This window comes from Podarcis cretensis (assembly GCF_951804945.1).
Source record: "Podarcis cretensis genome assembly, chromosome: 4".
NCBI lineage: Eukaryota > Metazoa > Chordata > Lepidosauria > Squamata > Lacertidae > Podarcis > Podarcis cretensis.
The window spans coordinates 86,465,086-86,536,816 of NC_137173.1; the positions used below are offsets into that span (position 1 = coordinate 86,465,086).

At 42.4% G+C, this 71,731-nt stretch overlaps 2 protein-coding genes and 1 long non-coding RNA gene across 4 annotated transcripts; 1 reads left to right on the forward strand and 2 right to left on the reverse strand.

Annotated features, from left to right (window-relative positions):
- Nucleotides 1–490: 490 nt before the first annotated feature.
- Nucleotides 491–36,274, reverse strand: IPO5 (importin 5). The gene is made up of 26 exons (XM_079973146.1): nt 36,164–36,274; nt 32,053–32,133; nt 30,118–30,310; nt 29,440–29,542; nt 28,961–29,057; nt 27,011–27,115; nt 26,228–26,350; nt 26,015–26,135; nt 25,079–25,166; nt 18,579–18,685; nt 17,460–17,584; nt 17,290–17,379; nt 17,036–17,209; nt 16,702–16,920; nt 14,570–14,653; nt 13,383–13,515; nt 13,181–13,302; nt 12,571–12,667; nt 11,068–11,240; nt 9,861–9,972; nt 9,224–9,279; nt 5,686–5,808; nt 4,862–5,081; nt 4,457–4,685; nt 2,959–3,100; nt 491–1,220 (listed from the first exon to the last, which is right to left on the reverse strand). Exons 1-26 carry the CDS (start codon nt 36,257–36,259, stop codon nt 1,134–1,136), a joined length of 3,300 nt encoding a protein of 1,099 aa, XP_079829272.1. The 5' UTR covers nt 36,260–36,274; the 3' UTR covers nt 491–1,133.
- On the forward strand, nt 32,495–34,751 carry LOC307214424. Its single transcript, XR_013838070.1, has 2 exons — nt 32,495–34,000; nt 34,488–34,751. It is a non-coding gene; the product is annotated as an uncharacterized lncRNA (long non-coding RNA).
- Nucleotides 36,275–41,755: 5,481 nt separating the features above from the next.
- LOC307214269 (single-stranded DNA cytosine deaminase-like) lies at nt 41,756–48,426 on the reverse strand. 2 transcript variants are annotated; one of them, XM_079973072.1, is made up of 4 exons: nt 46,781–47,302; nt 44,882–45,461; nt 43,031–43,073; nt 41,756–42,578 (listed from the first exon to the last, which is right to left on the reverse strand). In XM_079973072.1, exons 2-4 carry the CDS (start codon nt 45,422–45,424, stop codon nt 42,388–42,390), a joined length of 777 nt encoding a protein of 258 aa, XP_079829198.1. In that variant the 5' UTR covers nt 45,425–45,461; nt 46,781–47,302; the 3' UTR covers nt 41,756–42,387. The 2 variants fall into 2 exon arrangements, with proteins under 2 accessions (XP_079829198.1, XP_079829197.1); XM_079973071.1 differs by lacking the exon at nt 46,781–47,302 and adding an exon at nt 48,272–48,426 and having other exon boundaries at nt 41,762–42,578.
- Nucleotides 48,427–71,731: the final 23,305 nt, after the last annotated feature.

Below are 71,731 nucleotides of genomic sequence, written 5' to 3' on the forward strand. Positions count from 1 at the left end.
GTAAGTCCTAGTGGTTTTAGTCAAGCATAGCTCTTTCCTGTTCCTTGGGACACCATAGAACAAAATCAAATACTTAAATACTGAAGATCTCATATTAAAAAGGCCCACAATGGAGCACTACGCAGAACAGTACTTAAGTCACATCCCCTCTATCAAAATATGTTACCAATTCCATTTTAAAATGAATCTTTGTATGTGTGCCGATTTACAAAGACTGGGCAATTCTATTCAGCGACCATTCTGTTGCTAAAATGCACATCTCAGAAAATATGGAATCAGGTCAAAACAAGCAAACAAAAAGACATATGGAGAACATGAAAGTACCCTAAGAAGTGGATTCTTAAATCTCTACACACGGAAATACGAAGACTGAAAAAACATGATTACAGACCAAGCATTCTGAGCGCGACATGTTGTACTTGGAAAAGTAAACAATTATTTCCACTGAAGGCAAACAAGAGACCACACAGCACTGGACTTTTACACAAGCTTTGATTGTATTTCAATGTCATTTATTGAAGGAGTGGATGAGATACTGTCAGACATGCCAAAGACACTTCACATTCAAGGGCTGAGAGCTCAATGGCTTTCTTCATTGAGTCGCTACACAAGCCTGTTTCAGAGAACTGAATGCGATATCGATGAAGTCTTCATGCTCGATGTTGCCGTCAGTTTATAGTCTCTTAATCTACTTGGTTTGGTGGGCAGAAGGGTGTTTTCTACCCTACAAAAATACTCACACTCCAATACATGTTAACACTAGAGGGTAAAAATGCCTGTAATCTGTTATAATGGGTGTCTACTGAATACCTGGTCTTAAAAGCTGTCTTAATTAAGTTTATGCTTAATGGAAATTCAACTTGTTTCCCTTTCACCATCATGTGGTTGGTTCATACCATTAGAAAAATACTCTTCAGTGCTACTGCAGGTTTTACAGGGAGCTCCTTCAGTGCTGATGGGTAGAAATTCATTGCAACACCATTTGAAACCGTTTCTTCCTGCTGCCACTGCTTGTAGGTTGCAGAATGGCCTACATGCACTACAGTTTTCTCTCTTAAAAACAAAACAAAGAAACCTAAACCGAAGGGTAAATGTTTATTTGGAGTTTTCTTGTGGATGATAATTAAGGCCCTTTACGCAGAGTTCAGGAGCTCCTGTATGGCTGCCTGCTGTTCTGCATTGAGCTGAGATATGCATTCTGTCCACAAACCTCCAGAAGTCTACAGAATGAAGGAAAAATAGTGGGTAAGTTAAACATGCATATTAATAGGTACCCAATAGAAGCTTTAGAAGACACCCTTGCACACAAAATCTTTCCCACTCTTAAAAACCTTCTACTTCATTTTGCTAAGTGCGCTCAGGTGTGTGGAGGTAAGACAACATTAAAAAGTTTAAAATGAGTGGACTGGAACACAACAGGTAAAAAGTACTCAATACAGCTAAAATAATAAGCATTGCTAACATTCTTTTAGAGATTCACGTTCTTCTGGAACAGGAACAGAATCAGAGGCTCTCTAGAAGATGTTACTGGATTTCAGATTCCATTAATCCCAGCCAGCATGCCCAGTAATTAAGGAGCATGTGAGTTGGAATTCAACAACATCTGGAGGGCCACAGATTCCCCATCTCTGTTCTAGAGAAAGTATATGGTGATTCTTAGGCATAAGACTGGGAAGACAAGGAATAAATTAACCAGAGTAAGAAGGACAAAACCACAGCAAAAATGTGGCAAGCTACTTTCCAGAACCTCTCTTTCCTTTGGTTTTTGCTGAATCGCAAGATCTGAAATTTTATTCATCTTATCTTCTTCCAGGAGAGTAGATTATGCTTTATAACCCTACTAAGACGTGTGTATTCCCTTCTACTATTTGCTGCCTGTAAATTGTGTTTATATGCCACACAAATCTGAGCAAGCTCTGGGCCACTGGACGGTGGCCATCATTCAAAATGAAATGTCTTCCAGTCAGAGATACTGCCACTTTTGAGGGAAATGTTACAATTCTGACAAGTGACAAAATAACGTTACACATCAGCCTGGTTTGCATGCCATGGTAAGCCGGCATATGGCTTACCATGACAGCTTGCGATCTGCTTTGCTCCTCTCTGAACTTTGTAGGTTAGTGCAGAACAGCAGCTAAGTCAAGGTAATGCTTAGCATATCATCCCAGTTTACAAGTGTGGTTATTATTAATTATCCACATTTCACTCTTATGGTCCCATGGCAAGGTCACAACATTAAAACACAATATTCAAAACTGTTTAAAACAACTTAGTCACAAAAATAAGGTGGGTTTTAAAATTTCACCCCTCAAGTGTCGAATGCCAATGTAAAGAAGTGTGTTAATAATAATAATAATAATAATAATAATAATAATAATAATATACCCTGCCCATCTGACTGGGTTTCCCCAGCCACTCTGGGCAGCTCCCAACAGAATATTAAAACACGATAAAATATCAAACATCAAAAACTTCCCTAAACAGGGCTGCCTTCAGATGTCTTCTAAAAGTCAGATAGTTGTTTATTTCTTTGACATCTGATGGGAGGGCGTTCCACAGGGTGGGTGCCACTAACAAAAAGGCCCTCTACCTGGTTCCCTGTAACCTCACTTCTCACAGCGAGGGAACCGCCAGAAGGCCCTCGGAGCTGGACCTCAATGTCTGGGCTGGACGATGGGGGTGCAGACGCTCCTTCAGGTATACTGGTCCAAGGCAGTTAAGGGCTTTAAAGGTCAGCACCAACACTTTGAATTGTGCTTGGAAACATAAGAGATCTTTGTTAAGATCTCTCCTCTTAAAGCATGACCTATAACCACAGGAGAAACCCTGACACACTTGCTGTACTGGAGAGGAGCAAAGCACCTGTGATCTCCTTGAGAGCTCACACATTTGTGCTAACCAGGGTTTGGACTGGCGAGATGTGAAAATGCAGACATGAAAATATTAATTTGCATTTACCTGCACTTGCCGAACTACGTTAGCCAGTCGTTTGGTGCATGGATCTCCACGCTTCATAGCTTCGTTCATTTCACCATCCGCAATTATACTGAATATTTTGGGCAGATTAGAATTGTTGGGGCCCAAAACAATGGGATGATTACTGTTGGGAAGGCAACAGAAAATTAAAATTAGCTAGCATTAACACTGTAAAGGTTTCTAGGCACATAACACAACAGCTTTAATGGAGAGTATTATATTAAAATTCCAGGTTGCCATCATTGATGTCCTAATATTTTCTGTTCTTCCCTCCTCCTTTTTCTGCTTGTCTTGTTTTCTAGCACACCCTGGAATCTCCCTAGTTTTCCCTTCCTTTTTTCCTAGCAACCAGAAAGCATCTTTTCTGTGGTGGGCTCATCTGAGATCAGGTACTCCCTAGGAGTTATTTTCTAAACATATTCAGGATTTTGATCGCTGGATGAAGGAAATCAACTAATCTAAACTGGGTTAACTACTCTAAATTTCATCTACCTTATTAGGACTACCAAACAGTATAATAAATGTGCAATAAACATGAGGCAGGTTTGTTCCCTTTGATATCCAGCAACACGTTAAACTATCACTCTCTACAGATGTTCCATAAGGATCTACCATGTTGTACTAATATTGATTACACTACATATGCACACAACATAAACTCAAGATAACAGATATATGTAATATGTTGTGTGTGGAATTATTAACCTGGTAACAGGGTCAAATATGTTAATTGGCAGCTATTTGTTGCTTATTTTTTTAACAGTAACTTTATGTGAAGCCCCTTGGGAAACTCTTTTCTGCTGTACATTTTTAAACTTTAAAAAGGTGTCAACATAAAGATACAATTATTGTATTATGGGCCAAACAAAGACACAAGTGGAACTCTCATCTCTTTATTTTGCAACTGTGGCACTGAGGAAGTTAATCCTTTTCCTTATGGGTACACCATGGCAGTTATTTGCCAAATAGAAAGAGAGGTGGGCAGTATAATTATTAATCTCCATTGCCTCAATTTGTTTGATTAAAAGTATGTGTGTTCACTTTTTTTAAAAAAAGTTTGAGATAATACATGAGGGTTAAAACTGCAGACACTATATCAAGGCTTGTTTCATTTTCACATCTGAGTACAGTTGTACCTTGGTTCTCAAACGGCTTAGGTGCCAAACAAATCATCTCCCGAATGCCACAAACCCGGAAGTAAGTGTTCTGGAAGCCGAACGCCCGGCACGGCTTCCGCTTGAGTGCACGAAGCTCCTGCAGCTAATTGGAAGCTGTGTCTTGGTTTTCAAACCGTTTTGGGAGTTGAATGGACTCCCAGAACCGATTAAGTTTGAGAACCAAGGTACCGCTGTATATGGAAACTGAAAATCTAAAAATGTAATGCCTAAAAATAAAAATCATGGCCAAATGTTACACTTCACGCACACACATGTAGAAATCAGTCTTAACCTTTATGGCTCAAGCAGCATTTTCTTCTTACCTCTCTATTAGGTCACACAAATAATTGAAAGTATGAACAGCTTCTTCTTTGTCTTCATGCAGTGGCAGCCATGATAACCAATGAGGCAGCACTTCTTCAACATTTATACAGTCAGGCTTAAACTTCATGATCTTCCCAACTGCTGAAATGCAGTTTTCTGTTGCGTTGATATTTTCTTTGGTTTTGGCATCCGCTGATTGAATAACTCTCACCAGCAATGGAAGGGCCTCTGGTAATGCCAATATTTTTTGGAGGGGGGAAAAAACACACTGCATTATAATACTTGAATTTTTTGAAAAATTATACTTTCAAGTAGAGCTGTCAAACTGGCAGCCTACAGGCCTGAACAGAAGCTTACATATGCAAAAGTTAAAATATGTGCCAGATAAATAGCATGTAAGATACCTGTGCAGAAAGGCCGATAATTGTCCCCGCCAAACTGTGCCATGACGCCAATACCATATGCAGCTGCTTGTCTAACCTCTGGGCTGTTGTCACATATTGACTGTAGCATTGGTCTCAAGAAGTATTCTGCATATTTGAATGAGGATGGGCTGCAGTGTTCTATGACATCATCAAAAATGCATAAACCCCACTGCCTGTCTGGCCATGGCCTATGTGGGCACTGTAAAGGGGGGAAAAAACACATAATCAGCGTTCCTTCCACCTATTTGAAGGTTGTCCCTTGTCCTCCCACCTCATTACATCTAGAGCAGCTAGAATACCACTTCTTTAGAAACCCAGATTGCCCTAGATTCCTAATCTACTAGTATTATTTAGTATTTGCCCAGCCCTAAAGCATTGAAGAGGTTTCATATACATATTTTGAAGGCTTGCGGGGTCCATCACCCCACAGCAGTTTGACAATTAATTGCTTCTTGAGAAAAACTAAAGTACCATCTCACTGTAAATATGCCAACACTATTTACAAAACAAAAGCCCATCTTCACTGCTCTAAGTTACTCTTTACCCTTAATATTTTGCTATCCTCTTGTTGCAGTGTTTATGTCTCTGTGCAAATGCATATACCAGCATTACATTTAGTGTCAAGGGAAAAGCTGCAAAGAATTATAGCCAATAAGCTATTTAAATAATTTCTTATAAATGTTGTACCTAAGCATCATTGTACAAGGAGACTTCCCTGACCCATCCTCCCATAGCTGACAATATTAATTTGAGGGTCCTCTGTGCCATTCTAAATAAGCCTTGAGGAGCTCCAGGATACTTACAATTAAGTTGACAATTTGTGGTAGTAGCTGTTCAAACCATGGTAACACCTTTGACTTGTAGCTGCTGAATATTGAGTGCAAAATATCTGACACTTTAGTCAGAATGTAGACATCGCTGTCGTGCTGATAAAGGGGGGAAAAGCAATGGAATCAGTATCTACCATTTTGGATAATGTTGAATGATGGATCTTAACATTTTTACAGTTTCAGGGTGGTATGCAATGCTGTCTGCCCACTTGCACAATGGGACTTCTGCAGATCCATGCAGCTCCACAGGGTCTCCCTTCCCCCAAATATCTGCTTGAAGGTTCATCTACTTGATGGAGCAGATTAGGGGGCTGTAGGGGGAGGTGAGGAAGAAGCCCTGGTGCATGGCCACATGCCTGCTCATGCTATGCTGGCTCTCACCATCAGACTAGAACTAACTTGGCATTTTCCTAGCAATGACATCTTATGGAAATGGCAGGGAGAAGAGAATATTCTAGGCTAAAAGGTATTATATCACTCATTTTATCTAGGTTTTTCTTCTTCTCTCCCACCCTCAACAGACCCTTAGCACTATTTGCTATAGCCCTTTTCCCCACTCACACAGCTACTTCCTATAGCCAGCCATCTACATTTTCCTACACTGAAGCCCAAGCCCAAGATGTTTGATTTCCTTGCTTCCACAAGGGGTGGCTGAGCTTCTACAAATGCTTAAACTGCAATATAGTAAGCTGCCCTCCAAAGAAGAATGGTAATTGGTATAATCTTGCCAAATGGGAAGGAAGATCTTGCTACACATCAGGTGCAATTGTGAAAAAGTGTCATCTGTATTCACCCTTCCTCCCCTCACATTAAAATAATTGCCATTTCCTAGGTGATCTCACCAATTCTTTTCAATCCCAGTGCATGGCTGGGAGGCGAAGAACACATCTATTGTTACCAACAATATGCATACCCATGAACCAGCCAGGACCTGAAATTCAGTGACTGCTTATATAGTAATACTAATGCTTTAGAACTGACTGCTTTGATTCCGATACCTACAGCTAATAAGACCAGTTAGGCTTTCCATGAGCAAATAAAAGTATCTGCATCAGTTTGTCCAAACATGAGAAGAATTTAAACTACATCTGAATCTTGCAGAATGCTTGCCCAAAATGTGACTAAGTATCCTTTTTTGAAATTAGCTGTATGCCTATCCAATGAACCTTCCAGACCTCAGTGAAGGCTTGACCAATGTAAAGGAAGGCTGATGCTACTTGTCCAGGTTTTTTAAGGTTTGTGACTCAAACCCTAGCCCTTCCAGTATAGACAGTCCCTCGTCCATCAGAAGAAAATGGGGGAAAGGGGAACAGCCCTTAGAAAGAAAAGGCCAGGACAGCTCCAACCAGCAGCTTTACATTGGAAACCAATGAAATGAAGAAAAAGAAAACAGCCAAATGGATATTCGCTTGGGAATTTCTTTCAGAGACCACTCTGCAAGATGGGTTATACTCCTATCAAAGTTGTTTATTATTTTGCATTTACACACTAGTGTGCTAACATTTTGAAATACTAAAAAACTGATCAAGACTGCATATAACACCTGCTTTGGAAGAACTCACCTAGAAACACTGGGTTAACTCTGCCCCCCCCCCATTACATAACCCCAATCCCAGTTCAGCTAAGAAATCTGTAGAACCACCGACTGAGGCAGAACAGCACAAGCTGCCCCCTCACCCAAAAGCAGTGCCATTACTGTACCCTTTCACGACAACTCCCTGGGCCACGGAAAACAAAGACCCAACAAGTGCTTTTTGGAAGGGAATAAATGTACCTTGACAAAATCAAGGCAAGCATTATGAAGGAGAGCCCTGCAGATATTGTGCACAGACTTAAACTTGGAAATAAATATCATGGTTCTTGGCATGCCTTAATCCACCATAATAAAGATATCAACGTTTCTGTCATATTAATCCACAACCAGAAAGTACCGTATTTTTTGCTCTATAAGACCCACTTTTTCCCTCCTGAAAAGTAAGGGGAAATGTGTGTGCATCTTATGGAGCGAATGCAGGCTACACAGCTATCACAGAAGCCAGAACAGCAAGAGGGATTGCTGCTTTCTCTGCACAGCGATCCCTCTTGCTGTTCTGGCTTCTGAGATTCAGAATATTTTTTTGTTTGTTTTCCTCCTCCAAAAACTAGGTGCGTCTTGTGGTCTGGTGCGTCTTATAGAGCGAAAAATACGGCAATTCAATATCTGATCTGAAACTTGTCATGGACTTCCAGCACAACCTTATGCATGCTTACTCAGAAGTAAACCCTACATCTTACTAAGAAGTCCCCTAAAATAGTTGCTGTTGGCAGGGCTGCAGGGGCAGTATTTCCCTGATGAGGCTATGTCATACAAACTTTGTTTCTAAGACTGCTTACAGCAATGTATAATAAAATCTAAATGTAATATTTTAATGGATACCAGATAGTTGCCACAAAGATGGGGATGCTGCAACCGCTGGCAGATATCAAGCAAATTTGTGGTTGCCAGATCCAGAGTCTCATTCTTGACATGCATCCCAAGGCGAGGGATAATACCCCTCTCCCTCAGTATTACATTTCAAGATGGAGAGGCAATACACCCTGATAGCCTAACCCAGTTACAGGGACATTCAAAGCTAGAGAGGAGTCTTGGGCCATATATTAGTGCAGAGGCTTTCCAAAGTGCATCACAAACACAGCAACTCCCCAGGAAGGCTGGGCTTTATTAATCTGCTTCTGTGTCTCCGAGGCAAAAACAAGCTATGCTTCTTCTAACCTTGAAGTCACTGGAATTGTGCAGCACTTTGGAGGTGTTTTGAGTGCTTCCAGGGTGCTGTGCCAACAGTGGGGATGATCCCCATCCCTATTCTCCAGCTCTTAAAACTGGGAAGTCTGGTGCCTATCACCCTTGCCAGATGATAGTACAATACTTGCCATGACAAGTGGGATTGTGGAACCCTGGGCACCAGTTCTCGAGGACTGGGCCCCAAGGAACAGTATCAGGAAGAGATGGCCATATTCATGTGTGTGGGAGAAGAGATGGCCATATTCATGTGTGTCGTTGTGTACGGTCAATTTCCTGTCATAGGATCAGTAAGCACTGGCTCCATCAAGTCAGGGCCAGTCCTACATTGCTCCCAACATGATCTGGATGTTTCTGTAGGTTCAAGGTCGTTGCTAGGCCTAGAGTCCTACTGAAAGAAACAGCCTGTGATCTACTGCCATAGAAGATGTTTGGAAGCATGCCAGAAGGATGTGATGTTCCCCAAAACAGTCTCCCTTCAATAGTTACTACACAATCTCCTTTCTTCCAGCATGTTGTGGAGTGGCACCTGAGAGAATCTAGAAAGTTTGTCTCCTTTGAACTGCCTACCCAAGACTATTAGGTATTTACTTGATAGAAGCTTCCCAAAGAACATGAAAATTATCTGCAAATCGGGCATGAGGAAAAGCGATAGCACCATTTCATACCGTTACGTAATATGAAATAGCTTTTAAGAATATTCTATTTGTGAAGACAACCAACAGAACTTACTTCATCTTGCAGGGACTCTTCAACTTGCTCATCGTAATCTTCATCTTGCCTTTTCACTAATTAAAAAGCAAATTGTTAATGTATTAGCATGGCTGCTTTCAGAAATGTTCAGGCTTGCTGCAAGAAGAAAGCTGTAGAAAAGGAGCAGAGGGCAATTATTTGGTAGATCAACCCAAGGGACAGGAAACTTGCTCTAAAAAGGATAGAAGGACCCTTGGATGATGATGTGCAGGAATAAATGGCAACCTATGCCGAGACACGTTAAGGTAGTTTCATGTTTCTAGAATGAATTTTAATTGTTCTTATTCAGCTTGGAAATTCTGAATATTCAGCAGCATATTAAATATATGTTTATATATTAAGTATATAAACATACTAAAATAAGAAAAAGGCTGTATCAAGCTTTACTAAAAAATATCGCTGTAGCTACTGAGATAGATATAGAATTGTCATCTTGTTTAAGGAATTTAGTGCTTTCTTGGGCTGGCACTTGACAACAGTGTTTATCAATAGTATAGGCTGTGGTTCACCATACTTATTACTTATTTACCTCTTTTTTGTGAACAAGTTAGTTAAATTTAGAAGCTGTGCCTTGAGAAATATTTGGATGACATTAAGCACCCTTAATTAAGCTTACCTTGCCTTAATTCTTGATTTTTAAAGTGCTCTTCTAGTTTTCCTTTCAATATTCCCCCAAGTTCTTCAAAGTGTTCATTGTTAAGGCAGCCATCTCCCATTACTTCAATACACTAATGAAATAAAAGTTTATCAGCTTGAAAAATGATGTTCAAACAATTTCAAGTAACACTTTCCAAAACACTCTCTCTATATATAATAATATAAATAACTAATCATATTGTTTACATCCCACCTTTCCTTCAAAGAACTCAAGCTGGTGTACTTGCTTCTCCCTACTTCATTTTATTGGCTACATTACAAAGCTTGTGTAAAATATTAATAGTATGAGCTTTAAATAAATTTAATTTCCTTTTTATTGCTTTTAGATTATGAACAAACATTGCCACAGGCACAATCTTAGAAAAGTCATTCCTTCTTGTGAAAGAATTGTCTATGATTATGGTCTTTTTAAAGTACTTGCATAAAAATAAATTTTTAATCAATCAATCAATCCCCAACAGGGACTTTTCATGCACTAATCTAATCACTTAAATTGCAAACTAAATAAATATCTACCTAATTCTGATTACCAGTTTTCAATACAAGGCTAGATAGGTTTACCGGTATATTCTTGTACAGTAAGAAAACATACAGTTGGAACAAGGAGGTTTTGTTCACTAACCATTTAAACTTTAACAACCTTTCGCTGTTGCATAGTTTTGTAAGAAAACTAGCAAGTTTGTTTGACAATTTGATGTCTTTCAAAACAAATTCACAAACAATATAATCTCAATCACAAGGCACCTAAAGTTGATTGTTAAATATACTCTGCTTCACAATGCTAATACTGCTCTGCCGTTGCACAAAAATTCTTAGACAATAACTGTATTCTTGCTTTGAAAGATTGGGAATATATAAGGATCTCCAGGTTCATCTTTCCCTCTTCCCTTCGTCTCCGTTAGAGCCAAATAGAACTTTTTACTTTTAGTTAGTGCTTAGTGCTTTGCTACAAAAGGTGAATATTTCTAATTGCTTCTTGTAAGGAGGGGGAGTGTGAGCCTAAGGCTTATGGCTACTTGCACCTGCTTGTGCAAATTCAGGTAAAACATAAGCACTAGGACATTAAAATTATTAATTTAAATTCTCTTTTATTTCTCCTTACTGAAAATATAACATTTTCTATTCAGAGAGACAGGAAAGGTAGCTCATGCAAAGTACAATATTACCTTGGCAAAAGAATGCATTATTTCTGACAGTACATCTGAGTCAGGTTCTGTCCCTATGGCCTTGATAAGAGCATCACACATAAAATGCCACATCTGGGTGAGGTATTCTGGGCCACGAACTCTTGCACATTCCAGGAGCAAAGGCATGGATTCTGCAGCTGCCACACGAACACGTTGAATTCATTAAGGTAAATGACTGCCAAACATTTTTTTGCCAGTGTCAGACAACCACCAATCATATAATTTCCTTCTCGAGGCTATGATCGAATCCCACTTTTCCCAGTTCAGAATCCTAGGATTCGATTTTAAATTACAATTAAGCATAGAACATTATATATCTGTTACAATTTAATTCCACTCAACAAAGTAAACAAAGTAGAGCACATTTTTAAAAATCTGGGAAAACAATATTGATTCCTGGATTACAGTTTGGACAACATGGAAGGATAAATGGTATAGTGCTTGGCAATTTTACATTTGAAAAGGTGTTTAAATATTGCCTATCCTTTCAAAATGAAGGTAAATTAGTAAAATACCTCCACATAATGTTCAAAACTGGTGGTGTGATCCTTCAGCGTTGCCTTAGCTGAATATAGGCCTTTGCATCATTGCAGCTAAATTAGAATCCTATACACAAGGGGTTGGATAACCTCCCCCCCCCCATGAGGACCACAACCCTTTTGGTGAAATTTGTTTGGGCTGCTTGTCAACACTGGGCGAGACTCAGAACCACACACACACACACGCCCTCCCTCTTACAAACAACCCCCTCTTCCCGGCCTAAACAATTAGGATTAAAAATCAGTTTCTACCAGCACAAGATGTTTTTGAGCCCAACTAGTATATGTGGAGAGGAATTTTTGTGTGTGTGTATGTTGCAGTGCATGGAGAGATTTAACTCTTCCTTTCTCAGCTGTGAAGCTCCCCCCCTTAAAATCATCCCCATGTGGCAAACAGGCTTACAAAAGTTCCCATTGGTGGCATTAATGGAAGTAGTTATTTTGGAGGATGTGGGCTGGATGGGGAGATCCTATAGGTCACATTCAGCTTGTAAGCTGTAGATTCCCCATCCCTAAATATGGAAAGCAAGGCAGAATAATGCACATTTGCCACGGAAAAGTCTTAAAGAAGAGGGGTACCATTCTAACAGCCCTTTAAGATTCTTAATATGCTTATTCTGTAGGAGTTCTATCCTGCTTCAATGACAATATCTTGCAGCTCTTCCAAATAGCTTACAGCAGTGGTTCCCAACTGGTGGTCCATGGATGCTGGGATGGTGGTGGTCCGTAGCACCATTCATGTTACAAAACCTACCAGAGATATCCAAAAAAATTGAAAATGGGGGGTCCGTGGCCTGGCTTTTGAAAAGCAGGGGGTTCCAGTACTTAGCAAACTGGGAACCGCTGGCTTACAGGATGACATCAAAGTACTTGTGAACATTTTGCAGGTTATAGTATTAAAACTTCACAAGGCATTTACAGACACATTCTTCTAAAAGGATATCATCATGGAAATAGAATTTTAACAAAGGAACCATCAGTTTTACAACTTGCTCTGTGTACTCCACAAATCCTTCTTTCAGCTCTTTGGCATAGCAAACCTAAAACAAAAAAAATGTAAGCAATTTAGAAAAGGAATACTGTTGCGCAATTATTAAATGACTTTCAGGTATAATGAGAAACAATTAAGCAAACAGGAAAACTACACCTACAAAGATAAAGGAAAATGGGACACTCTTGTGTCGCTTGTGATAAGTTGGTGCACTTTGTCTGATTAATTCACTCCTACACGTCTGTGACTTTACAGAACAATTAAATCTTTTAACAACAGTAACATTCCACAAGTGTTATCTAGTCTGTCCATACCCTTCCTTCACTAAAGTTGGTCCTACTTTCTCTTCTCTATTCCCAAGGGCAAACGCTCCCTATCTTTAATAGTGTGAAAGAGCCTACGGAGTCACCAGGCTATTCCACCCTTCTTGCTGCACCCTCCTAAGTTTTAATTGCCCATGAGCCAAATTCAGCTCCTGAGCTGCAGTCTACCCCAGCTTCAGGGCCTCCATACTGCTGAATACTGATTTCAGTTCAAACCGTGTGGTCAAAACAGTACCCACCAACATCTGGCATGCAGTTGCTTTTTCTTCAAGGCCTGCAGTCTTGATACCAAAACTCTGCTGGTCACCCAGATTTACAAATTCCCAGCCATCATCGTCACTCATGTTCTCCATATCTTGTGCTATCGAGAGAGAAAACGATTAGGAGAGCCGGGCCCTTCCTTACAGCTAATTTAAGAATGGATGAAGTCTCAGAACTTACTGTCAAGGAGAGCCACTTCGGGCTTAATCGATGCAGTTTTCATTAAAGGACCCATCACAACAGGGAGGTACTGCTGGAATTCCTTTCCAAGGATCTTGCACATTCTAGCCCATGCAGAAATCATATACGATATCTGAAAATTAATAGCCTTGGTTTACTTTTCTTTTCTGCAAGAATACTTTCTTAAAAGTTGCATCACTGCCTGTGCTGAGCAAAAATCAAACCCATCTTAAAAATTAAGTGGTACAGATGCTTCACATTGATGTTAGGAACTATTTTCTACAGGCAACAGCTGAGCAGTAATCAGCATTTCAAAATTGTAGTTTTGAAGATTTCTAGGGGGAGCATTCTAAGTCCCCATACTGCAGATAGGGGTGAGGCTGAAAAAGAATAGCTTGCCCAAGGCCATCTAGTAAGCTCATGGGCAGAGGTACGATGAGAAGGGAACATTTCATCTCGGTAGCCAAAAGCCACTCTCCCATTAGATAACAAAAACTGCAATCAGCTGGAGCCACAACACTCAGCAGGAAATTAAAAAGTCAAAACTTTTGACTCCAGTCAAAAGTGGTTTCTGAATACTGCATTGATAAAGATGTAGGAAAAGTACCACACAACTGCACCACACCAGTGTTATAAACAAAGCACATTCCTTATCTGGCTTCCCCAGTGAATCCTATTTTCTGTATACGAACTGTCCCTATAGGCAAGGAATGCGACTATAGGAAAAAGTGACTCCAGAGAGCAGCGGGACAAATGCAGAGTGCAGAAGCTACTGAAGATTGGAACTCACCAATCACCCAGTACAATGATGAATGGGGTTGGAGAAAGGTCTCAGATTTTTTCCCCATCTCATCTCTGCTCTGTCTATCACACAATGAGCATTTAGCTAGTTTGGTATAAAGCTAGCATTAGTTCCGCAGCTTTTCCCTTCTCCAAATACAACCAACTGGAAAAAGGCAGATTTGGGCCACTTACGTACAGTGAAATCTCGAACCAAGCTAAAACTAAAGCAAGTCACATTGCCACAGAAACCTTTTAATCTACAGATCCTACTAAAAATGCATGTGGCAACAGAAAATTTGGCCAAAGTATGGATCAGCTTTCTAAACAGCCACCGCCCTGACAACAGGCATGAGATACTCTAGTAATAAGGTGCTTTCAAAGGTCAAAGTAATGCTTGGACATACCTGAGGGTCGTCATCTTCCAGGTCGTTGAAGTCAGTCTGTGTTTTCAGCAAGAGCTGCATCACATCTGATGCATCCTGCATGAACTATAAATAGGAAGAACCAAGAAATCATGTCAGGGCGGCTAAATAGTTATTTTCTAAGTAAAAAGCTTAATACTCATGGTTTTAACCTGGTTTCAATCAAAGAACGCAAGAACACTGCAATGAAGTTATGAACATTTGAAGTGACATCAAAAGCAGTGAAAACACGTGCATTCAGATGCTGCTTGCTGTTAACATATATTTATTCAAAATTTCAGAAAAGAATTGTAGAGCCAGATGGAATCAGTTATGCAATCCAAACACCTGCACAAATGCAACAGTCGCCACACCAAAGTAGCCTGAATGGACTACACTTCAAGACAATAGTTTCTTATAAGAGACCAGAAAGGATATGAGAGCACCACAGTAGTGTTGCAAATAAACATGGGTTCACCATCCATACTAAACTGGAGAGTCCAGATCAGCTACAGAAATCTGACACCACAGGGAAGAAACAGGATCTATCTAGTTGGCCTCTACTTCATTTAGAATGCCAGCTTTAGATTAGTCATTTATGCTATCTTAAAAACCCTGGAAATCCCGGGAGAAAATGTGAGTTCATGAGTTATTACAGAGAGAGCCTACTACATCCTGAAATACAGCAGAGAACAAGGTTCTAAGCGAAAATCATAAAATAATAGCCAAACACATAAAACAACCAAATTTATTTTCAGTTTGGGTGTTGAACCAAAGATGAACTGTTACAGAAGCTCTGCTAATGTCATCTCAAGATAACTCTACAATTAATTGGTAGTTGTTGTAGCAATGAGCTCATATATGCTTATATTCACTTGCTTTGATATAAACTAATTGGCTTGCTTTGATGTTATCCTTATCGGTGAGCTTGGGGTCCTGGGCTCTAAGCCCAGAAAGGGGAACTATCTGTAATAGTTGGGTATTTGCCACCTATGCTCTCATCTGGGCAGGGGGAGCAATGGGAGAATCTGGGCAGCATGATACATGTTGTTTTCTTTATAAAGAATGTGGGCACTTTTGCTTAGGTGCGGACAAGTCATCTCCTTGCTGTGGAATCCATCCCATGTCTGCAAAGGCTAGGAGAACTGGCAGGCTGATTAGCTGTAGGTCTATAACTTTCTTAATAAAGAATTAGAACTGGTCGTTCAGATGTCTTGGGCAGGGCTGCCTCCTGACACCAGTGTTGCTGCGGCTCACTAGGACAGGGGTGAGATTTTGGGCTGAAAAGGCACATAGAGAGAGCTGTCAGTGCATCCACGCTACCCTTACTCTGATGTGTGACAGCGATGCCAATTTCGGGAGTGTGGCTTCACAGCACCACCTCACCATGCCAGCTGCTCCTGGCTTAAATACAATACTGTTCACTACACAATGAAAGAGCCAGAGGATGACTTGGTCTCATGGAATCCCTCCTTCCCCTCTCCTGCTGTGTGACTGAGGACGAATTTGGGAGCTTTTGCATCTTTTCAGTTAACCATGTTCTCTTGCATCAACTATCAGCAGCTAACACCAACTATGGGCAGTTTGAAACAAGACAACTTCAAACCATAGTTTCTGAAGCTAGATTTCTTAAATAACATTGTTTTAAGCGCATGCACTGGTTTACAGTACACAGGAAACTGTGGTTACATAAAAAATAGATCAAAAGCTTCAAGAACCTTCTCCTAGCTATGTGCGAGGAGAAGAGGTGAGCATGTGAGCTTTGGGCTTGATCATGTTGCACTAAGACAGGGGTATAAAACTTTTGGGGGGCTGGAGGTCACAATACACAACTGAAAAACTGGGAGGGCGCCACTATTGAGAACGCCCTCTGCCTGGTTACCTGTAACCACTAGCAGCAGTATTAATAGTCAGCATACATTAATAACACAAGAGCTTGCTACACCAGGTCAATGGCCCATAGAGTACAGTTTTCTGCTCTCACAATAACAAACCAAATGCCTATGGGAAGCCCAAAAGCAGTATCTGAGCACAACAGCACTCTACCCCCTTGTGATTCCCAGCTGCTGGTATTTGCGCACACAAAGCCATCTCCCATGAAAACATAGGTGCTTATTTAATTCTTATCAACTTACCTTTTCTTTACCTACTGCAAGGCCAATTAAGCTGATGCATTCTATGGTTTTCCCTCTCAAGAGTCTAAGTTCCTTCTGCACAGCATTCTCAACAATGTGTTTAAGAGAAGGCATAAATAAATCATAGTATGGAACAAACTTTTCTTCCGCTGTATCAGCAACTGATGCAATGGATGTAACGACCTGTTCCAGAACCAACTTAGTGCCTTTTTCAATCAGCTGTTGGGAGAAAAAAAAAATTTATTATTTTTTAAAAAAACTTCATGAAATCTCAAAGCAAGATTTTAGTTAAACCAATTCTGCTTTCAAATCATCCTCCAGTTGATTGTCTTACCTCCTGCAATTTTAATACCATAGTGGAATGAAGATGCTTCACTAAGTTATCTAAGTAAGGAATAAGCAGTGATTTGGGACAGTCTTCAGTAAAGTTGATCAGAGCAGCGGCTGCATGAGCCTGAACTCGCTGATTGCCTTGGTCTTCCATGGTCTGCAGAAGAGCTGCAATTACCTACAACACAGATGGCTACTGTGAGTGAATTGTCTCAGAATGAATTTGGCTGATATTGAATTACATAGCTTTCTACTTGCCTTCTCGTGGAATTTTTTCTGGAAGCCTGGTGCAAAGTCTGTAGCCATCTGGCCAATTGCATTGCAAGCTGCATATCTTACTCTTGGGTGCTGAAATATTTAACTTTGATTAATAAATTCATAAAAGAATCAAATGCAAACTTTGAAGAAGGCAAGTGCTTTAAACTTACAGGGTCCTGAAGAAAAAGCAAAACCAGGTTAACTATTTCATTCAGAATCCCTTCCATCTGTTGGTGACAGCCTTCGCCAATAGCTGAGAGAGCCATCAAGCCAGCATGTCTACACTTCCAGTCAGCTGAATTGAAAGATATTGAATAGAAGCAATATTGTTTAGTAAAAAGCATACAGAAACTAGGAATATATTTTTACACATAACATGAATCTCTTCAAGCCAATTTCAGTGGCTCTCTCTCTTATACTAAGCTGTGAATACATCCTTCATCCTTTCTCTCTCAAGCTGCACTTTGTGGTTTGAAATCCTGGTAAGTAAGCTGATATTAAGGAACCAAGGCCTGCCATATCAAAAGCCACAAGCAATGTGAATTGGGAAAGTGGAGCACATGCTTCCTTCAGTGGTTTAAAAACAGATTTTTTTCCTTTCCAGAGGAAAAGTGCATCGCTTTTAGCAGTATTTCCCCCTCCACAGATTTCAAAGTATATTCCTGTAAACGAAGATCAGCTGTTATAGCAACTTCCACTGGACTTTGAAAGCTGTCAATCACATGTCATAATTATGACATCAGGTAACAGACTGGTCGTCTTGCCCACAAGCTGAAAGTTAGCTCACAGGAGCCGGGAAAAGTACGGATTTGACTCGGTCTAATTCTCCACACCTGCATTACAGCAAAGGTTAGAATGCAAGGCAGGCAGATGAAATCCTACTACCCGTTTATTTATTTGGACAAATAAGGAGAATGACACATTGATGCTCCTGTTCACACACTTGGGACACTCCTTGAATTGGAGGAAGGGTTTAGTGTCACAATGAAGAACAATCTTGGATTGCAGAACAGAATCAATCCTGATGAATCCGTTCCCAGAACCTTTAAATATTAGGAAAAATTAATAGCTCTCTTCTCCTACAAGCAATAACTGCACAAGAAGCTCCTACTACAGATCACTCAGAACTGTTGCTGAAAGAACAAATTGCACCTTGCCACTGGCTTCAAAGTTACTTAAGCCTGTCTTTGATGACATTTTTCACTTGTTTTAACAGCTCAGCACCAGAAGCATTACCACTGATTAACATGTTGTAACATCTGCCTTGAGTCCAAAATTAAATTACTTACGATTCTGAAGCATTTGCATAATATGTTCTTTTATCATAGGCAGAACAAGTTTTCCACCAAGGCCACAAGCCATTCTGTCCAACGCACTCTCACCAGCAACAGCATTGCTAAAGTAAGTTTGTAAAAAAATAAAAACCTGTAAGTCAAAATTTAGGATAATAGCCAATGCATTGCATCCAATTTAGTCATACTCAAAACAGACCCTATGAAATCAATGGGCTTGCAATTTAGCCTTGACTGACTTTAATCTGCCAATTTCAATGCAATCTCCTCCAAGAATGACTTAACTGGTTTCAACCCAATAAATTAAGTACTCAGTTGTATTCCTTCAGATAGGCATCCTAGTATTTTTGGTTTCTCAGGAAAACAATGTGTACTTTATCCATTAGGTGTAAAGGTATTCAGAGGCACAGCTTTCATGACACATTTTAAAATTGAAATCTATTTGCATAGATTTTTTATTAAACCCACTTCTGTTCTTAGTATAAATTTATCAATACATTTAATACAGTGGTGCCTCACAAGACGAAAAGAATCCGTTCCGCGATTCTCTTCGTCTAGCGGTTTTTTCGTCTTGCGAAGCAAGCCCATTGACAGCTTAGCGGATTAGCACTATTAGCGGTTTAGCGGCTTTTAGCGATCAGCTGTTAAGCGGCTTATCAGCGGATCAGCTGATAAGCGCCTTAGCGGCTTAGGAAAAGGGCGAAAAAAGTGAAAAAAACGCACGGGAACTCGCAAGACATTTTCGTCTTGTGAAGCAACCCCATAGGGAAATTCGTTTTGCGAAGCGCCTCCAAAACGGAAAACCGTTTCGTCTAGCAGGTTTTCCGTCTTGCGAGGCGTTCGTCTTGCGGGGCACCACTGTATACTGAATTTTATATTTCATACTGGGAGATGGGCTATGCCCCCCAAGTCTCTCTCTCTCTCTCTCTCTCTCTCTCTCTCTCTCTCTCTCTCTCTCTCTCTGTGTGTGTGTGTGTGTGTGTGTATATATATATATATACATATATATATATATATATATATATATATAAAATTGACTTCTGGTTTCAAATGATGGCATAATCATATACTCTTCAGTTACTCCTGCAATTGTGGGCTTAAACATAGCCTGATAATTACACAAACTGAACCAGTGGACTGAAAGCAGGTGATTATTTTTCAAAGAGTGATTTTCTGTGAGATCATGGCATCTAAAACTCAAGTGCATCTGCCACGAACTTGCAGGCACCAGCCTCTCACCAGGCTGCAGGGACAGTGGGAATTGCTGAAGATTCTAGAATCATAGAATTGTAGAGCTGGAGGGGACCACAAGGGTCATCTAGTAGTTCAACCCCCTGCAATGCAGGAATCTTTTGCCCAATGTGGGGCATGGACCCACAACTCAAGCATCTCATGCTTTAATGACTGACCTATTCCAATAATGTCAACTCTCAAAAAGATGGCTGGACAATAAAAGCTATAAAAGCCTATTAAAGAATCTGTTGATCAGCTTCATGATTCTGTAGAGCACTGCAGCTAGGCTTGATCAAGCAGAATCCAGAATGTCTAAATTGGACAACAGTGCAGCTGCAAATGACACATCAATGGCGGCACTACCAAAATCTACTTATGTGATGATGGCTAGAATGCTTCAACTTGAAAACTGCACACAAAAATGCAATATGGATTCTTGGCAATCTGGCCAAAAGTAAGATCAGCCTGTTAAGTTCACTGAAAATGTTTTATGAAAGATATTGGCATTAAAGCCCTTTAAAGCCCTAAATGGCCTCGGTCCAGTATATCTGAAGGAGCGTCTCCTCCCCCATCGTTCTGCCCGGACACTGAGGTCCAGCTCCGAGGGCCTTCTGCCGGTTCCCTCACTGCGAGAGGCCAAGTTACAGGGAACCAGGCAGAGGGCCTTCTTGGTAGTGGCGCCCACCCTGTGGAATGCCCTCCCATCAGATGTCAAAGCGATAAACAACTACCTGACATTCAGAAGACATCTGAAGGCAGCCCTGTTCAGGGAAGTTTTTAATATGTGACATTTTAGTGTATTTTTCATCTTTGTGAAACCCAGCCAGATGGGCGGGGTACAAATAAATAATAATAATAATAATAATAATAATAATAATAATAATAATAATTACCTGAATATTATCAACTTGGTAGAGATCGGGCTCACCAGATATCAGCCCTCTCTTTACAAGTTACAGATAAACATTGCCAATTTATTGATTTTTAATTTTTTTACATTTTAAGTTAGAGAGTTTCTGCTGCAATGTGCCAGAAAGGGGGAACTTCGGTGAGGAATGGAACAGCATAATATTATGCTATTTGCAGATTGCACAAAAGAGACTCTAATCAACAGAGATTTTTAATGAAGCATGGTAACAGGAAATTATTTACTCGTTAAGTTTCCCTGCTACTTTTTGCTTTTGTATAGGTGATCAGCAACATTCATTTTTCATCCCAGTACAAAGCAGAGGAACAAAACATCCTTGGAATAAATCCAACATTGGATGCAGAGTGAAATGTTTCAGTGCTTTAAGGCCTTCTCTTCTGCTATCTCTGCTGGACTGCAGATACTAATTTGAAGTGATTACGGCTTATCTTCATTGCGAAGGCGTACGTGGCATTAAATCGTGATGTGACTGAGGACGTTCCTCCAACTTAGAGCTGTGGCCTTTTTATTATGCTCTTACAGATTGTTACATATTATTAATGTTTGCATTCCTTTTTAAAAAATGATACTTTATTATGAAATAAAATAAATAAGAGAAAAAATTGGGTAAACGAAGAAAAGTTTCACTACCATTATCTCAAAACAAAGTATATTCTCAAGAGACTACAGAATTAGATGCTACAACAAAAACCGACCTGATACAGAAAAAATACAGAACAAATGTTATGAATACCAAATAAAGCCATATCTCCTCAGGGCTTCCATCACTCTGATTGGCCTGTCATATGAGCAGCAAATGCATAGGTTAAGCTGTACCCTGAGATACCCTTAAGTTAGGAGTCAGTTTCTCAGAAATGAGAGCATTACTTTATTGAACCAATATTTAAAGAAAAACCTAAGGACTCCTTCCATCAGCAGCCCTGCGATATGGTCAAACAAGCACCGACTAATAGGAAAATTCTAAGTGGTTTGCATATTACGTCTACTGTAGTCAACCCATACTATTACTGCAGTATTGGATTCCAGTGTTTTCTATTTTTGTGTGTGAAAAATCTAAGGAGACAATGGGATGGGAGGTGGCGAATGAGGTATGCTGTTATCGAATATGAAAGTTGTAGTGGGGTTTTTTGTCCTCCCTTTCTTGGTTTTTGGATATTCATTTTTCTTCTTCCCCTGCCCTCTGGCCTTGCAAGTTTTTATAGATGGTGCTATGTCAACGTTTACATAAATTGCCTGTTTAATCTGTTTGCTCAGCATGGATACATACTATAGATATTTACGTTATAAGGATCTTGTGGTTTCTACACTGTAATATAGATGCCTAGAAAGTATCCTCCTAGCTTATCAACAAATACACTGTCTTTGTGATTTATATGGACTTTTAGTAGTGTTACATGCCTGAGCATTTGAAGATTTTACAGATGCTGTGGTGGGGAAGAGTAATAACTGTTCCAAACATATTTGTGACAAATATAATACTAGTAATGTAACCATCATATGACTTTAAATTTGCACATGGAATGTGAAGGACTTCGGTTATCCTAAAAAAAAGAGAACAGGTGCCCTCTGAACTCAAAAAACTTAAAGCTTATCTTTTGGTTTAGGGGACTGTGTGCTAGTGGCCATTTTAAGAATTCTCAGGATGTGGCTAATTTTGGGATCTAAGGATTAAAGAAGAAAAAGACCTACAGCACCTAAAAATTTAGCAACTAAAGAGACATAACATACATTGTCTTGTCAGTTACAATTTGACCCATATGAACATGACAAATTATGGGGTAATTCTAATTTTAAGATAGTGGCAGTCTTTTTTGTGGAAGAAATAGGTTGACTGAGGAATTTATACAGTTGAAAGGTTCAAATGGGAGACAATATCTTCTATTACAACACCTGTTGGTGTCTATTTATAAACCAACTGCTTTGAGTGCTTTGGCACCTCCTAAATTGTTGGAAGGAATTACTGGATCTTCTCAGAAAGTTAAATCCACGACTACTATTTATAGTTGCTTATTGGACCTTTGTAAAGTAGATGCTCAGAAACTTTGGAGTCTCAGTCTAACCTACACCACAGGGTCGTTGCTGGGATAATATGGGGAGGGGGAGAGGATATGTGCCATTTTGATCTCCTTGGAGGAAAAGTGGGATATAAAATGTAATGATATAAATAGATAAACAAAACCCAAACAATGGAAATTGCTTCAGATTTATAACTGAGGTGGATGCAGCAAAGATGTTGTTTCAGGTATATTAGATTCCACAACATTTGTAGAGGAAGGCACTGTCTAATACAGCTAGATGCTGGAGGTGCAATGCTGAAAGACCTCAGTGATATATTCTTTTTAGTCTAAAGCTAAATTTCATATAAATTCTGTACTGGCAAAATCAATCCGCAGGTGGGTTTTTTTACTGTTTTTTACTGCAGGTGCTGTATTTTTAAACTATATTCCTATGGTATGCACGTTAATAGCAGGACAATAAGTGGATATTGTGAGCACTTATGGTTGTCAAGAGACATACACCTTGATCCTGGAAGGATAAATGCTCACTGTCCATTGTGCAACGGTCTGAGAACTTACAAGGCCCTTGCTACATTTGAACGTATTTTAAATCAATGCCAATTTCATGCAGATAGCTATTTGAACATCTGGAGGGTTTATATTGAGTTATGTTTCATTTTAGAGGGAAATACTAATGGCCTTTGAATACTGACAGTATATTGTTAGTGCATTATTTTTCTGCCCTTCTTTTTGTTACACATGATACTTAAACAAACGTTGAGCCCTTTAATAGGAGATCAAACACAGTCCATGTCTTACTGTTTGCAAAGACTGTTGTATTCATGAAGTAACCAGTCCTACGAAGTATCTTTTATTTAGTTTCCTGCTCCTATACAAATTCTAAATGGCTGAAATCTCAACATAAATTTACAGTTACAGTCTTTAAGTAAGCTTGAGTACACTCCAGCATGTGAACAAACTGCTCTAGTAAATATGCCATTTATTTTTGGTTTCTGGCATACACATAATTTACTAAGTAGTTGCCAAGAAAGCAAAAGATATGTTCTAAATATAGCAGAGCGCTCCTGGCACGTTGTAAACTATACTTTAATGGCTATATCAATAAATGCGAATAAATCACTTAAATAAAAAGCTGATGTACAAATCGGAAACATGAAACAAATTACTGATATGCATCAACACACCGATCTCCCTTATTGTATTTTGAGAGTTATCCCTTTACAACTAAATTCTATGCTTCTGAAAACTCTGATTTCAATAAAAGGAATGATTGAGAAGGACCATGCTTGCTTCTAGAAATCACATAACAAATGATTTTTATAGAAGCATTTAGTAAGACAGACAGATTGCTGTTATAAGATGTAATCAACATTGCCTTGGATTTAAGAACAGCATGTACAACTGGGGCCTTTGTTCCCCCCTCCACTACGGCCCCTACAGGATATGAGATCTTCTCTACAGACAGGTAGGAGAGTTCTTCCTCAGTACTTGTTCTCAGCAAAGTGTGTTTTGTAAGAAAGGATTCTCTTTTGCAAAAATCTGGGGTTTTTAAGGTGAGAAAAGTTAAGCACCTTTATTTTCTAACCTGCATCAACCTAAGGGCTAATTATGTATCACGTTAGCTCCCATTTGAACACCTTTGCATGAAGGTGACATTTAAAACCTGGCAGCTCAACGTGGGGATGTTGCATACACAGGTAATGGCATGCAAGCCAGCAGTAGGTGTGGCGATCACACAGGGTCCCCAGACGTCTATTGATCCCTGTGCCACCACTTTATTTCTCGCTGCCACCACCCAGGCCCTACCTGGGACAATACTGAGTCCAGTCAGGTTTGAACTGAAACATAAACTTCTGTTTATTTATTGCAGTTTAACAAGCGTGTGGTTTCATAAACGGTATTGGTCAATTACAATCATAGGGTGCCTATCCAGACCTATAACTTCTGCTACCTGCTCTCACTCACTAAACCCCCTCTCAGAGATTTACTTGTCTTCCGAGCTCCTAACTGTTCCTGACTCAGCTTATTTCGCTACACTAACTCAAGCTACCTCCAGACTCTATCCCAATTCACTCCCACTCCAACCAACCACCCAACTCCCAAGGAACTCCTCTTTCGCCCCTCCCAGAGTTGGTTTTATAGTCCCTCTGACTCCACCCCCCTGGTTCTGATTGGGTAACTTGTTTAACTATTTCACCTCCAGCACTCTCAAATGTTAACATCACAGTAGGTACCAAAGAAAAGCTTGCAATGAAAGGGAGCCCTTGAGAATGGCAAACCATATGATTTTTTTCCTTTTTTAAAAACAACTCGTTTACCTGTCAAAGTCATCGTCTTCTAACTCATCAGAATTTGCCCAGTCTTCATCTTCTTCTAGGTCAACCATCATTGTTAACATCTGAGGAACTAAGGAAATTAACATTGCTCAATCTACAGAAAAAGGTTTAACAGAGATCTGACTGCTCATGAACAACCACCTCACATCCCAGTAGAATTCATGAAGCAATGTGGCACTTGTCCATATTTCACTCTGCCACAACGTGTACCAATAGAGTAATTTTGGATTGTGAGGCACCAGTTCCGAATTATATCTGTGCAATGGCCCCACAGGGAAGGATTATTATATCGCATGCTTTGCGTGCAGAAGGCGACAAGCCAAATCCCTGGCATTTCTACCTAAAAATGGTTGCAAGGTAGGAAGTGGGCTAGATGGACCGTTCAACTGACTCAATATACACTAGCTTAATATGTTATTATTAGTAGTATTAATATTTAAATTTGTATACCACCCTATACCAGCAGATCTCAGGGAAATTCACAACATAAAACCACAATACAAAAATACAAAACACATAATAAAAACAAAATCAAGAACAACCTATTAAGCCACTCTTGGGTCACAAAAAACAGCTCACAGGCAGCACTGAGAATACCTTCTTAATAAGCATGTGGTGCCCATATTAATAAAGTTAATGAGTGTTTTATTTTTGCTTCATGCTGGCCCCATTTTAGATTCAACAGTCAGGGCTGCATACTTGACAGAGTCTTATAAAAAAGGCAAAACACCGTCCTTCTGGTTGTTTGGGGAACGGACTAGAGTAGATCAGTAGGATTTTGGCTTCTAAAAAACAGCTCTGTGACTACTGTGTAAGACCAGGGTATGTGTCTTTTACCTAATCTACAAACCTATGCCACATTAACTGTTTTAATTCTAACTGAGAAAAAATATAATAAAAGACAATAAATTTACTTACTAGCTTGTGCAACAATATTGATATGCCTTCTAAGCATAGCAGCTGCGGTCTCAGATAATGTAACTATTACTTCAAGAGCCAGTTGGCGTTGCATGTTGCTGAGATTAGTATCTGCACACAACTGAAAAAGAAAGATATTTAAGTATAGTACTAAAAATCAGGCCACCTATCTAATCAACCAAAACATGAATTGGGATGGGACAGTCAACTTACCTTCAAACTTAGTTGCAATGTAGGTTCTAAGTGTGGCCGTAGATACTTTGGAACCGTATCTGCAATCTCTACAAGGGACTTCAGTACCGAATCATCATTTTGGTAACAGGAGTCATTTACCGCCTAAAAGAGAATTCAGTTAATACCCTTTTCACCTGTAATTCACATTTAAACCCAAGCACTGTGTTAGGAAGACACTATTCAGTGCTTCAAGATACTGCAACCAAAACACAGAACCAAAGACTAGAGGACATACTGGAGAGCTCAAAAGGTGGAAAATGTATCTTGTCTCACCGAGTTATTTCAAATAATTTCATCTACTAAGACATATTTTATTTGCTCACATTGCTCTTTTCCCTCTCAATCTCCTGCCTGGTGAAGATGCAACACCACCTGATCTCTTAACTATGATTAGGAGACTAAAAGCCTACAGGGTGCTCCTTAGCTCTCTCACCTCCCGCCTCTTGTGAATAATGTTTTTATTGAGTACACCACTTCAATGGCTCTATGCTGTGAAGTAGTCTTCACAGTGGATACAGTAGCTGCCCTTGCACACATTCCGGTAAAGCTCAAATTCAGGAAGCATGTAATCTGTATTTTAGGCATTTACAGTGTATTATTTATTAGGCTATGCCTTGTATTTAAACTTTTGCTACTGACACCTAGTGTACTTGATGCTCACACTAGAATTCATGTATTATTGACATGGAAACGGCAACACTCTTAAAATACAAGCCTATAGGAGGTAACATACTTTGGTCAACTTGATGGATGAGTTTTTACCTGCAGGATCCCTGGAAGTAAGTCTGCAAAATGTTTTAGAAGAGGAAGATTTTGCTCATTAGCAAGAACAAATGCAGCCGCAGCCCTAGCTGACAGTGTCCTGATCTAGAAGGAATATAAAATATCAACATCAGTAACATATGGCGTTCCTCAAACTTTTAAATTCATACTTGTACGTCAAAAGTACTCATAACTTTTGTACTCACACCCACTCCCTCCTCACAAGATATTTATTTGTTCATGCCACAGGTATGCATACAGAGATCCAATACATAGTATCAGTACTAAAACTTTATGCTCAAAAAGCAAGACACTGTGTCCTCCTAAAGCAATAAACTAGAAAACATCCTCAGAAGAAAGGATATGCTCATCCTGAGCTTCCTTCTTCTTATATCAGGTTGAGATGATGCAGTTAAGTCCAATTATATTGGACAAATACAACTTATTTAGTGGTTATAATACACCAGCTTATTAGGTCATAGGCCTGCCTGAATAAAAATGTACTTGCCTGTGGTGTAAGGTGAAGGGGCTGAACAGGTCCCTCAGAGACTAAGATTAGCTAGTTAGAAAGGTTCTCTCTTTAGTTCTTGCCAAACAGGCTTCAGATGTTGGCAGGATAAAAAGAAGGGTCTCTCAGAAACATCTCATATAGGAAAATATGGTGATTAAGTTAGTTTGGTCTCTAGTTGTGTAAGGGTTTGTAGGTCACAACCAGTACTCTGAATTGTGGGCAGAAACAATGGTAGCCAATGAAGGTGTTATGAAGATAGGAGTCACATGCTCCTTATAAGTGTCCCAAGTCAGTCTGGCTACAGCATTCTGAACCAGTTTCCTAATGCTCTCCAAAGGCAGGCACATAAAACTAATGTTGCAGTACTATAAGATATAAGGGACGCAGGTGGCGCTGTGGGTTAAAGCCTCAGCGCCTAGGACTTGCCGATCGAAAGGTCGGCGGTTCGAATCCCTGCGGCGGGGTGCGCTCCCGCTGCTCGGTCCCAGCGCCTGCCAACCTAGCAGTTCGAAAGCACCTCCGGGTGCAAGTAGATAAATAGGGACCGCTTACCAGCGGGAAGGTAAACGGCGTTTCCGTGTGCGGCTCTGGCTCGCCAGAGCAACGATGTCACGCTGGCCACGTGACCCGGAAGTGTCTCCGGACAGCGCTGGCCCCTGGCCTCTTAAGTGAGATGGGCGCACAACCCCAGAGTCTGTCAAGACTGGCCCGTACGGGCAGGGGTACCTTTACCTTTACCATAAGATATAATTAAGATGAAACCTAAGCATGTATCACCTTGGCCAGATCTGATACTTTGCTGAAGTTGGCACACAAGCATTAGCTGTGCAAAATAATTCTTGGCCATTGCAAAAACCTGAACATTCAGGTTCAGGGCTGAGTTGGGAAAAATATCCAAGTCACAAATCCAACTTTTAAAGATAAGTGCATCTCTATCAAAAGCAGGCAAAATCTCTCTAATTTGATCAGGAACACGTCTGTTTTGCTGAAATTAAGCTTCCATTTGTTCTCTCTCATCTCACCCATTACCAGTGTTGGACACTAATTCAGACTTTGAACACAATCCTTGAATTTAGATGCAAAGGAGAGACAGAGCTGGGCATCATCAGCACACTGTGATTCCCCAAAAACTCAGGTGTCCACATCCAATGGTTCCATGTAAGCATGATACACAAGATGGGACCCCAAAGGGCTCCACAGGCCAACAACCAAGACAACTACAAGAAAATGCCAGAACCACAATCCCAAGGAGAACAAAAACTACTGTAAAACAATGCTTCCAAGTTTATCCCAACCAGGTAGTCTATCCTTCTGCAATGATTTCAACAGTTCAACAAAGGCGGCATGTTTTCATTTCGGGCATTTGCTTTTTTAGAGTAGAAAACATTCCAAGACTAACAACGTTTTTCAAACGAAAGAGGAAATGAGTTTTGAATTACCGTGGGATTCTCCTGATCTTGCATACATTGCACCAACATCCGTTTGATGACATCCAAATAATGCTGCTGTTGATTTCCAAAAATACCAGGAAAGTTCCTAAAGGGACAATACAAATGTGCATTTAAGCATCCCTGAGGCCTTAAAAACTTTATGCTGAGCATCACACATCAAACTGTCTGCCACAAAGTTCTTCTGAGTTAAGTCAGAGCTCTGATGCAAGATCTAAAGTTCATACTCAGCTCACACAGAGCAATGGTAAGGCCAGTTAAGTCTCACTGTTGCCCCAAGTGAATTGGAACATGCACCAGTATACACTCAATAACTTCCCTGCGGATGATTACCCACCATTATCCAATTGCTTCTAGGAACCTTGCAACCCAGTCAGAAAGTTATGTTTGAAGATGTGGTTCCTAACAGAAATGTTAAACAACCTGACAATCTTTCATGACCATGCACTTGTCTGCAAATAATAGTATACCAGAAGATGTGCAGTGCAGCTTCACGTAGTCCCACATTTTGAGAGCTGACAGAGTCAAACAAAAACTTCAGCCCTTCGGGCCATTGGTTATTGCCATCCTCATCTAAAAGAGATAGAATACAAACATAAAGACAGGAATTTTTGAAACCACAATAGTTAACCAAAAAGTAATAAATTGTTTCATTCTCTTCAAGGGAAAAACTGCCAAAATTGCATAGCATTTCCTTATAGGCTGTGAACTGTGAGGACATTATATTCGTGCATGGTTGCCAGGAGTATTTTCTAAAGCCCCACAGCACTTGGAGGAGAGATGGGAAAGCTCAGGCACAGTGGAAGATTAGAGAAGATGCTAAACAGGCCGTCTCTGTAATTGCACCCACACTCTAGAATAACCCACTTGCCTACTTCCTTCACTTGATTTTTTCTAGAAAGTGACATTTCTATTTAGGAAAACGTTTATGAAAGGATGCTGCTGTCTGGTCAAACATGGTCATGTTTCTAGCCTATGATGATTCTGCTAGCTGTTCACCCTTTAAAATTATTATTAGTGCCTGTTTGAGTTACTTTATTTTTCATTTAAGTTTACATTGCCTTTAAATGTTTTCAGACACAGCCAGCATCACAGAAATACAAATTAATAATAATAATAATAATAATAATAATAATAATATAATATACCTATTAGATTTCTGGCCAGCTCAGCTACAATATCACATATTTTTCTCCTCATACTGGATTGTGTTTCGAGCTGAATAATCAACAGCAATTCACTTTTGATAGCAGTTTGAACTTCAGGGGGTAACGTTGGATAAACTTCCTCAAAAGAAGCTGACAAAAGTCTTCGGAGAAGCACAGCAGCCATTTGTCTAGCCTATTAAAACAGATATACATTGTATGAGGGAGAATTAATTTCAACACAATATATTCCATTTCTGTTCTTTGCTGTTGTTTTCCTACAAAGCATAAACAAAACACCTAGAAGTTCAGCCAATGTGCTGACTCTGCCACACCTATTTTTGGCATCTTTAGTCACATAGCTATTTTTTACTCAACTATTTCATGCCACAGTTGGTATAAGAACTAAACTAGGTGACTGACTATGTTAGAAGAACTTAAGAGGCATTTAGTAAATAGTTTCAGCAAATTAAATCAAATGTTTTCTACCATATATTAACATTTATACGGAAACATCATTTGTGAACAGTTAACTTTGTGTTAACATGAAAGAATAAAGTGAATTGTGTACAGATTAGGCATATATTAAAGACTCTATTGAAAAATATTAATTCAAATGTTACTTTGAATACTTAAGTATTCATTCTTTCAAGCAAGTTATAACTGCAAACCAGAAAAATTCCAGAATAAGTTCCTCAGAAGGGGGTCAATGGGTATACACTAACCACAGTAATATGAATTATCAGTTATTTCAGCTCAGATATTGACAGTTAATTAGTACAAGGCATTTGAATCAACACTGGTGGCATGTTCTACTTGAAATACTGTGATGACTGACAAAGGACCACAGCAATTTGCCTTATATAAAGTCAGACCAGTGCTTCATCTAGCTTAGCAGGTCCCCTCCAGGGTTTCAGGCAGGATATTCACAGCCCGACCTGGAGATGTTGGGGATTGAACATGGGAACGTCTAAATGCAAAGCTGATGTTCTACTATTGAGCTACAGCCCTTCTGTAGGGAATAGGGAGACAGCGAACATGCAATCCTACCAAATGAGCAGCCACATTGTAGTGGACAAGTATGCTAAGGACAACAGAAATAGAATGTGTGGAAGACTGAACCACTTCCATTTGTGTTGTGTGGGAACATCTATGGCAGTGTCAGGCAACACAGGCATTGTACAGATTTCTTGATGTATGTCAGATGTGATGGTTCCACCAGTGTACATGCCAGAATACTCACTGTGATTTATTGCAATATTGATATATTTGGTCTTAATTTTGCATAGTATAGCAACACACGTGCATCTTATACGCATAGCATTTTCAGCTGCCATGACTTACTGATTGCAAATGCAACAGTTGTTAAGTCAATAAGTGAAATTAAAACCTAATGCACAAGCAATAATAGGTTTGGGCAGCAAATATGTTAAGGAGCAATGCAATAAGGAGTAGATTCCAAGACATTATGAGCCCAGAGGTGCATATTAGATAGGCTGCTTTCAGAAAACAGAATTTCAGACGGCACCAGGAGTCAAAGGGAAAAGGAGAATGCCTTAACTCGTGTACAGAAGGGAATTTAGGATCCAAGCCAATGTGTCTATCAAACCATTGAAAAAACCAATGGTTTGCCACTAAAACAGGAACTGAAGCTTCCAATCTATGGTGCAAAGACAGGAAGGAACTGTATGACCATGCTTGCTTCTTCCCATAAAACTGAACTGTGGTTTAGCATTACTGCAGTAGTGTTTGCTACTGAGACAAATTTCCAACAATTCTTCTTTAACTTACTGACATTGATAGCAATATATTTCTTTTCAGGTGCCTATTACAGCTGATAACATTAAATACAATGCTAATTTATTTTACCACAACATGAAACAATGCTTCAATTATGCTACTATAAATGTTTTGTAGGGACTACTTCTTAGAAAATACCTCTTCAGCAACCGTAGTATTTCTGACAGCTTGTAGAAGGAATGTAATTTTAGATTGGCCTGGTATGTTCTCATATGTTTCCTACAAAAGAAAAGAGAATCATTAAAAACAAAAACCATGAGGCATTAGTTTGACCCTCAAATATGCTCCAATAAGTTCAATTTTTAAATTTACTAGAAAGCATATCACAGAAGCACCTATGTTGAGATTAACTTTCAATTTGAATAAGTTTGATCCACCAGTTCTATTGAACAAAGGTATAATTCTAAACTAAAACCTTGAAAATTAACTTTATCATTTCCTTTAGAAAGTAAGACTAACATATCTATCAACATCTCTAAAGAGATTAGTGCTTGCTGTGTTCTTAACTCTGTTCTGCCAAATAGCGCTAGTTACTTTACTTTGATTTGCCCTGTGAGACAGTCAGCACTTTCCGTTAGAATGACTGAGAAATAGGATTTTGTGGAACTGGCTGGAATGAACAATTCCCAATATTCTTTGCTTCAGGTATTTAAGTATACAGTTGACTTGCAATTTGCATTATTGCAGTTTTACAAACTTGATGGCAGGTCAACAGACATAGCATTAATTAAATGCACACAAAGTGGAAAGCTTAAGTTCTTTTGGTGTGGAAAGAGCTTTTAAGCTCTCAGGCTTGTTTACCGGCCTCAGGGAAGGTCTCAGATGGGCTCTGGATCTCGCTGGAACTTCCCAGAGCCCATGCAAGACCCTCCCAGAGCCAAGTAAGGAAAGCGGACAAAGCCCACTTCTCACACTGGCTTTAAAAAAAAAAGGTAGCGATGGTCATGCAGGGGTGGTTCCAGGGCTGTTCTGACTATGCATGGTTTCAACTTTAGGCACAACCCGCCCTGCCCCCTCCCCCCAGTGCGACTGCTACGCAAGTTGTGTGTATTTACACTGCATATTCAAAATGCAAAGAGCTTCAAGTTGACAGACATCTCTCTTGCATAGATTCCAGAAAACAAACACAAAAAAGGTTCAATGTAGCATTGTGGACATTTTCAAAGAAAAATGGAACTCCTCAGCCTAGATCCTGCTAACTCTCCAAAGTAAGCACAGTGGAGAAGTAAAAGAAATCAAGACTAAGGACTGCCTATTTCCGTATGCAAACCTACTCCAAAAACTAGTGATCTCAATCCTCTCTTCTAATTTGGTGACATCATTCTCATTCATACTCAGCAGTGGCTGGTGAGGTGACTCGCCGTGAAAAAATGCCATTGCACTCTGACAGAGGGCTGAGAGTGATTTCCTTTCCTTACACTTTTTGTGCTGGTAGACAGTGACACATCCTTCAATATGCAAATACCTGGTGATGAATGTGGCACCCTACTCCCATCTCCCAGTGCCAAGAAGAGCAGGAGTTCCCTTTTCTGCTCCCATACACTGTCTACCAGCAGCTTCACCTACCTGACACACTGGCTGTTGCTATTCAGACTACTTTCAGGACCCTAACCCATGTGGACTTCCACTTAAAGAGCTCTCTGCAACTGGTTGGCTTTCCAGCAGGGGTTGGGTTAACTTTTTTCAGCATTTCATCCTGGGTAACCTTCCAGGGACCACACACCACCACTGTCTACGTCCAGAGGCAAAAGGTTTTCCTCTCACATGGTCCTTACAACCTGGTCACATTATGAGCAGCACAAGAGAATTTATTTTTGCTCAAATACACCATTTGCCTCTTCTTTCATCTATGTTTCAGAAAACATACATGTATGCCAAGCGGCTTCACAATATTTAAATTGCTTGTGTTGGTATGTACAATGTTGAAAAATAATCAGACTGATCTGTTTTACATTAGGGTACTAAGAACAGATTTTTTTACCCTATTGTTCCCAATGAAAGAATGTGCTGAACTCTACTGACCGCTCCAGTGATGTAAATGATAAAAGCCCCAGCACAGCCATCCAATGAGAAAATGCTAAGCCAGGCGGAGATGACTGGCAGAATCCGAGACCTGGGAGAAGAACTGGTGGAGGAGGACTGGAAGAAATTTAAGGACTATCTACAAAAATATTGTAAATTGTATGAATGTTAAGAAAGATGTAAGATTAGCAAAAACATGACTCCAACAAACTAGTTATAAAGAATATAAATTTAAATTTAATTGGTAGATGAAAAGATAAATTTTGGATAAGTAATATTTTATGATTAAGCTTTAATAAGAGTTTGTTAAATCCCAAAATTTGAGACATTAAATATTGGAAAATTATATTATATGAATTAAATTAAGTTAATAATTTGCTGGTAAAATCTATGCTTAGAAAGCAGGAACAAGAGATGTGAGGAAGTCCAAAGTTGAGAATGAAATGTGGATTATGGAAAATATTTTGTTATTATGTATGTTTTTTTATTGGTTATACAAAAATTTAATAAATATTATTATATAAAAAAAAAGAGAGAAAATGCTAAGCCAGACGCCGGTATTATTTCAATGGAACAGAGATTCCCCACTAGGCTTTACAATAAAGGATGTAAAGCACTCCTGTGGGTGGAAATAAAGCACTATCCTGATTTACTAATTACAGAGAAATCCTGTAGTTCAGAGTTTTCTCTAATAATAAGACACATACAACAGAAAAGGGGGAAAGCTTCATTCAGTACCCTATTGAACACTGAAGCCACTTCACAGATTAGAAAACACAAAGCTTAAGAGACAGGTTCATTATCTCACGGTTCACGCAACAAGCTCTGCTAAGTTTTCAAGAGATCTACATCCCTCTGGCCACAGTAAATTGGGGGAAGGGAAAGCACGCATGACACTTATTTTAAGAATCCCTCCCTGATTACCACACAGCAAATTAGCTGAACTGTGGACATAAGACTCATTCTTCTTCAAGGGGGTCCCATCCCTGCCCAGTGTCTTGGAAAGAGATGGCAATCAGAACAGACCCATCTCCCCCAGGTGCTCCAACACAGCCCAGAATGGCGCATGCCTATGTAAACAAACGAATGACAAAACTTAGATCACCACAGGAATCTTGAAGCTGAGGTCATTTTCGCTGCCAGCATAAGCAGTATTTGCAGCTACTGTGTCTACCGATTAGTTTACTATATAATGTTGCCCAACTTACCATAAACTAGTCAGGTACAGCAAACTACAGTACCTCTCTATCCCTCATCTGACCCTCCCCTGGAAATCTAATGGGAGGGTTGCACCTCCTGAGCCTGTCCCTATAGAAAAGGGAACTGCGACCCCCAACCCCTTTCCACCCAGGGACGACTGTGGGCAGGATTCGGGCACTGCAGGGGGTGGAACTAGGTGGCCCTTGGGAATCCCTTTCCAACCCTACAATGCTACGGCTCTATTCCATTCTGCATTTGTCCCGAGGGGTAGTTCAGCCAGGAAAGCATTGAGACTCTTCATCTCAGGGTTGTGGGTTCGAATCCTCCCCGCCTCGGTGGGTGAAAAGACTCCTGCATTGCAGGGGGTCGGAATGGATGATCCTCGTGGTCCCTTCCCAACAGTTCCATCCTATTAATCTAAGGGCTTGATCGAGGAGGCCATGGTGGCTCCAGCCTCGGGCGCTTATCTCCACGACCAGGGTCAGGTTTGAGGTGGAGAACGAGGAAAAGGAAATAGAAAATAGAGGGGGGGGGGAGGAGAAATCGTGACCAGCACTAGAAATGTGGGATCGCGCATTAAAATAAAAATCAGGGGACGTGGAAGGGGAAAAGGTCAGGGTGGATGGGATGGGGAGGCCCATGTTTAGAGAGAGGGAACAAGGGGGCCGGATTTCCCAAGCTGAAAGAGGAGAAAAGAGGTATGAGCCGGTGCGAGGCGGAGGTGCCGCCCGGGGGGGGGGCCTTTGGGGGGGGGGAAAGGGCGGTTGGTGGCCGAAACGCCCCCCCCCCCCAGCCAACGGCTTTAACGGCCGCCGGCCCCGTCTGTGGAGATTCCGGCCGGAGCACGTGGGCCCCGCCAGGGCCGCCCCGCGCGCGCACGCCGACACACACACACACACGGCGCTGGGAGGCTGACAGGGCAAGGCCGGGTCCGGAGAGCGCGGTCGGCCGAGGCTGGAGCCGGCGGGAAAGGGAGAGCGGGGAACCGGGGGGGGGGGGTACGAAACAACGCGAAGCCGCCAGTCACCTCGGCCTGTTTCCGGACGACATTGTCCGGGCTGAGCAGGTTGCCTAGGAGAAGATAGAACTGCTGCTGCTCCTGCTCCGCCGCCGCCGCCGCCATGGCTGCCTGAGAGAGAGAGAGAGGCCAGCCGGGCAGGGAGGAGGGAGGCAGGAGGCGGGGTCTCCAGGCCGCGCACCGACCACAGAGAGGCGGAGCCGCCACCGCCGCCGCGCTTCTGGTGAACTTCTCCCCGCCCCTGCCGGCAACACAGACGCCCCCCCCTACCGCCCGCCTCCTGCCGACGCCGGGCTGCTGCTGCGGCGCTCCCATTGGGTGCAGGGCGAAACGCGGCCTTGCTCCCATTGGGCCGCGGCCCAGCCGCCTTTGTGATTGGGCGTGAGAGCGCCATTGTGAAGTCACTTCCCTCTCGCCTCCCTTAGTCCGTCTCCCTCTCTCTCCCCCTCCCTTGCGGGAGGGGCGGGAGGAGGGAAGCGGTTTGCTTCATCGAGCTGGGCGCCCATTGGCGGGAGGCCCTGGCAGAGGTTCTCTGACTGGGCGGGAAAACAGTCGGGCGGCCAATAAGGAGGGAGTGGGGGGCGGGGGACAGAGTAGGAAAAAGGCGGGAGAGTGTGAGGGGACTTGGGCGGCGGGAAAAGGCCGGCGTGTTGTTCCTGATCTTCGTTACCGCCCCGAGTAGGAAATACTGTGTCCTATAAGCACAGACCTCCCAAATGCCCCTATTTTTCCAGAAACCGTCCCGGTTTCTGATTTGCCCCGCTTTTCCTTAGGACGTCCCTGATTTCATCCAAGAGATGCTGGAGATTATGGTAGGACGTCCCTATTTTCCCTATTTTCATCGAAGAAATGTATGCGAGTTATGCGACCTCCCCTAGCCAAGGAGACGAGTAACTATACAGCCTTTAGCAGACATCTGAAGTTTTCTAATACTACGGTTTTACATATGTTGGAAGGCGCCAAGAACGGCTGGGGCCACCCAGTCAGATGGGTGGGGTATAAATAGTAAAAATTATTATCATTCCTATTTTCATCAGAGAAATGTTGCAGGGTATGTAAGCAGCCCCTGACGGGGTGAGAAAGAATTTTGCCCCATTTTGGGTACCCTGCGCTGGTAAAGTGCCCGTTTTGCCTATTTACAGTGGTACCTCAGGTTACATACACTTCAGGTTACATACTCCGCTAACCCAGAAATAGTACCTTGGGTTAAGAACTTTACCTCAGGATGAGAACAGAAATCGTGCGGCGGCAGCGGGAGGCCCCTTTAGCTAAAGTGGTACCTCAGATTAAGAACAGTTTCAGGTTAAGAACAGACCTCCAGAACGAATTAAGTACTTAACCCGAGGAACCACTGTATAGGCCATCATATATATAAATGGCATTAATATTAAGATTAATAGGTATGTTTTCCCACCATCTTGATTTGTGGACCCTGTGATTTTCTAGCGCCAGCTAGAATAGCCAATAGGCAGGAATGATGGGGGATGTCTGGAAGGCAGAAGATTCCACATTTCGACACTATGGTTCACATATCATACATGCTTGCATAGGAGCCAGCTCCTAGGCACCAAGGTTGCCTCGGACCCCCCAATAAAATATGTGAGGGGGCCAGCTCCCATCCCCCAGTCGTTGGGCATTGCTATTCACATGATGTGCGTGTGCCGTGTCTTGTGATTGATTATGTAGGGCGGGGCTTACCTGGGCCCTCCAATATTTTATTCTGGTTGGCACCTCTGTGTGCCTGGGAGTAACTCCCATTGAACATAATGGGACTTCTGAGTAGACATCTGTAGGACTGCACTGTGATTTTTTGATTATAGGTTGCTGCATGTCATCTTGTGCTCTCACTCTAAAAGATGACACAGCTGTCAAAACTGTCTTCCTTACTGCCCATAACCATCTTGCCAGATAGTGAATGTGGCCAAATGTGTGTCAAATAGTCCTCTTGTGAGGTTAAGCATGTTTAAGGTTTTTGTTCCAAGGAAGTCGTTGCAGTCAGCTTCTCACCCATGAAAGATAAGGCAAATGAATGCTACATATAACGGATGAAGAAAATCCTTCTGCAATTGGGTATTTGTGTGTGTAGGAGGAAAATTATACACCACAGAGAACATACTTGGTATGATTGCACAAATATCCTTCTTTTTATAATCTGTGAAATGCACAGTGGTGAACACAGAAAGATTGGTATCCCACAAAACTTTGTAGAGTCCCAGACCGTTATTGAATATAGAGTTCTGAGAGTTTTATGGAAATTATGTGATCCAGTCTTAGCATTTCATGGTCAATTAAATCACAGTACATGATTTCATATGATGACAGTATGGTTGTGTCCTAGCCTAGTGCAAGTAATCTTAGAGCACTTCTATGGCAAAAGTAGTTTTTACTTTCTTTTGAGCCATCAAAACAACTTGTTCCCATGTGTAAGATAGCAAGCCTTTCATTACTGTCCTTTGCTTGTCTACTCCAGCGTAAGTGCCATAGAATTAAATGGAACCTACTCCCAGGGATGTATGTGTGTGTGTGTGTAGGCTTGCAGCCTTTAGCCAGTTACACTGAATCTAGAGTTGCTGTCTCCATGTAATTCCCTATCCCCTCCCAGCTGTTCTAAACTCTGTTCAAATTTTGTTTTCAAAAGTCAAGGTTATTCCATGGCTGTCTTGTTAAGGGTTAAACATGAGGTGCATCATCGTAATTGTTGCATCACCACTTTGTCACAATGGTGACAAGTTTTTCAGTCCTGTTAACCCCTATGATTGGAAATGCAGTAAAGTTTGATCATGTTGCTGTTGCTAGTGAGAGTGACATATCTGTAAGACCTCCAGTGCTATTATTCTAGAAAAAGAGGTGCCGGAACTTGCCATGAACGCCTCCGTTGTTCTCTTATAATGTCAATGCTGCCCAAGTTCTCGCTGAAAAAAAGCCTTGTGAGGAGATTTGTAACTAGCCCTAGCGATATTCTGCTCCAACTCTACCTTTGGCTTCTTTGTACAGTATTCTGTACAGTATTTTTTAAAAAAGTTTTTTCTACCATGATAGCTGCTACTCAGGTATCAGGTTAAAGGGGGGAAAGTCAAAGATAAAACTTGCACACTTGTTCAAAATGGAATGATACCGGCTTCATAATTTCATGAAAATTGGCAAGAAGAAGAAGTGGAGAAATGTTTTGGTACCTTCAATATTATTTGGGTTAGCAAGCTTGAGAGAACCCCAAGGTTTGCAGAAGTTCAAATATATATTTAGGGGGAAAGTCCTAAGGAGGGACTCCCCCCGCCACAAAAACCAAATTGAGGACTGAGTGGATATATAATACTGACGGACTGCTGGAAAAAAACAGTACAGGGGAATAATGCCCAGCAGCCATGGAAAAGTGCATGGCTGGTTGGCATTATTCCTGAGCGGCATCACTCCAGACAGTACCAATTAGTTGCAGGTCTCATTTGTTAATTTCAAATATCAAGCTCATGATAAATATTTTATAAAAAATAATTCAGAGAAATCTATGATGAATGCACAAGCACAGATAACATGGTGAGGAGCTGGGTCTTGCTGCAAAACAAAGAAATCCATCAGAATTGCTTTATTCCTCCAAACCCAAGTTTTAATAAATTATAGTATATATCAAAATACAGGCATACAAAGAAAAATATGAGGGTATTATAAAGCTGTTATAGGAATTCTAAGGTCTTAAATATAGAACAAATGTTGATAATTGCACAAGGTAAACACATACCTAAGTATATAAACCACATGTCGTACAGGGAAGCAATCCAAAAGCCATCTTGGCTCTCCTAAAGATTCTAAATATTTCCTCTGCCTTCTTAATCCCCCTTGCCTGAGACCAGGTAGGCAGATAGCAATCAGGGGAAGTTCCTGGAGGGATTCCTCTCCTATATATATGAACCTCCTTTGCATTAATTGTCATTACCTGCCCAGATGTTCTGCATTGAGGGATGTCTGATGGGCAACCTGATTATCTTATCAAATGTTAATGTTTTTTGTAAACTGTGTCTGGAACTATGTAAGGTAAACGTACCCCTGCCCGTACGGGCCAGTCTTGACAGACTCTGGGGTTGTGCGCCCATCTCACTTAAGAGGCCAGGGGCCAGCGCTGTCCGAAGACACTTCCGGGTCACGTGGCCAGCGTGACATCGCTGCTCTGGCGAGCCAGAGCCGCACACGGAAACGCCGTTTACCTTCCCGCTGGTAAGCGGTCCCTATTTATCTACTTGCACCTGGAGGTGCTTTCGAACTGCTAGGTTGGCAGGCGCTGGGACCGAGCAGCGGGAGCGCACCCCGCCGCAGGGATTCGAACCGCCGACCTTTCGATCGGCAAGTCCTAGGCGCTGAGGCTTTAACCCACAGCGCCACCTGCGTCCCTTCTGGAACTATGTAAAACTTGCTAAATCCTCAGGAGTATCACGCCTTGGCCTGCCTGAGGCACAGTAACCCCACCTTATGTGTGATGTAATTTCTGCCTGTTTGTAGGGGGGGGGGGATGTGCTTCTCCAAGCCAAAATGCAAACCCTTAAAAAGAGATGTTTCTTCTTCGTTCAGGGTCTCTCTTGCCTCCTTGCAAGGAGGGGGGGGGAAACTCCGTTGCAAGAGAAAAATAAAGATCTGCCCTGCTTTTTCTGCATCGACTTAGGGCAGGCATGTCCAAAGTCCGTTTCGGGGGCCTAATTCGGGGCCCACCAGTCAATTTGATCCAGACCCCGTGGCAGTATATGTCCTGGGGTAAAAAGCTCAACAAATTTGGTTGGCTCTTTGAAAAAAAATTGGGCACCCCTGACTGAGGGGACTTAGTTCCTTGGGGAATTGGGCAGCAAAAGCCAACCACCCCTATTTTTTCTATATCAAAGCCAAATATAAAGTATAACCATCACTTTCTATTCATGTATTTAAAATTTGATATACAGTGGTACCTCGGGTTAAGTACTCAATTCGTTCTGGAGGTCCGTACTTAACCTGAAACTGTTCTTAACCCGAAGCACCACTTTAGCTAATGGGGTCTTCTGCTGCTGCTGCGCCACCAGAGCACGATTTCTGTTCTCATCCTGAAGCAAAGTTCTTAACCTGAAGCACAATTTCTGGGTTAGCGGAGTCTGTAACCTGAAGCGTATGTAACCCGAGGTACCACTGTATGAATTGTAGAGCTGGAAAAGGTTCAGAAGAGAGTAACCAAAATTATTATTAAAGGGCTGAAGCACCTCCCCTATGAGAATAGGTTATAATTTTTGGAGAGGACAGGCATGTTAGAGGCATATAAAATTGTGCATAGTGTGCAGAAAGATGATAGAAATCCCCCCTGCAGTGATACTAGTACATGGGGATATCCAATGATGCTGACTCTGGAAAATTCAGCAGACAAAAGGAGTACACAAGAATTGTCTGCAGTGATAGATGCCATGTACTTCTAAATACCATACTGGTTGCTGGAAATCATGAGTGCTGTTGCGCTTAGGTCTTGCTTGTGGTCTTCCCATAGGCATTTGATTGGCCACTGTGAGAACGGAAGGCTGGGCTTGGATAGGCCTTTGATCTGATCCAGCAGATCTCTTCTGTTCTTATAACAATGTATAAGGAATCATAATTTAAAACTGGACAACATACCATATTTTTCCGTGTATAAGACTAGTGTTTTTTCTTTTTAAAAAAAGATCTTTAAAATTTGCCCTCGTCTTATACATGGGTAGTGCAGAGGGCGGTTGGGCAATTGGTAGCAGCCGCGAGCAGGAGATTTTCTGCGGCGACATGGCGGGTGATTGGTGGCAGTGTGAAGGGCTGCTTGCGATTGGCTGCATCTGTGTCAATAGCGGGTTCGATTGTCAGCAGTGGGTGAGTGATTTTTGGTAATTCCACCCCCAAAAAAGCTCAATAACTGAGCAATCGTCCGAAAAAAAAGCTCAACTACTACTCTGTGCTATCTCCCCCTATTTTCTTAAATTGGAGTCCCTAAAAATAGGGGGCATCTTATACATGGGGGCATCTTATAGACGGAAAACTATGGTAAATAACAACAGAAAACAGTGATAGCAATTGCCAGTGGCAACCTTCAAACAGCACTCAGCCCTGTAATACTAGAAAATCTAAACCCATCTGTCTGTCATACATCCATTATAGGTACATCCGGGAAAATGATGGCAGTGCCCAACATAGATTCCTATAACTTTTTTTCTTAGAACAAGGTGCAAAGGTTCTAATATCGAAAGGGAAATCTTACATCCACATCTTTAGTCTTCTGGGAAATCAAGTTTCCTTTTAATTCCTGAGACTGCTGCTCTTGTTCCAGGAGAACGGTTCAATTTCTGAGGAGTCTCTGGTTCTGATAGCTGATTTCTTTCCATTGCTGGTGATTGACAGTGACCATCCAAAGGAAGATCTGGTTTGGAATTTTCTTGGGCACCAAGTTGTGTTGTACGAGCTAAAATTATTTTTAAAACAACCTGTTACAATCACATTTTGAACTTTGGGAAGTATAATGATCTGTAGGCTTGCTTCTTTAAGTTTCATCAGACCTCAGTGTCCAGTGGTGTCCTCCATACTGACAGTTTGCATCATCCCTGACCACTGGTCCTGTGAGCTAGGGATGATGGGAGTTGTAGTCCCAAAACATCTGGAGGGCCAAGTTTGGCCATGCCTATAGTAGAATGTTCTCTCAGTGTAACTCCCTGCAGTACCCAATGTTCCCCTAACATGAGCTCAAGAGGGTCAGAGGAGCTGTCTAGGAGAGAGGGGAAACTGGCAAAAATTCTCACCCTCCCCATTGTTCTGAGCAAAGCCATCACTGGATCTAAGAACTGTTGTCGGCTCTAAGGACACCACTGGATACAGCACACTGAGTTTCTATTAAATTTAATATACTGTTGACATTACCTGAAATGCTGTATGAATCAATCATTTTGTCATTTTCTTGCACCTGGGGTAAAAAACAACAACACAAGTTGGGGCAGAGGACTATATAAGAGATCACTGGTTAAGTTGAAGCATTCGTGAAGATATATGGCTAGCATAGGCTAGATCTACACAGCTATTAAAAAACACTCTTTAAATGCTCTGCAAAAAAACATTGTAAAGCTCACAATTCAAAATATCATTGAGTTGCAGTTTCATTTGGTGTCACTGTGTTACAACACATTTATTATGCTGTATTTTGAGTCCATAATCTCCTCTGTATGTAACCGTACAACTGAATTTTACAGTATAAAATTGACTTGTTGCTGAACATTAAACAGATTGATACAGTATACACATAAAAGCATAAATAAGCCAAGATTAGCACCGGGCTAGCTGACACGAAGCCCTCCAGATGTTTTGAACTACAAATCCCATCATCCTTGACTAGGGATGGGAGAGAAATTCTATTCAGTTTGCATTTAAAGGCCAATCTATCAAATTCTCACTTTCTGAAACATGATAATATTTCTGTAATTGTGGTAGCTCTGTTTCCAGCTGTCATTAAATTTGCTGTGGCAAAACCCATGTTGTAGGACCTGGTTCATATTAACATTTGTCCATGCAATTCAGTTTAGGGTTGGCCGGTTTTGTTCATGCATATGAAAAACAGATTGTGGGGGAGAAATTAATCTGGTTCACTTTGCTCATCCCAAACTGATACACAAACCTAAATGTAGATTTCCTTCAACATTCCCACATATTGAAATCTGCAGTGCAATTCTCCAACAAAAAATGCATACATGGGGGGCGGGAATACACACAAATGAGTATATTAGTAGAAATAAAGTACAAAAATGCATTATATTAGGGGAAATGGCTTGCAAAAATGCTTATATTAGGCAAAATAGAACAAACGCACATGGAAATGTATGGATATTGTGTGGACTTTAATTCTTTAAAAGCAAGCTGATGCACATATGGGGCGAACTGAGATAAGATTTAGAAAAATGAGAAAGTAAAACTAGCAGATTTGAACTCTCGCTTTCCAGCTCTAATCCCAGGAACCTTATTCGGCATCATTTTAGCAACACTGTATACAAGGAAACGTGCCACTCTCAAAATGTTTCCTGTACTTTATATGAACTGCTTGCATTTAATTTATAAATAGATGGCACTCTCCAGTTCTTAGAAAACTCTAGGTACTTTATCAGTGTTTAACACTGATAACATAATAATTTACATTCAAAGTGAAATAGATTTTCTGTTTGTGTGTGCTTCATATAAACCTGGTTGAAATTTAAGGCAAACTAATAATAAATTTAGTAAGCTTCCAATTGTGTTGCAAAGCAAATGATAGATTTGCACCTACAGGAAATATTGTACAGTCATACCTTGGAAGTCGAACAGAATCTGTTCCGGAAGTGTGTTCGACTTCCAGAATGTTTGGAAACCAAAGCGCTGCTTCTGATTGGCTGCAGGAAGCTCCTGTAGCCAATCAGAAGCCGCGGAAGCCCTGTCGGACGTTCGGCTTCCAAAAATAGTTGGCAAACTAGAACAGTCACTTCCAGGTTTGTGGCATTTGGAAGCCAAAACGTTCAAGAATTAAGCTGTTCGAAAACCAAGCTACGACTGTACTGTATCGGGGACAATGCAGAACCAAAAGGTTGAGAAGGGTTTTTTATTATTCTTAGAACTGAGTGGAAGTCCACTTGGTGGATTTCCCTTAGAAGAAGCATTTGGAAGGCCCTCTGACCTTCTACAACCCAACAAAATTTGTGTATCATTTATGATCCGGGGCCAAAGTTTGCAATGCCTCCAGCTCCCTTTTACCTGTTTCAAAAGTGTGTCCAGATCATCTGCATTCTCCTTGCTTTGTTCATCCAGATTTGGCCATGGCGTAAAGTTTTCTGATGGGTCTACAAATAGAGCAAAGCATTCTTCATAATCAGATTTGTTCATCATTTTAATCGAAACCCCAGAGCTCTTCAGAAGGTGTAGACCTTTTTGTTCTCCTTCTCTGTTAAAATAATATGGCCTCGAAGCTTTTATTTCCATGCATATTCCACTGTTTTTTTCCATAAAAGACTTTATCCTGACACTGCATTCATGGCAAGGGGTGTATGACACAAAAAGGTTTAGTTCATAATTTTCTTTGGTTATGTTTTCTGCGATTTGGTCTTCAATATAATCTAAAACTAAAATTTCAGCATGCTTGCCACCAGGATCATTGTACACATAGCCCCATCTTTCCCAAATCAGGTTTTCTTCCTTTTTGAAACTAAACAATAGTAATGTTGTTTTGCGTATTTTTGTGTTGTCAAAGTCTTCTTGGAAGTCTTCTTTCGGACATAGTTTTTTGAGGAAGAAGGGCATTTCCTCTGACACTTCTAAGCCAGAAACTTTCAAAAGGCTGTAAAGATAAAAAGGGCATTTAAAATAGAAATGGATCACTGCTTTTGTCCATCAGAACTACAAGCACCACCCTCAACACATGGCTGGGTAGGGGGGGATTAGTTCTTCATTGGTAAAGGGACCCCTGACCATTAGGTCCAGTCGTGACCGACTCGGGTTGCGGAGCTCATCTCGCTTTATTGGCCGAGGGAGCCGGCGTACAGCTTCCAAGTCATGTGGCCAACATGACTAAGCCGCTTCTGGCGAACCAGAGCAGCGCACGGAAACGCTGTTTACCTTCCCGCTGGAGTGGTACCTATTTATCTACTTGAACTTTGACATGCTTTCAAACTGCTAGGTTGGCAGGAGCAGGGACCAAACAACAGGAGCCTACCCTGTCACGGGGATTCGAACCTCCGACCTTCTAATCGGCAAGTCCTATGCTCTGTGGTTTAACCTGTGTGGGTAGTTGAGAGGCCAACTGACACTACCCCCATTTACAGGGGCCAGCGGAGAGCCCCCAAAAGTCAGGGAAGGGGCAGGGCTGAACCAGTCTCACATCTGTGGCATGACTGCATTGGACCCCAATTCAGGTCCACTTGTCCCACCCAACCACCTTCCACCATAACTGCAATGAGTGGCAGAGTTGTCGATGCAACTGTGGCTCTGTTGCTCCACAAATCCCCCCGGTAGGTAGCAGGAGTTGGGACTGCACTCAAAGTGCCCATTCTAACCTGAGAGTCCCATTGAACTAAGAGTGATTTACTACTGAGTAAACATGATTAAGGCTACATTGTAAGAGGTCCTTTCTGATAAAGTGCTGGACAGGTGCCTTCACTGTATTGTTTTGGATGCCAGCTAAAAATGTTTTGTTAGGCAAGCCTGCTCAGACATGTAATTTTGTTTTGTGTATTTGTTTTAAAAATCGATTTTATTTATATCTTGATAACCTTTATGTCTGGGACGTGGGTGGGTGGCGCTGTGGGTTAAACCACAGAGCCTAGGGCTTGCCAATCAGGTCACGGTTCGAATCCCCGTGACAGGGTGAGCTCTCATTGCTCAGTCCCTGCTCCTGCCAACCTAGCAGTTCGAAAGCACGTCAAAGTGCTAGTAGATAAATAGGTACCGCTCTGGCGGGAAGGTAAACAGCGTTTCCATGCACTGCTCTGGTTCGCCAGAAGTGGCTTAGTCTTGCTGGCCACATGACCCTGAAGCTGTATGCCGGCTCCCTCGGCCAATAAAGCGAGATGAGCACCGCAACCCCAGAGTTGTCCGCAACTGGACCTGATGGTCAGGGGTCCCTTTACCTTTACCTAACCTTTATGTCTACAGTGGTACCTTGGTTCTCAAACTTACTCCGTTCCAGAAGTCCATTCCAAAACCAAAGCCTTCCAAAACCAAGGCGCGCTTTCCAATAGAAAGAAATGCAAAATGGATTAATCCAATCCAAACTTTTAAAAACAACCCCTTAAACAACAATTTAACATGAATTTTACTAACGAGACCATTGATCCATAAAATGATAGCAATAAACAATGTACTGCATTCACACAAACAATCAGTAGCTGAACTGGGTTCCACACAGTCACAAAAACAAAACAAAAAGAGCTGCAAAAACAAAAACGCAAAATAAATAGCAAAAACAGACAGACCTCAGCGTAAAACTCAAATCGAAAGCATAACACTCAAAACGGAGCATGTTCGGCTTCTAAAAAAGGTTCACAAACCGGAACACACAATTCCAGGTTTGCAGTGTATGGGTTCCAAGTCATTTGAGTACCAAGGCGTTTGAGAACCAAGGTACCACTGTACATGCTTTTAACGTTTGATTTGATGGGCATTTTAAAATGAAGATTCTATATTTTCTGTAAACAGCTTGGAGGTTTTGTTGATTAAGCTGCATATGCATCTTGTGAAATAATAAATAAAATTAAAATGTATATGTAAAATTGATCTCAACTAACCACATCCTTTTCTAGCTGGCTTTGGTTATCCAGCTGTCCCGGCTATTGCTTCTACCCTCTCTGTTGGTTATCTTTCCAAACAGAAGAAGACTTGTTGTTGTTTTGTTGTTGTTAATTGAGCGCTCACTCCCACCAGAGCCACACAATCACTTCCAAAATGCTTCCATGCTATTTGTGCTATTTTGGAACCCGCTTGTTTTGCCTAAGGTTGGAGACAAATGTAGATTTTACCTTTTTTTAAAAGGAGGGATGGACCATTGTGTATTTCTATCTGACGTTTAGAAGACATCTGAAGGCAGCCCTGTATAGGGAAGTTTTTAGTGACTGATCCTTTGTTGGAAGCCGCCCAGAGTGGGCAAGGTATAAATGAACTACTACTACTACTACTACTACTACTACTATTATTATATTTCTTCAGTCCAGCAGTCTTATGTGCAATCTGAAACCTGCATGCACCCCATACTGAAATCTGTTTTGAATGATGGCTGCCTCTCCTCTTTCCCATGTTCCATTTTTTGACTCAAGTTTATTACTGTCTAGCCTGATTAAGAGTTCTGGAGAACTCTAAAGCTTGCCATCTATTCTGTGACATTTTTGTTGGCTTAATAAAATAATTGCCGTCATATGGATTTTAGAATACATCAGCTGTGTTTCCAGAACAATAATGCACAAATACGTTATAAATAGCTTGGTTGCGAGTGAGGACAGCAGATACAATAAAGGTTCTGTCGGCTCTTCTAAAAAGAAAACAAGCGAACAAGTTGAGAAGACAGTCAAATCACATTCCAGACTTGAATCCCCAGCCATACTATTTACACATTACATATTCCACCGCATGTAAACTTACCAAAATATGTGCATTTACGTTATTATTTAAGCCAGGTTTTGATGACATTTTTAGAAGCAGCTCTTGAGATACAGCCATGTTTTTCAGTTTCGGTTTTCCAGGAGATAAAGAAGTAGAACTTTATCCACAGTGCCACCTTGTGGCATTTTAAAAAATTGTTAAAGATTTTTTTTCACTGCCCTGGTAACTTGTTTGCTATAAGGGCAGACTTAGCTAAGCCTTGGGCTTCATGTGCCCTGGTAATGTTAAGCAACTAACTCTTTCCCCTTCTAGAGATTTCAAGTCAAGATCTTGCCGCTTCTCTCATGAAGGCTGTTGGTCTCTCCCTATCTGGATACCTTCTCACAGAGGGAGGATCTTAAGCATCTGCTAGGGACATGTCATGAATATACATGTATTCTCACTATATATAGTGTTTGGGAAGAGCGAATAAATAAAGAGAGGAGAGGATGATCACAGTAGAGTAATTAAGGTAAAGGTAAAGGTACCCCTGCCCGTACGGGCCAGTCTTGACAGACTCTGGGGTTGTGCGCCCATCTCACTTAAGAGGCCAGGGGCCAGTGCTGTCCGGAGACACTTCCGGGTCACGTGGCCAGCGTGACATCGCTGCTCTGGCGAGCCAGAGCCGCACACGGAAACGCCGTTTACCTTCCCGCTGGTAAGCGGTCCCTATTTATCTACTTGCACCCGGAGGTGCTTTCGAACTGCTAGGTTGGCAGGCGCTGGGACCGAGCAGCGGGAGCGCACCCCGCCGCAGGGATTCAAACCGCCGACCTTTCAATCGGCAAGTCCTAGGCGCTGAGGCTTTAACCCACAGCGCCACCTGCGTCCCTTAGTAGAGTAATTGCTTGCTATTAATGTATATTCAGTTCAGTGTGTGCACTGTGGATACCACTTATAAAAACCACCTCCAACTCAAAATATTCTGTCAAGGATATTTCTGGAAATTTTTACACATCACTTGGGAAGACATGCAAACTAATGCCAGTGTACTGGAAGAAGCAAAGATCACCAGCGTCAAAGTAATGACTCTTCAACATCAACTTCGTTGGACTGGTCATGTGCGGATGCCTGATTAGCGTCTTCCAAAGCAACTGCTCTATTCCAAACTTAAAAATGGAAAGCATCGTGCTGGTGGTCAACAAAAGAGGTTTAAAGACTCTCTCAAGACAAATCTAAAAGTAGTATAAACACCAACAACGGGGAAACACTGGCCTGTGAGCGCTCCAGTTGGAGAACAGCCTTTACCGAAGGTGTCATGGGCTTTGATCAAACTCGGGACGAAAGGGAGAAACGAGGTAAGAGGAAGGCACATTTGGCAAACCCTCACTGTGATAAATTCCCACCTGGAAACCTATGTCCCCACTGTGGGAGGACGTGTGGATCCAGAATTGGCCTCCACAGTCACTTACAGACTCACTGTTAAAACCGTGTTCATGGAAGACAATCTTACTTGGCTACGAGTGATTGCCAAAGAAGAAGACAGCTGTGAACATTTATGACACTTTCCCTTTCACTTTCCCACCCCCACAGTCATTAATTGATTCAGGACTCACTGATGATAAGCAAATGGGTTATTCAGATTAATTTTTCAGTTCTCCAAATAGGTTTTCATGGCAATATCAACAGTGAGCGATCCTGGCAGAACTATACTGACAACACTAGAATCCAACTGAAAAAACATTGGATGGGCAGGGGAAATCATCATTTGCAACTCCAGAAATTAAATGATAATTTAAAATTACCTCAATTTGAGTTGGAGAGACTGCAGATACAATCTTGTGTCTTCTCAGGTGGAGTGGGCTGGAGACTTGTGGAGAGGAATACCTGGTTATGATGACGCTGTCCAATGTTTGCTCAATGTCAGAACAAGATGGAACTGGTTTTGACGTGGGTGGAACTAGCACTGTGTCACCTTTGTCTCAAGGATTTTTCTGTGCTTTATAAGGCTCACATCTATATGTAATGCCCAATCATGAGAAAGCAAAAACTTCCCCGTACTTTCTCACTGACATAATTAATGAATCATCTAAGCAAGACCTTGGTAAGATTACCATCTGTATATGTATCATCTTTGTTTGATACTATAATTGAGGAGCCACACCTTGTTCACTTTTGATACTTACTTATTGTATGAAACAAAGAGCTAGAATTGGATCCACTAGTTCTATTTTATGGTTACTGTAGAGCAATTTGTACAGTGTTAATGCCTGCATCCATAGTTCTTCAGGCACTCTGTCCACAAAATCTAAATTCTTAAACCTGTTCCTCACTTCCACTGTGTATTCATAAGGGTTTTGATTTAGATTATATCTTACTAGCCCAGTGGTTTTTCCTACTTTCTTCAGTTTAAGCTTGAATCTTGCTATAAGAAGCTGATGATCTGAGCCACAGTCAGCTCCAGGTCTTGTTTTTGCTGACTGTATAGAGCTTCTCCATCTTTGGCTGCAGAGAATATAATCAATCTGATTTCGATGCTGTCCATCTGGTGATGTCCATGTGTAGAGTCGTCTTTTGTGTTGTTGGAAAAGCGTGTTTGTGATGACCAGCTTGTTCTCTTGACAGAATTCTATTAGCCTTTGCCCTGCTTCGTTTTTATTTCCAAGGCCAAACTTGCCAGTTGTTCCTTTTATCTCTTGATTCCCTACTTTAGCATTCCAATCCCCTATAATGAGAAGAACATCCTTCTTTGGTGTCATTTCTAGAAGGTGTTGTAAGTCTTCATAGAATTGGTCAATTTCAGTTCTTCAGCACCAGTAGTTGGTGCATAAACTTGGATTACTGTGATGTTAAAAAGTCTGCCTTGGATTCGTATCGAGATCATTCTATCATTTTTGAGATTGCATCCCAGTACAGCTTTCACCACTCTTTTGGCTTTTGAATTATGGTGCTGGAGGAGACTCTTGAGAGTCCCATGGACTGCAAGAAGGTCAAACCTATCCATTCTTAAGGAAATCAGCCCTGAGTGCTCACTGAAAGGACAGATCATGAAGCTGAGGCTCCAATACTTTGGCCACCTCATGAGAAGAGAAGACTCCCTGGAAAAGACCCTGATGTTGGGAAAGATGGAGGGCACAAGGAGAAGGGGACGACAGAGGACGAGATGGTTGGATAGTGTTCTTGAAGCTACCAGCATGAGTTTGACCAAACTGCGGGAGGCAGTGGAAGACAGGAGTGCCTGGCGTGTTCTGGTCCATGGGGTCACGAAAAGTCGGACACGACTAAATGACTAAACAGTAACAACAATGCCTGCAAGGGTCTGTTGCTATCTAATTACAGTGTGTGTGTTGGGGGGGGGAGATTAAACAAATAATATAAATTTAATAAGAAACAAGCCATAATCAAACAACAACAACAACAAAATGGTTTCTTTCAAGGGAAATTTTTTCTCCCTAAAGGATTGTGTATTTCTAATTTTATGCGGGTTTCACTTATGTGGTCGCAGCTTTGTGCAGATTGCCATAAAATAAATGTCAAGAGTGGGAGAACAAGAAAAAGCATCCTGCATTCCCATCAGCCATTGGGCGAGTGTTTAGGTGCTGTTGGAGAGTCAATGGAATGTGGAGAGAGCGCAGAGGAGATTCCAGAGAGATCAGAGATGTTCAGAGAGAGTTTGGAGAAATGCAGGGGAGCCCAGGGAGAGTTGTGGAGGAGGTTTGTCAGGGAACTGCCATCGGAGCCAGAGGGACAGGGAGGGCTCCAGAGGGCTTCAGGAGAGCGTCCCGGGAGGGAGAGAAGCAGCCCATCTGCTGGGGAAGGAATTCAGCGTAGCACCAGTGGAGAAGGGGGGCAGATGGGGGAATCGGCGAGGTGGCTCCATGACTCCTCGCCGGAGACCAGCGGGGAGAGCACGGGTCCTCCGCTGCCCACACCCTCCCTGTGCAGAAGGCTTCCGTGCAGGGAGAGTAGGCGGCGACTAGGTGTCAAAGAGCTTCTTTGCTGGAAGAAGTTCAAGAAATGCCCACTGACGGATTCTGCCAGTGATTGAGACAGCCACGGGTGAGAGGCTGTCCAGACAGAAAGGGTTCACCCAGGTAACCTAGCCAGATGTGGTGTCGATTTACGCACGAGCAACCCCTAGAACCACTACAAGGTTGAAGAGTCATTGGAGGAGACTGGAGGGATTTGCGGAGGAGATGGAGAGAGTCGTGGAGGAGTTTTGGAGAGTCATCAGAAGAGGTTGGAGAGTGATTGGACGATGTTGGAAAGAGTTGCAGACTGCAAAATTGCCCCAAAGTGTCATCAACAACCATGCCGCCTAACGGTCCTGATTTTACCAGGACATCCTGGGTTTACAGAAGCTTCTGAAAGTAATCCTAGATGCCCTGTTTTGGCCAACACCGTCACTGCTGCGCTATGGCCTCCCTGCAGGCGGTGGTGCAGCCTAGGACCGAGGCTGCTGGCTTTTCTGATGATGCACCTCCAGCGCGCTGAAGTCTTTGTCTCCTCTGCTGTGCCACAGCCTCTGCCTGCAGCTGCAGACCACAGGCCACAGAGGGTGGTGGAGAGAGGGAGAGAGATGCCCAAAGTATGGTACCGGGGACAAGTGGTGGCAATGTTGGGGGGGGGGGTGAGCAGGAAAGAGGTGGCAGGGGGTGGGATGGTGTTGTGGGATGCCCCGAATCCCTCTTGGGAAATGCTGGAACATACACATCAACTGCTGAAAACCCAAAGAAGCAAAGAGTGGTTCCCATGATTTAAGAGGAAGTGGCTGTGCTGGATTGATTGAGGGGTGCCATGCTGCTTTGAGTCCAGCATCCGTGTGCCGTTTAGGTGTGCAAGAAGGAAATCTGTGGGGCTGCAACAGAGAGCGCATCACTAACTGCAGCCGGCTGCAGGACAAAGCTTGGGTGTCTCTGGTTCAGGTCTGGAACCCTGGAGAACTACAGCCAGTCATTGTAGACCAGGCTTCCTCAACCTCGGCCTTCCAGATGTTTTTCACCTACAACTCCCATGATCCCTAGCTAGCAGGACCAGTGGTCAGGGATGATGGGAATTGTAGTCTCAAAACATCTGGGGGGCCGAGGTTGAGGAAGCCTGTTGTAGAGAGTACTGAGCTAGATGGACCAATATCCTGAGACTCAGTATAAGGCAGCTTATGCTCATTTCTACATACATTGGACATACTGGCATGAAGGCATCACACTTGATAGTGTCTTCTGCCCAAATGAAGCATCATGTTGGATGTGCTGCTGTGACATCTCATAGAATATGTTGTAAGAAAAACTGCTCCCTTTCCCTTTCCAGACCCTGTTAGAGTCCTTAAGTAGGTTTCCTATCGGTAGGAGAAAATAACAGAGGCCAACCAGAGTATATTGAGAAGCAAAGTGGCTAGTAAGCCTGATTTTTATTAAGGGAACAATTGCAACAGGGTCCCCACTCACCACATGCAGGAGGGAGGAGAACCCTGAACAATGGTGTGCAAGCCCTTATGTAGGCTTTTGAAATTGCCCACCCTGTAGCCCAACACCGCCCCCCCCCCAAATAATCATACATACATCACAGAAAGAGATGGTCTACAGCAGAAATCCTGTCTGCCAGGATACCTGCTAATGCTCACTGACTGCATTACCTGGGCAGTCTGGCCATTCTTTTGTGATGGTAAATACTTTAGTTCCTGAATCCAGGTCACAGGTTCACCCTATTCATACACAAATACGCCCGTAAGACAGGATTTGTAAATGGAAAAGGCAATGGGAATGCTTTCCCCATTTACCTCCCTTACTGCAGAGGAATATTTGAGGTCATTGGGAGAGTCAAAATGGCTTCAGGATTGCTCTCCCATACTATTTCTTTGAAGACGAAGCCTGATGTCAGAGCACACATCAAGGCAGGAGAAAATAACAGCAACAATAACTTAAGGTTTCAAGGTGATGCTCCAAAATAGTAATTTATCATTACAACTAAAAGCTCCAGTTGAAGGCTTTGCCTTTGCCTCTTCTTTTTTTTGAACGTATATCAAACCATTCATGACGCGTCTCTGTGGATCTTGATTGCACTTTATCGCAGCTTCACAGTGAGACAATTGAATTGTATAAATGAACATAAAGCAGTTTCAGTATGACTACTCCCCTCCTGGCAACAACTTCCACGTTACTAGGGGGGAAAAGACACACTTAAAAAAAATATATAGTTTGATGCGGTTTTAGAACACTAGATGGCACTCTTTGTGTGTTTAATCTAACACTTCACCCAAATTCTATGGAGAGCAACCGTAAGGGGTTTTTTGTTAAGTGAAAAGTGTATCTATTTGTACCAAACATGCCAAAGAAATAACAAAATATCCTATGGTGCCTAAATTTAACATTTGCAGAGACAAGCAGTTTCTGATCTTTGCATCAGTCATTTTCAAAATTTCCTGCCTTCGGAGAACCCTTTCTCTCTGTATCAATTTTTTGCCCTGCTGAGAAACCTTTGTGAATCCTTTACTGAATCTTTGCACATTGCAAAGTATATGGGGGAGTATTCTAGAGCCACGGCTGTCCATTTTCCAATCTTTAGAGAAGCTTTTCCACACCGACATGTTTGCCATGGGACTAGAAGATTCTGCTAGAAGATTCTGAGGAGTGTTTAGAGCGCACACACCCTGTTCACGTGGAATATGATTTCAGAGTAAAAGATATGTGAGACTGCATCTTCTGTGCAGTCACACCTGCCGGGCTTCACTGCTGTCGCATCTGAACTGATCACGCGTCTTTGGCACATCCAGTACCTGTGCAATGCAGGAGGAAATTGGAATTTCAGGGTAGGCTGCCAACTCTTACTGACCTTCTCAGTGAAGATGCCCAGTTGAAACAAGGCTCCTTAGAACATGGTACGAAAAACATAGTTCTGGGGCAATGGGATTCATTGCAGCCTTGTACATCAACTGAGTATAAGCTCAGTGGCAATCCAAGCCCCAAATCCATTGTATGTCTCTGCCCAGCTCTGCCTCTCCCACCATTAGGGGGCCTCTCACTGCTGGGCCACCAACATTGGTGAGCAGTGCCCCAATTGCTACCCCACAGGTAGAAACCATTTGTGGGGAGGGGGAGAGATTAGCGGGCACAAGGGTCTACTAGATTCTGTATGGACCCTGCTGCTGACATAAATTGTAGAGTTAGTCCAACTCCTTACCAGGGGTGCCAACTTAAATAAACTATTGTGGGGGCCCAGGTAAACCCCGCCCTGCATAACTGATCACATGATGCAGTGCACACACACCATTTGAACTGGAAATGCCCATCAATTTTGGGGGCCCATCCCCCTCAAATATTTTATTGTGGGGGCTGAAGCCCGCCACGTCCACTAGGAGTTGGCTCCTGTGCCCCCTACAATGCAGAAATCTTTTTTTTTAATTTAATTTTTATTAAAGTTTTTATCTCTACAAAATAACAGAAAGAAAAAAAGGTTTACACATATGTACATGTTAGTAACACAAAACATCCCCCCACTTCACCCCCCCACCATTGGTTCGACATAACTCGAAATGTGAGTTAAAATCTGACTTCCTTCCATCGTCGCTTGACCTTAATTCTATAACTTATCTTTACAGTTGTGTTGTTATATTGTATTTGACAAATATTCTGATTTTACTTGCATTTGTAACCTTTCCCCCTTACAAACTTTGTTCTTTACATATCAATATTTCTGTACCGGAGCAGTGTTTTATCGTATATTCATTCACACAACCCCATTCTTTTATTAAATTTTGATTTGTTTGACCTCTTAATAGCTGCAGGAATCTTTTGCTCAACGTGGGGCTCGAACCACACAACCCTGAGATTTAGAGTCTCATGTTTTTCTCCGTACCTCCTGCCCTGGCTGCCATGCATAGTGGGGGTTGTACCAGCTTGGCAGCTCCGTCGAGCTCTGCTGCTGCAATTCATGGGTTTGGATTTAGTCAGCTGAACTCAGCTCACATTGATCTCATTGGTGCATTTTCTTTGGCATGACTAACTTTTCAACCGTTCAACAGAAAAAGTTCCGCTGGCCGAGGCTGCAATCCTGTGTGTACACAACAACCCGGGAATAAGTTCCACTGACCTCAACAGGACTTACTTCTGAGTTGGCATGCATAGGCTAGCACTGGATCCATCTGACTAGTTTTGTATAACTTCCAACATGGCTTCCACCACAAACTCTGAGAACTTCAGTCTGATGGGGATACTGGGAAGAATTAGGGGTTCCTGGTAGTCCCTCTTAACCGAAATGAAATTCCTACGCTTCCCTTGACACTGAAACCAGTTTAAGGCTGTAATCCTATGAACAGTTACGTGGGAATAAATTCAGCTGAACACCCTTCAGAGTGGACATGCATAAGTTTGTGCTATTGAGTCTGTCTTATCCTTGCACCTTGTATGTGGCACTAACAGGCTGGAAGAACACAGCGGGAAAGGGAATTTTTCAGAGCGCAGGAACTGCTCAGCTAATAAAGTGGATTTCTCCCAGTGCTTCAAACAGTATGTCCAAAGAGTTCATCAGACACGCTTTCCCAGTATTATGCTTCCAGAGTTCAAACAGCTTTATCAGATGCTAACAAAATACATTCGCTAGTCAAACAGGAAATTACCCCGAGGATATGGTTTTTGAACATTTATTCAAGATGTATTCTGAGTGCCGTTTCGGCTTTTACTTTGAGTCACCGGTGGAGATGGAGCTGTTCTGCCCTAATCGGAACTTCTCTAATCGTTCTGAAATGTAGCTCTCGTGCCACAAAAATAAGAACCGCAAAGAGAAACCAGCAAAAACAATTCTGAATGCCTAAAGAACCGTATGTGAATCCTGAAATGTTCCAATTTCTGCAAAGGAAATCTTAGTGCTTTTCAAAGGGTTATAACATTTTGTTGTTTTATTGCAAAATAATGCATGGCCCTAAAATCTGAATATAGTGTTTTCAGATTTATGTTTAGCGGTACAGTCACCCATTGCAAGTGATGTTTGTTGTCCATTTACTTTACTGGGGTGTGTGAAGGAACGCATGGCTATAACACATCCTTGCCTGAATTGAACAAGTCAGCCCAGAGTCAATGCCTAGAAGGATGTAAGAACATAGCAGCCGATTGGATCATCCCAGCCGGTCATCTAGCTAGGTATCCTGTTCTCATACTGGCCAGTTTAGTGCCTGTGGGGAATCTGCAAGCAGATTGATTCTGTACTGTAAGCAGGGTAAAGTGTAAATCACACTGAGAGGTTTTATTTACAGCTGAACGCTGTACAGATTTGGTTGAATAAATTTTAAAAGGGGGCTGCTGCCTCAAGCAAAACGTACACAGGGATATTAAATGCTAATTGAATGTCATAAAGCATTTGACATGTGGGTGGTAGTGGTATCTGTGACTTGCTAGTCATTCAATGTCAGAGAGTGTGTTGCCTCTGTAGGACTAGATTGTCCTTGATAATAACGTTCCGTGTTTCAGCTCCATATTATGCAGTTCATTACTTATTGAGATCTGCAGGGTCTAAGAACTTTTTTTGGCTCTATGAGTTATTAAGATATTACTGGTTAAGCAGGGTTTTAGCCTCTGAGTACGATAACGCTTAGTTGAGTTTGTGTTGTTCTCACTGCTGTTGACACTGTATTGCTGCTGGTTAGATTGTATTCTTGTTCGGATGCGCATGTGTTTGTTGGTTCTTAATATTGCCCTGTTTTTCGAACACAGCACAGAAAAATCTGACAACAAAGAGTTGATTCCTTACTCAGGACGTACCTTGCCAGTCAGTGCCATGATAAGCAGCTTCCTTTGTCCTTTAACTCCTGCCAACCTAGCAGTTCGAAAATACGTCAAAGTGCAAGTAGATAAATAGGTACCGTTCCGGCGGGAAGGTAAACAGCATTTCTGTGCGCTGCTCTGGTTCGCCAGAAGCGGCTTAGTCATGCTGGCCACATGACCGGAAGCTGTACGCCGGCTCCCTCGGCCAATAAAGCGAGATGAGCGCCGCAACCCCAGAGTCAGCCACAACTGGTCAGGGGTCCTTTTACCCTTTTACCTTGTCCTTTAAATGTTCTTCCACCTTGTCTATGAGTAATTTATACAGTGGTACCTCGGGTTAAATACTTAATTCGTTACGGAGGTCCGTTCTTAACCTCAAACTGTTCTTAACCTGAAGCACCACTTTAGCCAATGGGGCCTCCTGCTGCTGCCATGCTGCCGGAGCATGATTTCTGTTCTCAGCCTGAAGCAAAGTTCTTAACTCGTACTATTTCTGTTTTAGCGGAGTCTGTAACCTGAAGCGTATGTAACCTGAAGCATATGTAACCTGAGGTACCACTTTAGAGGTTGGGCCTGGGAGACTACAAGGCGCATTCCCAAGGGCGACAGGAGGAATCCGATATACCCATCTGATACCAGTCCTATATGAAAACCCCAGGGATTGAATCTGGGATCTTCTGCATCGATCACTGAGCTACATCCCTTCCCGTATAGTTCAGGTTTTCCCATCGACCGAAATGATCCCCTTCACTTCGACAAGGTTAGTACTGAAGAAATGCCTGGAAGATATGCTTGCAGTATCTGCACGAAAAAATAATTTTAATGCCTTAAAAACATATACCATATTTTCCCATGTATAAGACGACCTTTTTTTCCGGAATTTTTTTTTTTTTTTGATAAATTGAGGGTCGTCTTATACACGGGTTAGTATGCTAAGTAAGCAAGGGCTGGTGCTGCGGCGGTAGCAGGGAAATATCGGAGAGGAGGCTGCTTACCTGCCCTTCCCGGCTTAGGAAGAGTATTTGGTGAGTGCCAGTATGCGGTGTATTACGGCACCAGTTCCGTCAGCCAGAGCGGGGGATTGCCGAAAAGCTGCTCAACAGCTCAGCGACCTTACAAAAGAAGCTCAACAACTGTTGAGGGCTTCCAAAAAGAGGGGTCGTCTTATACACAGGGTTGTGTTATACACGGAAAAATACGGTAAGAAGATGAATCTTTGCGTGCAGTGTCTGGCTGCTCAGATGCAGCTTGTCCGTGAGCTTTCTGTTTTAGCCACACAATTAATTCCCATGTGGGTACTTAAACTTCTAGCAGAGTCAAAGTTTTCACCCTGAGATATTGTAATTAAGTTAAATGGGGGAAACAGAAGTAAAGGTAGCAGCAATGTAGATATTCAGATCACCTCTGAAATTCAGAACTCATGGATGAGGCCTGTGGGGGAAACTAGGGATCCACCGATCACACTAATTAAACACTAACAAGACGTTTGTCCTTGGTTTGCCAAATTCAGCACGTTTCCGGTATTAACTCCCTGCACAATTAGAATTTTCGTTTGCAATTGTTAAATTTGTCATCATTTACCGCTGCACATTTGCACAGCAGGGGACGCAAGCCACATGCTCCTTCCCTATGCCTGTGGTCCTCCTTCAACCAATAAAAGTCACTCATAGTATTTATTTACAGCATCAGAAAAGGCACTGTACACATTTCTTGCTTTTTTTTTTCACCTGGAAGGAAAAAGAGGGAGTTGTGCAATTGGCCTTGAATTGGAAAATTGGAGTTGACTGTTGAATCCTCATTGAGCAGAGGGCCTTCACGGTAGTGGCACCCGCCCTGTGGAACGCCCTCCCATCAGATGTCAAGGAAATAAACAACTATCTGACTTTTAGAAGACATCTGAAGGCAGCCCTGTTTAGGGAAGTTTTTAATGTTTGATGTTTTATCGTGTTTTTTGTTCTGTTGGGAGCCGCCCAGAGTGCTTTGGAAACCCAGCCAGATGGGTGGGGTATAAATAAATTATGATGATGGTGATGAATTCAGGTTCCTCTGCTCTAGCAGACTTAACTGGTTTATTAAAAGGGTTCTATGCAGGTCTCTGGCAGAGTTTTTATGTTGGCCTGCAGTAGCATCTCCCCCCCTCCCCAGTCCAAGGGAAAAGACAGAGATGGAGGAGGTTGAAGACTGGATTCCGCATGAGGTGATTAATTCACAATCCAAAAGAGGGTGGTAAATGTGAACAAGGCCTCCACTTCTCACCAGCCACCATGCAGTGGTAGAGAGGTTTGGCATCAGCTTTGTAGATAGATAGATAGATAGATAGATTCTTTATTGTCATTACACAAGTGCAACATTGCACAAGTGCAACGAAATTGGATGCCATCCCTTAAAAACAACAAAAGCAAAACAACAACAACAACCAAACAAACCACATTCCAGCCACACCCACACCCACACCCATCAAACTCCCAGGTCACACTATCGAGTTACAGCATTTAAAAAGGCCACAGCTCTTGGATAGAAACTATTTTTCAGTCTATTTGTCCTTGACTTGATGTTTCTATATCTCCTGCCAGAAGGCAGTAGTGCAAACAGACTGTATCCCGGGTGAGATGCATCCTGCAGGATGTTGTTTGCTTTCCTAAGACAACGGGAACCGTACAGTTCTTCCAAAGATGGGAGAGGATGACCAATAATCCTTTGGGCTGTGGTTATGACCTTCTGGAGCACCTTCCTCTTCCTAGCTGTACAACTGGAGAACCAGGCACAAATACAGTATGTGAGAATGCTCTCTATGGAGCCTCGGTAGAAGGACACCAGCAGTCTCTCACTCAGATTGTTCTTCTTTAAAAGTCTGAGGAAATAAATTCTCTGCTGGGCCTTCTTCACCAGAGCAGTGGTATTTGCGCTCCAAGTCATGCCCTGATCGATAGTCACTCCCAAAAACCTGAATTCCGCCACCCTCTCCACCCGTTCCCCTTTGATATACAAGGGCTGAATGTCCGCCTTTTTTTTCCTGTAATCCACCACCAATTCCTTGGTCTTAGCCGTATTAAGAGCCAGATTGTTCTCTCCACACCAAACACAAAGCCGCTCCACCTCGTCCCGATAGGCGGACTCATCCCCTCCTGAAATGAGCCCCACCACCGTAGTGTCATCAGCAAACTTGATGATTTTGTTGCTGGGATAGATGGCTGTACAATCATACGTATAGAGAGTATAGAGCAGGGGACTCAACACACAACCCTGTGGTGAGCCGGTGTTAAGGCTAAGGGCTGTGGACATATGTGACCCCACTCTAACCCTCTGAGAACGTTCTGACAAAAAATCCAAAACCCAGAGACAGGTGGAGTTGGAGAGTCCAATCGCCTCTAGCTTGGACACCAGTCTATGGGGGAGGATAGTGTTAAAAGCAGAGCTAAAATCCACAAACAGCAGCCTCACATAACTCCCCGGCTGCTCCAGATGGGACAGAGCAGCATGGAGAGTGATAGTGATAGCGTCTTCCGTGGATCTATTTGCCCTGTATGCAAACTGGTAGTTGTCAAAAGTTGATGGAAGACAGGAAATTATATGACGGCGCACCAATTTCTCAAAACACTTCATGATGATTGGAGTCAGTGCAACTGGTCTGTAGTCGTTCAAACTACTGATTGTAGATTTTTTAGGCAGAGGAACAATAGTTGACGACTTCAGGCAGGGTGGGACAATAGACTGGTGTAAGGACTTGTTGAAGATCTTAGTAAAGACCTTCGCCAGCTGATCCGCACAGCCCTTCAACACCTTTCCCGTGATGCCATCAGGTCCAGCAGCCTTCCTCGGATTCACCATCCTCAATACCTGTCTCACCTCATGCTCCTCTACAGTGAATGAGGGGCCCCTATGGGCTGGTGGCTGTAATACCGGCGTCTCAGGTGGCTCCTTCTCGAAGCGAGCAAAGAAAAAGTTAAGCTCCTCCGCCAGCAAAGGGTCACCATCGACAGCACCAAGGTTAGGTTTGTAGTTGGTAATATGCTGAATCCCCTGCCACATCTGTCTTGTGTTGTTACTCCTTAAATTATCCTCAATCCTCTGCCTATAGACCAGTTTTGCCCGTCGAATACCCCTCTTCAAGTTTGCTCTTGCCACACTGTAAAGCTGCACCTCGCCCGACCTGAAAGCCCTATTCCTTTCCCGCAACAGGCACTGGACCTCTCTATTCATCCAGGGTTTCTGATTGGGATAAAACCGGATGGATTTATTTACTGTGACAGTGTCTGTGCAGTGATTGATATAGCACAGAACTGCCGCCGTGTGCTCCTCCAGGTCTGAACGATCGAAAATATCCCAATTGGTTCTCTCAAAACAGTCCTGCAGCTGGTGGATAGCGCCTTCAGGCCAGATTTTAACAGTCCTTGATATTGTGGGAGCCCGTTTCCTGAGTGGGATATATGCTGGTACCAGGAACAGAGACATATGGTCGGACTGGCCCAAATGTGGCAGCTGTAAGGCCCTATAGCCGTGATTTACATTCGAATAAACTTTATCCAGTGTCTTGTCCCCCCTTGTGGGACATTTCACATGCTGATAGAGCGTTGGGAGCACTGTTTTAAGTTCAACATGATTGAAGTCTCCCGCAATGATATGCACAGCTTCAGGATGCTTGTCTTGCTGGCTGCTGATAAGGCTCTGCAGGCATCCCAGAGCCAAGTTGGCATTGGCATCTGGTGGCACGTACACACCAGTTAGCATAACAGCTGTAAACTCCCTAGGGAGATAGGCTGGTCTGCATTTAACAGCCACATATTCCAAATCCGGTGAACAGTAACTGCCCACGGTCTTAGAATTATTGGACCAGCATTTGTTCACATATACACACAGCCCCCCTCCTTTGGTTTTTCCGAAGTCCATGCCTCGGTCATGACGATGTACCACACAGCCTTCCAACTGAATAGCCGTGTCTGGTATGGACGGTTGAAGCCATGTCTCAATGACAAATAAGACGCAGCAATCTTTTACGAGACTGTTCTTTGCTGCCAGCAGCCTCAATTCATCCATCTTGTTGGCAAGAGATCTCACATTAGCAAGAAATATGCTAGGGAGTGGTGGTTTAGATGGACTCCTCTGCAATCTTACCAGGACGCCGGCCCGACAACCCCGCCTTTGCCTCCTGTCTCTACGCCGCCTTCGCCTCCTCCCTGGAGGCATAGTAATCCATGGAGAGCCCGGTGGCCTGGCTACTCCCACAGGAGCGTTATCTGGGCGAAAATAATCAGCTCTCACAGCTTGTTCACACTGTAACCCGACCTTCAGAAGTTCCTGCCTGCTATAAATCTTTCTTGCCCGGCCAAACATACTCAGAACAAGTAAAAATAATGAAAACAAAACACTGAAAACAAAACAAAACGCTGAAAACAAAAGGAGAGCACTGAGCCGCAGCGTCTCTGCGCGCCGCCATGTATACATCCTTGTATGTTTCCCAACAACACACCCTCCAACGTGTTGAAACCAAAAACCACGATGCATGGCTCCCTAGCCACACTCTTGCGTGAGTCCCGTGATCTGTGCAAGATCACAGAGCTCCGTGATCTCGTGCGAGGTCACGATCTTATGTACCGTATTTTGCCCCCAAATGTGTGTTTTGGGGCTCCTCGATCTCTCGCATTTTGGGGATCTTTCGAGATGTCCCCAATTAATTGGGGCAGTTGAGAGGGATGCAATAAGACTTTTAGAGCTCCTAAGCACTGAAAAGACTACGGTGCCCTCTATACGTAGTTCAAAATAAAAACAATAGCAAAATGTAAAATTTAAATTTAAAAAACAACAATAAAACAAAGCAAAGATTTATTATGTCGAATGACAGGGTATGATTTGCTTTCCTCATTTTAATCCACTTTAGTAGGATGTTCTCTGGTTGACGTGGGGATAAATAATAAAAAAGAACAAAAAATGTGGGAAGAGTGTGTTGTGGACTGTAGGAAAGTCTTACTAAGTTTTGATTTCCCCCATGATGAGTCCTTCAATGCTTTTTTTTTTTAAAAAAGATCAAAGTCAGAATATCTCTTTTTTCGTGTCCCTAGTTCGCCCTAAACATGTGCTTCGTTTTGCCTTTTGGACAACCCAGTTCTGTTTCCCAGGCATTTTCTTGAAGTCTTTAATTGAGATGGTTTCATGGACTCTTCTTCCCGTCTCCTTCCATTTCACTTTGATCTTGCTTGAGGAAAACTTTACCTAAGAGAGTTTTGTTGTTGCTCCAACAAAACATAATTCTGGGGACACTTTCTCCAGTTATATCTTTGCCAGTCACAGGGAGGTTCGCTGCAAAAAATCCTGAGGATCCATCTTGATAAGATAGAATGAGTTGGTTTATTGTGAGGAACAGTTTACATTTATCCTTCCCGGAATTAACTGCTCTCCAAACTCTTGTTTCTGGCTCCAGCATTTTGATTCATCTGCCCTGTCATCTGATCTTGACAAATCTCTGAATGAATTGAGTGTGTGTGTGCTTGGAGTGGATGAGGAGGAGAGAAATGGCAAGGGCTTATGGGGACCCTTTCCCTTTATTAACCCTTGGTTAATAATGTGTGAAGAGCTAACAACGAAAAAGGCTCCAGTGTTCTTTTGTCAAAGAGCTTGGAGGGACGCTTCTTGAAAGGAGCCATTCTTTCCTTAATACATACTCAATTAGTGAGGGAGCCCCGTGCTAAGCGACCACGAGGCGAGAGGAAGTCTTTTCTTGGATGACTTTCCAGTGACTTTCAGAGATTTATGGGCATCTCACAAAAGGAAGCATTGTAATGACAACATACGAAGCGTTTCTCCAAAAATCTCGATGCGCGGTACCTTGCTTTGTGAGCAAGGGAAGCTTTTCAACGGTGCCGCTGCTGTGCCTTTTCATAATGTGTCAAAAAACCATTTTTTAAAGAAGATGACCAAGTGTTAAAATTAATTAATATTTTGTGCTTGGCGGAAAAACTTGCCATGCCATGTCCAAACAGGAAACATAGCAATACATAGTGTTTGTCAGCACTTGTTGAATGATGAATGTGCATCTGTGTAGCATTACAAGTACGACACCGTGAGACTTCTCCTGTGTGGAGCCAGGACTCCTTTTGTTTTTGAAAGTTAGATTCACGGTCAAGTTGGAAGAACCTGAGTGAATATTTTTTACTGGGATCAGTAACTTGGTTAACTTGGCATGTGACCTGTGCAAGCATACGAGTAGCACCTCAGCATGGAGTAATTACAGTAGGGCTCATTGGAGCCTGATTTCCCCTCTCCCACCGCTTGGTGTACACACATGCAATGTGATGGGCCTTTTCAGAAACCAGGAAGTCTGTGCACACTTCCCATACCCTGTGCATGCTTCCCTGCGGTTTGCTGTGTGCAGATGAAGGGCTGGCTATGAATATTTTGAATAAATAAATAAATCTCCACCCAGCTCTCCCTCTCACCTGATCCCAAAGAAAGGGCTATATAGGGATGTGGAAAGGGTGTGCAGATGTGCTAATCTCTACTATCTCCTCGTGCACACATGCTGTGAAGGTGGGAAACAGGGCTCTGTTGTGTCCTATGAAAAACCTCCTTGTATGAGGCCTGTGGGAAACCTAACCTAAACAGCCTCGGCCCAGTATACCTGAAGGAGCGTCTCCACTCCCATTGTTCATCCCGGACACTGAGGTCCAGCTCCAAGGGCCTTCTGGTGGTTCCCTCACTGTGAGAAGTGAAGCTACAGGGAACCAGGCAGAGGGCCTTCTCGGTAGTGGCACCCGCCCTATGGAATGCCCTCCCATCAGATGTCAAAGAAAATAAACAACTATCTGAAGACATCTGTAGGCAGCCCTGCTTAGGGAAGTTTTTAATATTTGATAGTTTATCAGTTTATTATTATTACAGTGGTACCTCTGGTTACAAACTTAATTTGTTCCAGAGGTCCGTTCTTAACCTGAAACCATTCTTAACCTGAGGTACCACTTTAGCTAATGGGCCCTCCTGCCGCCGCCGCGTGATTTCTGTTCTCATCCTGAGGTAAAGTTCTTAACCCAAGGTACTACCGGTACTTCCGGGTTAGCGGAGACTGTAACCCGAAGTGTTTGTAACCCCTGACCATTAGGTCCAGTTGTGACCGACTCTGGGGTTGCGGCGCTCATCTCTCTTTATTGGCTGAGGGAGCCGGTGTGCAGCTTCCGGGTCATGTGGCCAGCATGACGAACCAGAGCAGTGCACGGAAACGCCGTTTACCTTCCCACTGGAGCGGCACCTGTTTATCTACTTGCACTTTGACATACTTTCGAACTGCTAGGTTGGCAGGAGCAGGGACCGAGCAACGGGATGTTGCAAAGCCCTGCTGGTTGATGTGTTGCTTCTCTAAGCAGCTTCACACCCTTAAGCCATTCCTAATTCACCTCTAGCCAAGGTATGAACACTTTCACATGGGGTAAAGACATCGCCACCTGTCAGCAGCCCCTGGTGTGTGCACAAACAGAAAGAAATCTTGCCATTGATTAAGCTGTGTTGTCATGGACTGGTTGGACACAATGGAACAGTGGGAGTAACCATCTGGGGAACCACAAAGGAAGTAGGCTCAGACCCCAGGGAGTGGTGGTGGGACAACGATGAGTGGTCAGAGAGAGAAGAGGGAGAAGATGGGGAAGATGCTGTGTCAGAAGCTGAAGAGACAACAGAGTTTAGTGAGGAGGAATATGCTGGGGCAGAGAGCAGTCCTGATTCAGAGGCTGGAGATGAGGAGGGCCAGGAGACAGAGAAGAGTCTGGCTGCTGAAGAGTCCAGGGAGTCTCCCCCTCCTGTTGTGGCCAGCTCCTTTCCCTGTGGTCTCCCAGAACACACAGTGAAATGAAAAGAGCAGAGGGGAGATTTGTTGTGTGCAGGCGCAGTCTGTGCCTGCCTGGAAAGAACCCTGAAGAGGAGAGGAACTTCTGCCCTCACAGCTGCCTCATTGGGGTCAAGACCTACTGGGAAGAGTTGCTGGAATCACTAGGTCTGCACTGTTTTGGTTTCTTTGAATAAAGAGTTAACTTTACTGACACCAGGTTTTCCCGTTGCGGACCTTCACCTGACTCTGGCTCCTGACAGCGTGAAACGAGAGGAGCAAAGACAGATACAAAGGCGTAGTCTCCGATTGCTTAGAAAAAGCTCTGGAGAGGAGGAGACAGAGACTGCTGTGGGGAGGCAGGAACCTTCAGTGTGGCAACTGATTTCATGGAGTAAGACCTATGGGGAATGAGCTGCTGAGCTCATTAGTCCTGACACTCCACCAAGTCTGTGGAGATAGTGGGTTTGCTAATAAAGAGTTACCATATTTTTTGCTCTATAGGACGCACCCGACCATAGGATGCACCTTGTTTTAGAGGGGGAGAGCAAGTAAAAAAAATTCTCCCCCTCTCTGCTCAGCACCCCTTCAGCGAAGTGGCAGGAGAAACAGAGGCCCTTCCATTTCTCCTCCCGCTTGGCTGAAGGGGCGCTGTGCAGCTCTCCCTCTCTGCTGAAGCCAGGAGAATCTTGTTCTCCTGGCTTCAGCAAAAGGAACCTGAAGCCTGCGGAGCGCAGCAGGAACTCGTGCTGCACTCTGAAGTCTTCAGGGGCCATCCCTGAAGCCTGGAGAGCGAGAGGGGTCGGTGCACACCGACCCCTCTCGCTCTCCAGGCTTCAGCGAAAGCAACGCAAAGCCTCCAGAGCGTGCTCCCTCTGCACTTTGGATGCTTCGCGTTGCTGTCGCTGAAGCCAAGGAGCCTGCATTTGCTCCATAGGACGCACACACATTTCCCCTTAATTTTTGGAGGGGAAACAGTGCGTCCTATAGAGCGAAAAATACGGTAACTCCAACTTCAAACTGTGATTTGCTGGACTGGCCGGTTTTGTGACAGTTGATGTGAGCAACTGGGGTGGGGTGGGGGAAAGCGCTGTAAAATCTGGATGGTAGGGGAACAAATTCACTGTACTCTGAGGCAGTAATGTGAACACACTACTAGAAAAGATCTGCTCCAAGTTCTTGTGTTAATTGCTCCAGTATCTCCCCAGCCCCCACTTCTAATTTTCCTTCAGCAGTAAATTTGCATTATTCCCTCAAAGCAAAGCTAATGAAATTATTTAAACCTGAATGAGTTTTGGGTTTTATGTGACACGCAATCAATTTATTACATTATTTCACTGGATTGTTCTATTGCTGGAAGCGGCGCGAGAAATTCCTCATAGATGACTTTTGGAGGTAACCCGTGTCTCTTTCCAAGCGCATCTCAATAATGCTGTGTTATGATCCTTGAATAATTAAATTAGTGGGGTTTCATTGGAAAGGGGATTTAGCATTCTCCACATCGTCTGCTGGGCTAATCCACATTACAGGAAAAGCAAAGAATCAGTCGTTTGGCACTTGTTTATATGAATAGTCAAGTCAGCTGAAGTGTGGTTATGCCATTGAATTTGGATGGCCACTTACAGATTTCAAAAAAAGGGGGAAAGCATGACCGGAATTAGAGGACAAAAAAAGAACACTGATTTACATAAGTTTTGCATATGTTACTTTAGACCAGTGTTTCCCAAACTTGCGTCGCCTGCTGTTTTTGGACTGCAATTCCCATCATCCCTGACCATTGGTACTGCTACCTAGGGATAATGGGAGTTGTAGTCCAAAAACAGCTGGAGATCCAAGTTTGGAAAATGCTGCTTTAGACTGATAGATGCAAATTTAGAAGTAATTACTGTAAATACAGTAAATGTCTCACCATACCGGAGAATACTGTGCAACTTCAGCAGGAAAAATAAGGTTGGATAATTTTAGGGACCAGTTATCTAGGAGATGGAAGTTGCCTTGCTTACTTAATCAGATGCTCTCTGTATATTCTGCGATATTCAGAACAAAGAGAAGAAGTTGTTATTACTATTGCCTCTGCAGTAATACCAGCATTACACCTGCTTTAGAATATGTTGCTTGTTTAAGCAATTGAAATCAGCAGTATTAGTAAATCCAGATTGCTGGTGGGGAGAAGGTTGAGATTGAGGAGGACTAGCTCCTTGTCTAAGGCCAGCTAGTGAGTTCACAGCAAAGGTAAGATTAAAAGCAAGGACTTTTGATTCACAGCTCAGCTACATAGTCTACTACAGTGGTACCTCGGGTTAAGTACTTAATTCGTTCCGGAGGTCCGTTCTTAACCTGAAACTGTTCTTAATCTGAAGCACCACTTTAGCTAATGGGGCCTCCCGCTGCTGCCGCGCCGCCGGAGCACGATTTCTGTTCTCATCCTGAAGCAAATTTCTTAACCCGAGGTACTGTTTTTGGGTTAGCGGAGTCTGTAACCTGAAGCATCTGTAACCTGAAGCGTATGTAACGTGAAGCGTATGTAACCTGAGCTACCACTGTATATTTGCATTTCGGACCACTTGCAAGGTATCTGAGAATTCTGGTAAGGAATTCTCATCCTCATCCACAGAACTACAGCTCCTGAGGAAATGGGAACAAGGATTAAACCAGCAGTATGGCACATATTTTAATAAGTGTTTAGGGTATTCTTGAAGGGCATAAAATAAGCAGCGTCCTCTCTAATGGTCACGTCTGTCCTAGAAATATTAGAAAAGCAGAAACACGATGCTGTAATCCTAATTGCCCCCTTTCAACATCTCTTCAAACATTATTTCCCGACTTGGAATAACTTTAAGTGCCCAATAACAGGCTCTTAAACGTAGATTAGGTTTATGACATTCAGTGTAAATGTTTACATTTCTAGAAGAAGAGTCTGAGCTCAAGGCTGTCTGGAAACCATATCCTGAGGCCATGTAGGCCTGTCCTTAGCGCCAGATGCACAGATGCTGATCGTACTTTCTTTGTGATTATTCTGTGTGTGCTCAGAGGCACTGATTATTGTGTTAAGACATAATCCTTCGACTGAAAACAGGTTCTAGTGCTAAGTGATGCACCAAAGTTCGTTTTTTTAAAGACTGCAATAAAATGTGCAGCAATTTAGAAGAAGAATAAAAACAGCAAATAAAAGCATCAGGGACAAACTCTTCAGAATAATTGCACCTCAAATCTGTTCTGTCAGGAATTAAGCATTTCCTCTTAAATTTCTTGATTTTTCCACACAAGGAGATCATACTATAAAGTATAAAGTATGTTCTTCCTTGAACTGGCCAAACTAATGCTAGGATCTATAAATGTTGGTTCTTTCAATTTCCAATTTTTCCAGTCTTAAAATTCTGTTTTCTACATTCTGCAGTAATTTGTGATTCCCTCCCCTCCCGAAAAACCCCCAAACCCATAATGAAAACACTTCAGCATTTTAGTGCAAATTTCTCCTAATAAACATTTTTCGACGCAGTTTCCACTACATATTATTTCATCCAGTTTCTCTGGATTAGGATATATTTGCATATGTTCATATATGTGTGTGTGCGCATGTGTGCGCTTTTATGCAAACTTCCACCTAGCAGATGCATTTGTATATACATTGTTTGGTTGGAGGACTGTATTGCAAAATTCGGAAAAGTACAAATTTTTAAGGAGAGCTGTGTTTCGAGTTCTCGTTTCAGAGACTGTCGCTCCGACAGGTCTGAGCTGAATCGATTTCCATCCCCAATGCCTGTTGCCAACATGGACCAAGCCTGAGACCAACGTGTTCATTCAGAACTAGACCAAAAGTGCCGAAAAGGAAAGGTATCGCTTGAATGTTGTTGCCGCTACAGCTTTATTCTCTCCACCCCCCTTTTAAGTAAACTATACACTGGTCTTTCATCAACCTGGTAATTCCAAGGCACCATCTGCCATCAAAGGAAACTCCAGTGTATATGTGGCAGTAGCAACTGAACAGAGAGTTGTGCGGAAGGAAAAGCATCACTGAGTATGTCCTGATAACTTCTAAATGTTTGGACCCAGCCGCTAGGTGTGGCTCTTTCAATGTCCTGCTCATCTAAAGGCAGAGAGGATGTTTGGGCACAGAGCAAAAAGCAAAGGCTGTTTCCCTTAGGTAATAGGAAGAGCACTGGGGTGTGTACTGCAGTAATTATGAAATGACAGAAGAAGCGGGGTGGGTTCGTTTATTTATAATGTTATGAGAATTTTAAGGTCTTAGATACAGAATATATGTTCATAAATGCACACATATCTAAATATATGAACTACGTGTCTGAAATAGTATGGGAGAGCAATCCTGAAGCCATTTTGACTCTCCCAATGATCTCTAATAATAATAATAATAATAATAATAATAATAATAATAATAATAATAATAATATTTATACCCTGCCCATCTGGCTGAGTCTCCCAAGCCACTCTGGGTGGCTCCCAATCAAGTGTTAAAAACAGTACAGCATTAAATATTAAAAACTTCCTTAAACAGAGCTGCCTTCAGATGTCTTTTAAAGATAGGATAGCTGCTTATTTCCTTCACATCTGAAGGGTGTTCCACAGGGTGGGCGCCACTACCGAGAAGGCCCTCTTGTCTGGTTCCCTGTAACCTCGCAATGAGGGAACCGCCAGAAGGCCCTCGGCGTTGGATCTCAGTGTCCGGGCTGAACGATGGGGGTGGAGACACTACTTCAGGTATACAGGATATATTCAAATATTCCTCTGCAGTAAGGGAGGCAAATGGGGAAAGCCTTCCCATTGACTTTTTTCCTTGCAAATCCTGTCTTAAGGGCGTATTTGTGTATGAATAGGGTGAGCCTGTGACCTGGATTCAGGAACTAAAGTATTAACCTTCACAAAAGAATGGCCAGGCTGCCCAGGTAATGCAATCAGTGACCATTATCAGGTATCCTGACAGACAGGATTTCTATTGTAGACCACCTCTTTCTGTGATGT

What these genes read in the sequence shown, in the direction of transcription:
- IPO5 (XM_079973146.1), bottom strand. Translation starts at nt 36,259, where the DNA reads ATGGCGGCGGCGGCGGCGGAGCAGGAGCAGCAGCAGTTCTATCTTCTC. An exon ending in GCTGGCCAGAAATCTAATAG is followed by an intron (nt 29,543 to 30,117) that starts GTATATTATATT and finishes TATCTCTTTTAG; the next exon opens with ATGAGGATGGCAATAACCAA. An exon ending in TGCTTTTTCTTCAGGACCCT is followed by an intron (nt 17,380 to 17,459) that starts GTAAGTTTAAAG and finishes TAAATATTTCAG; the next exon opens with CACCCAAGAGTAAGATATGC.
- LOC307214269 (XM_079973072.1), bottom strand. Translation starts at nt 45,424, where the DNA reads ATGCCCTTCTTCCTCAAAAAACTATGTCCGAAAGAAGACTTCCAAGAA. An exon ending in TGGACACACTTTTGAAACAG is followed by an intron (nt 43,074 to 44,881) that starts GTAAAAGGGAGC and finishes TTTTTACCCCAG; the next exon opens with GTGCAAGAAAATGACAAAAT. An exon ending in TGATTCATACAGCATTTCAG is followed by an intron (nt 42,579 to 43,030) that starts GTAATGTCAACA and finishes AAATAATTTTAG; the next exon opens with CTCGTACAACACAACTTGGT.